At 38.5% G+C, this 72,089-nt stretch overlaps 1 protein-coding gene and 1 long non-coding RNA gene across 2 annotated transcripts in view; both read left to right on the top strand.

Moving 5' to 3' along the window:
- Window positions 1-13,795: 13,795 nt before the first annotated feature.
- LOC103602473 lies at window positions 13,796-19,535 on the top strand. The gene is made up of 6 exons (XR_551535.1): window positions 13,796-13,828; window positions 14,652-14,737; window positions 17,075-17,150; window positions 17,547-17,633; window positions 18,567-18,649; window positions 19,460-19,535. It is a non-coding gene; the product is annotated as an uncharacterized LOC103602473 (long non-coding RNA).
- A 30,440-nt stretch (window positions 19,536-49,975) lies between these two features.
- The window catches only part of LOC103602474, a 59,449-nt gene continuing 37,335 nt past the window's right edge, over window positions 49,976-72,089 (top strand). Inside the window, exons 1-5 of the mRNA XM_008586877.1 lie at window positions 49,976-50,270; window positions 50,599-50,670; window positions 51,155-51,247; window positions 68,363-68,437; window positions 70,118-70,175. Coding sequence (XP_008585099.1) covers window positions 50,269-50,270; window positions 50,599-50,670; window positions 51,155-51,247; window positions 68,363-68,437; window positions 70,118-70,175 — 300 coding nt within the window. The 5' untranslated portion in view covers window positions 49,976-50,268. The remainder of the gene's footprint in view (window positions 50,271-50,598; window positions 50,671-51,154; window positions 51,248-68,362; window positions 68,438-70,117; window positions 70,176-72,089) is intronic.

Below are 72,089 nucleotides of genomic sequence, written 5' to 3' on the forward strand. Positions count from 1 at the left end.
GTTCCATTGGTTGATGTGTCTGTTTTAATGCCATTACCTTGTGTTTTTATTTTAATTGATTTATACTATATTCTCAAATCGGGGAGTGTTCTTTTTGCTCAAGATTTTTTTTTTTTTTGGTCTACTTGAGATCTTTTGTGGTTCCATATGAATTTTACGGACTTTTTTCTATTTCTGTTAAAAAAGATATTGGTATTTTGATAGGAATTACATTGAATCTGTAGATGGCTTTAGGTAGTACAGATGTTTTGTATGTTGATTTTGTATCTTGCAACTGAATTAGTTTATTAATTCTAACAGTTTTTTTGTGAAATCTTTGGATTTTCCATATATAAGATCATGTGGTCAGCAAATAGAGATAATTTCAATTATTCCTTTCCTATTAAGATGCCTTTTATATCTTCTTCTGTTCTGTAATATATGCATTTACTGCTATAAATTTCCCTCTAAGCACTGCTTTCACTGCATCCATTGTTTTTCCTTTTTTTTAGGAAATGAAAAACGTTTCTATTAAATGGATAATTGAGAGTATGTCTGATTGAGTGAGGAGCAATTATAGATTCATGTTGGCAATGTGTCATGAAAAGACAGGATTGATCAGATTGTGTTCACTAAATTTCATTAACAACCTAAAAATGATGCAGTCCGTTATTTCTGTATTTAGGAATAGATAGATATTAGTACTATTCAGGATTTATTTCTAGTGTCTTTGCATTTACAGATATTGAGGTATTTTTATAATTGAATGAATGAATAAAATCCTATCTTAATTATTTAAAAGGGGACAAAGTACAGATCAATGAGAATCATGTCTCATGAGACAATGATAATTATCACTTTGGGTTTTCACTACTCATATTTAGAGAAAAAATACCTACATGTACCTATTTTTCATTAGGTACATGTAGATCATTTTACAAACAGTATTTCAGTTCTGTATTTCTGGCTGGTTTACCATTTGAGCATATGGTTAAATCATTCTATGAATAATTAAATAAGCAAAGAAGTGAGTGAGTAAATGAACATGTAAAATAGAATCAAGCATGGATATCATCACTAAGGATGTGCAATAAGGATTTAAATGTACCCAAATTTTGCAAAAGTAACATCCATTAAAATGACTTCTGTTTTGTTAAGACTGTTAAAATATAAAAATATTTTTGGTAGACATTGTTTTTATTATATTGGTGGTGGATTCAGTGGTATTCATTGTATGATTTAAAAATAAACTTATTTAAACAAATAAAAACGAATGCTATTCTTTGGACAGCAATGAGAATGGGACATAAACAGGGTTTATGATTAATTTAGTCTTCCTGACAAATGTCAATTTAAAATGCCCTATATCTATATTGCTTCATTGCACTTAAAAATTTTCTTTCTCCTTTTTAATAGCTTAAACATCACATATTTGATTTCATCAGTCTGTCATCATGAAGACCTTGTCTGTAACTTTGATGACTACAGAGCATTGATCTTAGAACATAGAGAATAATATAAGTAAACACCAAAGAATATATGCAGGAGGGTAGATCTTGTACCATAGTAAGAATGTGCTGTGAAATGGGGATGTGTATTTATCCAAGTCTGTCTGAATAAGGTCCATTAAAAGGCAGTCTCTTACCCATACGGGTAGGGTGTTTATATAGCAGGTATTTGTAATAGTCATAGATCGAATTCTTGGGGGATAGATTCAACAGTGGCTATTACATTATTTAAAAGTAAAAATAAAATCCTGAACTAAATAGAAAGAATACAAGTTTATTACTATCTAGTTCTACATGACAAACATCCATTAAAAAATCTAAATCTGTGCTGTCTGCTTTTCTTCCACAGAATGACCACAGGACAGCTGTCTTTTTTATTTTCTAAGAAACAAAATCTCGGCTGTTAGCTCTGTGGGTAAAAAACAATGTAAGTCAGACCTCACGCTCTTGTCCTTGATGGGGATGCTGTGTTAACAAAGCATTAGTGGCATTACAAAGGAATTAATGTCTGCAGAAGCAATAAAAATCACCATGAATGGACCAGTGATGGGAATGTGTTATGAACCAAAAACATGTTTAATCTAATTTGGCACAACTGGGGTGAGGAACAAAGACAGTAGTGATTTCATTTATTTTCACAACTTTTAAACATTGTATCTTCTTCTCCACCACAAATGATTTAAATATTTGCAAATGAGTATGGTCCTAGCTGATAACTTTGTGTAGCTGCCCAAGAGAATATGGAAGACATTATGATTGTGGGAAGATGATGGTTTTATCAGTTTTCATTGAACCATCTTTAAAACATGGGGAAATTGAAGAAAAGCAGGCCACAGAAGGACCAGTGGTGGATGGGGATTCGTTATGAAGCACAGATGCTAATCAATCCCACATGTTCTCTGAGGTCCATTGTGTGAGGGTAGAGCCACTGATGAGGAGATCTGGGTCCTAGAATTTTGTGGTTGCATTTATGAACCAATGAATAAATTAATTAGTGAAGATACAAAGGAAGAACAACGTGCTTGGACCAATGATGAGTACCATGGGGTATCTGAATCAGGATTATTTTGATTAAACCCGTATGTAACTCTGAGGTCCATTACAAAGAGACACGTAATTATTCCTTCCTTGTGAAATGAGCCTATGACACCTTGTCCTTGGGCTTTTGTGGTTCTTGGGGATGGATTGTATTTTTATTATAAAATCGGCCCATGAATAAAAAATCATCAATGAATGAAAGAAAGAGGGAAAATCATGCACTTATCATTAAGGAATGTAATGAAACATGGATTGTTATTAAAACCTATCTGAGACTCCCAATAAATTAATAGTCAAGGCTCTTAACCATTCTGGTAAGGGGCAGATGGTCATTTGTGTCTAACAATTAAAGCTTTTGTTCTGTGTTGGTGATGGGTTGCTGACTGTTTTATTAAGGAAATGAAACGCATTTACTCATATTAATAGTTGGTTAAATAGCCGCATACTTGAGAATCAAGCAGAGGTCAATGGTGAGAATGTTATTCCAATCTATTTTTACCGATTTTTATTAAAACAATAAAAAAGAAACAAGTGTCTTACTCCAGAGGGCAAGGACTACCAACAGATGTAAATATCGTTCAGTGTTCTTGTCTGGTGCTGTGATCAGAGATATTGATTTCTTTCTATAAGAGAAAGAAGGCATGTTTGTAATTTCAGCTTAGTTTTTGAAGTCAGCAAACCACGGACCAATTAGGAACAAACATGATGATATGATAATACTGATTCGTGTTTTTTCCGAAGAATATATATTCTAAGAAAAATTTTAGATTTCTTCCATTTTTTGGGACAGATGTACATAGACCTTTCCAACTTGTAATAATTTAGTTTTTTAGAAAAATGAAGACATGGTTTTAAAAATAGGTTTTTTTTTTTTTTTTTTATAGAGTGAAAAACACATAGCTGATTTTATCATTCTTTCTTTATGAATACCTCCACTGTTAGTTCCGGACTAAGGAGCATAAAGACGGATGTAAGTAAACATCAAGGTTGATGTTCTGGGCTTGGATGGCATTCACTCATGGGAGCCCACTAAATTGTTTTGCTAAAATAAATGGCTAAATAGTACATGAAATTAAGGAATGCAAATAATGGACCTATGATTAAAATGTGTCATGAACAAAAATTTATGATTGATTCAACTCATTCCAACTGAGGACCATTATTAAAGAGACGAGGGGAATTAATTTAACTTCTTCAGTGTTTTTGCTACAATTGCTTAACATATTTCTTCACTGAGAAACATCTAAGTTGTTAAGATCTTGAGCAAGGGTATCTTGAAAGATAGCAGATGTGGAAGGTCCACACCAGCTTCAAGAAGTAGACAAATCGGGCCGAGCCCGTGGCGCACTCGGGAGAGTGTGGCGCTGGGAGCACAGCGGCGCTCCCGCCGCGGGTTCGGATCCTATATAGGGATGACCTGTGCACTCACAGCGCTCTCTGGCTGGGTGCGGTGCGGCCGGTCTCAAAAAGGACAAAAAAAAAAAAAGAAAAAAAAAAAAAAAAAAGAAAAAAAAAAAAAAAAAAGAAAAAAAAAAAAAAAAAAGAAAAAAAAAAAAAAAAAAGAAAAAAAAAAAAAAAGAAGTAGACAAAAAAGGGGAAAGAGAAGCAGGTAGACACCGATCCTAAGTAAGGTGCTGATTAATCCGTACCTGTAAACCAGAGGCTCACTGTGAAGTGTTCTAGTGTATTTGCTCTGCATGAAAGGGGGCAATGAACAGATCTGGGTTTTATGAAAGCCTTTTGTTTTTAGTTTTGGGTCATTAAGGGTATTGATTGTATAGTTATTGGTGAATCCATGAATGATTGAATCAATTCAAGAAAATATAAATGAATGTAGAAATTACAAGGCAAGCTTGGATCGATGATGAGTGGTGGTGGTGGTGTCTGAATCAACGTCTCTGATTGATCCCTCTGTGGAACTCTGAGGTCCATGATAGAATGAGAAACAAGCAGGGTTGTCTGTAGGAATTACTTAACAGTTGAAGTGAGAAAAATTCAATAAACCTGCTCCTGGGCTTTTGTGGTGCAAAGATACAGAATGTATTATTTCAAGTGAGTCAATGCTTAAATAACTAGAGAAGCGTACACATGAAAGAAGATGAACAGGCCTACTCATGGAAAAATTAGTAAGAGTGAATAAAACAGGTATTCTTTATTAATACTTGTAATAAAACAAGCATAATTATTAATCCCAAGTAAAATGAACAGGTGGAGTCTGTGATCCTCTTTCATATGTATTATTATGTATAGTTAAGAGACTTTTTTTTGTTTTTGTTTTTGTACTTTGCTTTATTTTAAATTAAGAAAAGGAAAGGTGTTAGCCTCAGCCAAGAATCCATTAAATAACCATCTACTCAACAGATGTTAATGTAGGCAGATATTTGTTATTGTGATAGGCCTATTCTTGAGCTAGGCAGTGAACTCAATAGTGTTTGTTATAGTTCTTAAAACTAAAAATTTAAGACAGTTCTAATAAAAGATTGCATTTTTTAGCCAAGGTTTATTGTTATCTAGTTCTGCTTAACTTACAGCCACTAAAAAAATCTAAATCTATTGTAAATCTGCTTTTTCCTTTTCAGAGTGAAAAGAGGACAGGAGGGGCATAGAAACTAATAAATGTAAGTCCCTCAATTAATTTTATCTGTTTGGATGGTTTATTCATGGGTGTTAGCCAAAGGATTTCAAAGTTGTAAATGTCTACACACATAAAATAAATAAAACATTCCAAGTATGGAACAATGATGGGGATGTATTGTAAACCACAAATCATGTTATGTTTAATCTAAATTGACACAACCGAGGTGATTTTAAAAGGAGCTATAAGTTATTTAATTTATTCTTGGAGCAGTTGAATATTACTTTTTATTTTATACTGTGGTTGATTTAAGCATTCCTACATGGATAGAGATCCTGGCTCACAGCTCTTTTGGGGCAGCCCAGAAGAATATGCATGACTTTGTGAGCATTTCAAAGGTGATAGAAGATGATTTTATTATTTTTCATGGAGCCATCCTTGACATGTGGACAAATTAAATAAAAGAAGACTATACAAGAACCAGTGCTGAGTGTGGATTTTACACAAAGCAGGGATGTTGACCAATCCATTTATTCACCTTTGGGTCCCTTTGTAAAAGAAATATAGTCTATATCTCTATGGGACGACAAGCCTAAAATTCAAGGATCTTGTTTTCGGGATTTTGTAGTTGTGTCATTATTTGTGAATCATTAAATTAATCAATAAATGAAAAAAAAAATGCCCAGCACAGACCAGTGATGAATGTCATGGGGTTTCTGAGGCAAGAATTTTGATTAAACCCATCTGCAACTCTGAGGTCCATTACAAAGAGAAGTGAATCTGCAGAACCTTATCCTTGGGCTTTTGTAGTTTGGGGGTATGGATTACACGATAGTAATAGGAGTAGGCCAGGAATAAAGAAAGGTATTGATGAATGAAAAATAGTAAATGTGTACATGCTTTTACATTTTAATCCCTATAAGGAAATGTGGATTGTTATTAAAGCAATTTTGAGATTCTTCATCCCAAAAAGTTAGTAGTCAAGGATCTTATGATTTTGTTAAGGAGCAAATGGTCATCTGCACATAAGAGTGAATGTTTTTGTTCTGTGCTGAGGTGGGTTGTCGATTGATAAGTTTGTTAGGGGAAAGGTGATACATTTACATAAATAATCATTGGTTGAATAACTGTGTATTTGAGGAAGAGAGCATGGAGCAGTGATGGAGAGATCTTCAAAAAACTCATGGAAAAATTCGTCTTATCTTTTAATTATATTTTTCCATGAACTTTTTGAAGTACCCTTGTACAATCACACTTGCAATTAAGGCAATCTTTTTTTATAATTTTATTTAAGCAGACAGACACTAAATGAACCAGCTTGCTACTCTTGAGGAATGACATAAAGGACAAATGTAAATATTATTCAGGGTACCTATCTAGTGTGGTGGACTCACATATAATGAAGTATAATTATAAGTGAACAAATTTATAAATTTATATCTCATCAATTTTTTAAAAAGTCAGCCAAAAGCACACGAGTGGAAAACATGCAATTGGGCATAAATATAATGATACATCATATTTTATGAATATGATTTCCACAAGAAGGCAAAGATTTCTATGCCTTTCCAATGTTGCATAGAAACACTTGGCAAGAAATAATGTTTCAGTTCTTTCTTAGTGGTTGTTTAAACTTTAAAAATTTGTTTTAGAAAAATGAAGAGATGGTCTGTTTATTCCATGAGTAATTAAATAAATTGATTAGTGAGTTAATAAATATATTAAGTAGAGTCACGCTTGGACCGTTGGTGAGATTGTACAGTGAATTGCGTCTCTCAGGTATCCAATTTTGCACAAATAAAATCCAATAGAAAAGATGATCTTGCTATTAACTATGTGGGTAGAAAGTACAGACAGGTGGTACTAATTATAGTTATTAATTATAGTTACCTAATTATAGTTATAGTTCATAATTATAGTTATTTTTCTTTTTACTGCTGGATTCACAGTGTTCATTATATTATTTCAAAGAAAAAATTACATAAGTTAAATAGAGAGTAGTGGTCTCTCTTCCCAAGTGTTTGGAATAGGCCACAAACCGAGGTTTATGATTAATTGATCACTGCACAACTATGGCTCATTTAAAACAGCTAATTGTAGACTATTTTTTAGGAATTTGCTTTTTTTCCCTCAGAATGAACACACTGTACTCGATCTTGTGAAGATCTTGCCTTTTACCTCTACGGATAAGGAGAGAAGAGATTGATGTATGTATGAGTCAAAATTCATGTTCTTGCTTGGGGGGCTTGAACATGGGAATTCATTGAATTATTTCAGGAAAAGAAATGGCTACATACACAAACAATTCCAAGGTGGCTATGCAGTGACCAGTGATGGAAATGTGTTATGAATTAAGATTATGATTAATCCAATTCAGCACCACTGAATTCATTAGGACAAAAAGATGAAAACCATTTCTGTCCTTTTCAGAATGTTTTCATATGCCATTTTATTTTTGTACCACAGTGGATTTAAACACTTCGCCATTGGTATTGTTATAGACTGTTAACGCATTGAGGGGAGAACATAGGAAAATGGAAAATCTTGCCTTTTCCTTAGCTGTGGTATAGGATGGCTGTTTATTGTACCATCTTTAAAATATGGATGTTAAATGATAGAGGCCCAAGCATGGACCAATGACTAACATGGACTTGATGTGGTGCAGAGAAATGGATTAATTCATATTTGCAACACTGAGGATCTTTAGAGAGATGCAGTCCTCTAGCACTGTGGGATGTAAACTTTTGCAAACATAATCACATCTCCAAGGATCTTTTTTCCCCCTAATTTATGGGCAGTGATAGTATTATTAGCGAATCAATGAATAAATCAAGAACAATATAAGTGAATGAAAGCACAAGTATGGATCGATGATGAGTGTGCGTGGGGCATCTGAATCAAATTTTTTGATTAAACCCTGTTGTAACTCTGAGGTCCATTGAACCTTTGAGAAATGTGCTTGTAAATGAAGTTAGCAATTGTCCAGGAATGTGCTCTTGGTGTTTTCTTGGTGATGGATATAGATTGTGTTGTTATAAGTGAATCAGTGCATGAATAAAACAAAGGATAAGTGAAGAAAAGAGCTACACCTCATCCAGTTATGACAGGAGCTAATGAACCATGGATTATTTTAACTATTTTAATTATTGAATATTACTAATATTTTGGTACTGAACATTTGAATTCAAATAAAATAGACTAAGGCTGCTTCCCCTTTGAGAACATATGATAGATAAGCTCCCAGTGTTGTTGTTCTGGGTTATTTGTGAGTTGCTTGTTGCATGCAACTTATTTCTTAAAGGGACAGAAATCTATATAATTAAGTGATGTAGTGAGTATAATAATATTTAATATACTAAATAATAACTAGATTATAGAGTATATAATAATTTAATATACCAAATAATATAATAAATATGTACATCCAGTAATAACTGAATACAACAAAATGTTACACTAAAACAATATAAAATTATTTTAATAAATGATAATTTAATACAATTGATTATAAGAATAAAATAATAATAATCAGGTAGTTATTCAAACATGGCAAAGGCCTAAGTCTGGACATTGAAAATGTGAATATGATAATTACAAATCCTCTTGTGTTCACTGATTTTTATTTAAATAAAAAGTGGATAGATGTTAGTGTCACATAGGCTTCTTGTCCAGTGTCCTTGGGGTTCATAAATATTGATGCTCTTATTATAAGTGGGTAAAAGAATAATTTCATATCTCAGTCCATTATTTAAAAGATTGCAATCCATGCTCCAGTGAGAAGAGTATGTAACATGTGAAGTAGCATCATTAATTCTGTCCACCCATCTTTTTTATGGAAGGATTATATGGATCGCATTCTGTAGGCACATCTTGCTATTAACATTTAAATTCAAATAAATTAAAAATAAAAATTCAGTTTCTCAGTTGCACTAGCCACATTCCAAGCCACATGTGGACATGAGGCTACCATATTGGACAGTGCTCATAGAGAACATTTGTATTTACTGAGGAAAGTTCCATCGGTAGACAGTGCCTATAGAGAAAGTTGCAGGTAATAATACTTAGTTTTAGGTAGCAGGTAGTCTACCGTTTTGTGTTTTCTTTAGACATAAAAGAGCAGATAATTAGATTATCCTCAGAGTTATTAAATAAATATGTAAATAAATGAATTATAATAGAGTGCAGTCCATTGGCCAGAATTTGTCATAAAAGAGTTATTTAAGTTTATGCCATTTTGCAAAAGTTTTCCCCATTAAAAAATTATATGCCTTTATGCTATTTGGTTGGGATATCTAGACAGATATTAATAATTGTTCTTTTGTGTTGAGTGGTAAATTCAAAGATTTTCCTTATATTATTTTTTACCAACAATTGAGTAAGTCAGTACATGAAAAGGATATTACTGTTGGATTGATGATGGAAATGTGACCGAAACCGATGTTTATGATTAATCTAGTAATGCAAAATTCACTTCCATTTAAAAATATATTAAAAATTTTCTCTTTTTTTTTTCTTTTAAAAGTCTGCCTGTTCCTCCAGGATGAGCACACCACACTGGATTCAGTTATTCTCCCATGATGAAGATCTCAGATGCTACTGCTGTGGGTAAGGAGCTGTGTTAGTAACTATCAGAGTTTCTGTTCTCGTTTGTATGGTTTGTTCATGTGTGGTCATTGAACTATGAAACAAAAGGCTATACACACAAAAACAAAATATAAGAACCAAGTATGGATCAATAGAAGGAATGTGTTATGGGCTAAGGAGCAAGATAAACCCATTTTAGCACAAGTGGTATTCATTTTTTAAAAGGATGGAAGGAATTTAATCTATTTTCAGAACTGTTTGATATTTCACATTATTTCTGCACCACAGCTGATTTAAGGATTTCTATATTGGTAGAGATCCAGGCTATATACTGTTTATGGGAAGCTCTCAGAAGGTTGAGCATATTATCTGTGTTCTAGTTGTGAGATACCATTGTGGATTTTGGTTGTTTATTATACTATCTTTAAAACTGGACAAATTAAATGAACATGGCCCAATCATGGACCATTGACATTGATGGTACTGATATGAAGTGAGGTTTATTGATTATTGCTCACGTGTGACACTGAGATCTAGTCTTGAAGATTTGTGGGCGTTGAGCCTAGAGGCATATTGCAGTCATATCAAGGATATTGTTGTTCAGAGTTTGTGATTCATGGGCAAGTGAAGGTAGAAGTGAATGAAGGAAAAGAGAGCCAAGCCTGGACCAATGATGAGATTGGAGGGTGTCTGAATCAAAATCTTTGATTAAAGCCATCTGGAACTCTGAGGTCCATTTTAAAAAGTGGTCTCCCTTTTTTTCTCTGTGGAAATGAGTTTGTAGTCGAAGTTCAGAATATTCAGGGATCTTGCTCTTGGGTGTTCACACTTTAAGGATATAGACTGAATTTTTATGAGTAAATCAATGGATGAATGAATTAAGAAATTTATAAATGGATAGATATGAAGAGAGCTGGGTATGAACCAATTATAAGAGCATGTCATGAAACGCCTATAGCATTGAGTATATACTGATAAAGGTTGTCGCTCCTTTCTGGAAGGCGTATGCAGACAGATGTATGTAAGACTCAATATCATTGTTTGATATAGGTGATTGTTTTTATTTAGAGGTGGGAAAATTGTTCACAGGTTTACCACTCGTGTGTGTGTGTTTGTATATGTGAATGCATGATCTCATATTCAATGAGTCATTTATCAATAAATTAATAAAACAATGAATGATTGAATTAATATGTTAGTAAGATCAGGCATAGGCCATTGGCAAGCATATGCCATGCATCATGAATTTAAATTCATCTATTTTTGCACAAGTTGAGTTGGTTAAAATAAGATTATCCAAGCTCTTGCCTTTAGTGATGTATTTACCAGTGTTCATTATATTATTTAAAATTAATAGTTTAATCAACAAATAAAAAAGGAGTGTAGTTCTTGGGTCAGTAATGAGAGTGAGACTTGAATGAAGTTTATGATGAAGCTAGTACCATACAACTACTGTCTGATAAGTCAGTGTAAGCCTGTGCTGTTCAATCTTTTAAAAGTTGCTATTTGACTCCACAGAATCAAGATCATGGCTGACTTAATAGGTCTCTGCTGATGAAGATTTTGGCTGTTATCTTTGTGGGTAAGGAACCTAAAGACTAAAGTAAATAATAGTAAAAATATTTTGTCAATTGGGGTGAATTTTTCTATTAGTGTGCATTGAATTATTTAAATTAAGTGATATATAGACCAATGATATGAATGTGTTATAAAATAAAGGTTATGGTTAATCCAGTTAAGCACAATTGTGGTTAAAAATAAGATGGAAAACTTTTTTTCATTTTCAGAGCTGATTAATAATTCAGCTTATTTTTGCACTGCATTTTATTTAACATTCATCCAGTAATAAAATCTAGGACTGTGTTGTCCAATGTCATCACTCCTATCCCCATGTGGCTATTTATATTTAAAATAACGAAAGGTAAATGAATTTTTAAATTCAGTTTCTCAGTTGCACTAGCTGCATTTCAAGATGGAGTAGCTACCTATGGCTACTGGCCACCTTATTGGAGTACACAGTTTCGATACATGAACATTATCACACAAAGTCCTATTGGACAGCTCTTCATTGAGGGAAGAGCTCATAGGAGGATGGACAATAACTGGAATGGTATAGCTCTGAAGCAAGGATGTTCACATTCCTGCATGTTTCGTTGAGGGCCACTACGAAGAAAGATGCAGTCCATTGGGAAAATATCTAGTCTAAGGGAAAAGAGCCTATAAACAGATGTGGTTATATTCAAGGATATTGCTCTTGGCTTTTCTTTTTTTAAATTTTTGGGTATTGATTTCATCACTACTAGTGAATCAGTGAATGGACCAATAAACAAAGGTGTAAATGAAGAAAAAGATTGTTTTGCATGGATCGATGATGAGTACCCTGGGGTGTCTGAATCAAGGATTTTGATTAAACCCTGTAACTCTGAGGTCCATTACAAAAAGATTGCTATTCATTATTTCTATAGGAAATGAGCCTATGCCAGGAGTTAAAAATAGTTGGGATTTTGTTTTTTGGCTTCAATAAATCAACTAATAAACAAACAAACCAATAAATAGATAATTCCAATTATGAATATATGTGTTTAGACAAGGAATACTATTAATATAAATGGAAGGCAATAGAGTCTTAAGAAATCTATTTATCAGGATGTTACTTCTTTGTTTAAGGATCCTAAAGACATTGAATATAGATAATAGTCAAGATTATTCTCGGTCAGTTCAAATTTGAGGTTGTTAATTTCATTAAGGGGAAAAATATGTAAATATTACCACAGATGAATAAATATCTAAATTATTGAGTAAAATGAAAGGGTAATGCAAGACCTAATTAAGAGAAGTTATCAGTTATTTTATCATCTGCTCTGCTCTAAACTCCTCAGAATGAACATCGTCAACCTTAACATAACTACTGTGCTGTGACCAGGGACTCTGTGGTTGCCTCTGCATGTTAGCACAGGGACTCTGGTGAGTGACAGTCAAAATTCTTGTTTTGATTTGTTTAAGGTACTCTCTGTATTATTAAGAGGTGTAAATTATAATCAAATAAGGCCAACCATTATTTATTACTTATTACTTAAGAATAAATTTATTCTTAAGTTTTTTCTATTCATAGAAAGTTATTTTGTTATTATAAATGAATTGATGAATTAATCAATAAGCACATATAGAAATGAATGAGGGAAGGGGTGAGTCAGTGTTGGATCAATGATGAACACTGGTGGCGTATGAGTCACGGACGATGACTACTGGTCTGGAAGTCTGAGGTCCAACACCATGAGAAAACTAGTGTAGACCTTTTAATCCTGTGGATACCAATTAGGAATATTCAAGAATGTTATCTTTGCTCTTTTTGCTTATGAATTTTCATTCTATTTTTATAATTGGATCAATGAAAGACTCAAATAAACAAATATATAAGTAAATAAAGAGGATGAGGCATTGTCCAATTATGAAAATACATGTGGGAAATAAAATATATATATTAAAAACAATAAAGTTTGTTAAGAAATAAATGGCTCCGGTATGTTACCTCATTGTCTGAGGATGGTAGATACACTAAAAGTAATGGCCTATGTCCTTGTTTAGGCCAGGGCTATGTTCAATATTGTTTGTTTTATTAAGAAAAAATGATCATCAGATTTTAATACATACATACTTTAAATGACTAGTAAAATGAAAGAAGAAATGCAAGGATAAACGGACAGAGTATTTTAAACTTTTTATCATCTCTTCTGCCTTATGCTTGCAGAATGGATGCTCCCAAGGTGACTCCGGCATTTATCCACAGGCACATACTCTATGGTTGCTTCTATCTGTTAGGAGCAGAGACACCAACGTGAGTACAGTCAAAGTTCTCGTCTTGGTTTGGGTGGTTTTTTATTTATTTTTTTTATTATTTATTTATTTATTTATTTTTTCCTTTTTGTCTTTTTTCGTGACCGGTAACGGGATCGCAACCCTTGGTGTCACGCCCGTACCACGACCGGCAATGGGATCGCAACCCTCGGTGTCGCGCCCACACCGTGCTCAACCAGTGAGCGGACCGGTCTCTATATGGGATCCGAACCTTCGGCGTGAGTGCTGCCGCGCTCCCAAGCGCCGCACTCTACCAAGTGCGCCACCGGGCCGACCGGTTTTTTAAAAGGTATTTACTGTATCATTAAGAACATCAATTTAAGAAATCCAATCATGGCCCAATTATCAACATGGCATTGCCATGAAACCTATTGATTAATCAATATTTACAAAATTAAGAGTTATTAATGAAAGAGATGTATCAATGTGGCAAATTATCCTGAAGATAATTATAAAGCATATCTTCCTCTTAAATGTTTGTGATTCATAGTTATTTAATTATTATTAGTGAGAGGATGAATTAATAAACAAATGTATAAATTAATGGAGAGGAGGAGGGCCATCTTGGATAAATGATGGTGACTGGTGGCTTACGAACCACAGATGACAAATACGTCATGTCTGGAGCTCTGAGGTCCAGTATAAAAGAAATCTAGTCTACTGCTTCTGTTGGAAATGATCATATAGACAGACTTATGAACTTACAAGGATCGTGTTCTTGCTTTTTGTGTTCATGGATTTTGATTTATATTATTACAAATAGATCAATGAATCAATAAACAAATATAAATAAATAAACACATGACTGATTAAGGCACCCCCAAAATTATAAAAACGTGTAGAGAGAGACAAGAGAAGCTATTAATATTCATATAGAAAATGTAAGTCCATCAAGAAATAAATGGTTCAAATGTATTTCCTCTAGCTAAGGATGTAGAGGTTATATAAATAATAACCAATATTCTTGTTCTGAGTATTAATTTTTTTTTTCTTAAGGGAAATTCAATATATGTTAATACAAACCTAATTGAATAATTGGAAGGTGACATGGCAGGATCAATGAAGAGAAGCTGTCAATCTTGTGATTGTCTCCTCTGCTTTGTACTCCTCAGAAGGGGCGCCCTTGAGCAGATTTAAGGATGCTTCCGTGGTCACGAGCTCTGTGGTTGTCTCCTTTTTTGGGGATACAGATTCTCACGTGAGTAATAGTAATAGTTCTTTTAGTTTGAATGTTTCTTTAGAGCCAGGTGTAGCCCGATGATAAATATACGATTGTATGAAACATTGTTGGAGGCCAAAGCTGGACCAAGGATGATGAGGTGTCATCACCAATGACATGTCGTGGATGATGAATAACACCCGTCTGAAACGCAAAGGTCCCGTGCAGAAGAAAATCTAGTCTGTCGCCTCTGTTAGAAATGATCCTGCAGACAGATGTTGAGAATGTATAAGGATCATATTCTTGGTCTTTGTGTTCGTGGATTTTGATTGTATTTTTATAATTGGACATATTAAAATTATAAAACTTATAAACAAATAAACATGAATAGGTAAAGTATAGTCAAATTGTGAAAATATGTGGTGAAGCAAGAGAATCTATTCATATATATTAAAAACACTGAACTCGGTTAAGAAATGGTTCAAAGAGGTTACTTCTTTGGCTATTGACTATATAAACTGAAAGTAGTAATTGTTACTATTATGGTAAATAGATCAATGAAAGACTCAATAAAGAAATAAATGAACAAATATGTGAAGTCTTGTCCAATTATAAAAATTGATAAGTACCTAAAGGACTGAGTACATGAAGTGGAGAATGTGAAGGCTGTGAAGATAACGTAGTAGCTTTTCTTCCTCCTTTTTGCTGCGAACTGCTCAGAGGGATGCACGTAGGTGACTACGTGTGGTGCCTCTGTGTTTGGCGTATTGAAACCCACATGAGTAATAGTGTCATGTTGTTTGAATCTAATGTTTTTGAAGGATATTCACTCTCCATTTAAAAAGAGTGAAATATAGTCATTGAAAGCCATTCACGACAAAATAATACATACAGAATTCATGTCAAGTTATATCGATTTATATCAAATTTATATCAATGGAAGAATCGATAAACAAATGTATGTAAATAAATGTGAATAAGTGAAGTGGGATTGTACAGTCATGAAAATCATATGATGAGATTAAAAGAAAGTATTAATCTATATTAAAGACAGCAAAATCTATTAAGAAATAAATGATTAGGGGATGTTATCCTTTCGCTAAGGAAGGTATAGATGGTATATGTGTGTAGTGATGTTCTTGTTCTGTGTCAGTGGCATGATTGATGTTGTTGGTTTTCTAAAAAGAAACATTAACAAATATTTATCAAAAATAATAAATATCTAATGGCAGACTAGACCTCTGATGTCCAGCACAGTAAGAAATCTAGTCTAGTTACTCTCTTGGAAATGAATGTATGGTCAGATACTAGGAATATACAAAGATCTTGTTCTTTTATTTTGGATTCATGAATTTGATAGTAGTATTATAAATAGATCAGTGATGGAACTGTTAAATAAATATATAAATCAATAAGTATGACATTATATTATAGAGAGTGAAGCATTTTTCAGTTATCAGTATATGTGCTCAGGCAAGAAATATTATTAATATCTAAGTTGAAAACACTGATTTCCATTTAGAGATAAGTGAATGAAAGTGTGTTACCTTGTTGTTTAATGAACATATGGATACTGATAAATAAAAGTCAGCTTTATTAGGGTGAATCAGCCCAAGTTGACACTGTGTGTCTTGCCCAGAAAGTATATATGATGTAAAAAAAAGATGAATACCTAAATGACTGAATAAATTAAATGGGGAAAGCAAGATTCGATAGAGATAAGTTCCTAATTTTTTCTTATCAACTGCTCTGTGCTCCCCAGAATGGATGCACTGGAGCTGATTTAATGATTCTTTCCTAGCCACAAGATCCATGGTTGCCTCTTTATGTTTAGTGTATAGAAACCAGTGTGTTTTCTTTATTTGAAAAGTAGGAAACATAATCAAAGAAAGCCAACTGTGGCCTATTGATAGGGAATTGATGTGTTGCATTATACTGATTAGTCCACATATGAAATCTTGAGGGTGAGTAATGTGCAATCAAAATCTCATGTTGTACTCCTTAAATACGTGCAATTTTTATTTAAAATGATTTTAAAATGAAAAATTAATGTACAACTCTAAATAAGTAAAGATGAAGAGGTTGAAGCATTGTCCATTTGTGAAAAAATGAGACAAGATAAATACTAATATATAGTGAAAACACTAAATCAATTTAGAAATAAATGGTTCAGAGGTATTACCTCTAGCAAGTGATGATACAGTTACTATAAATAAGGGCCAGTATTCTTGTTCTGTATTAGAGGCATTTGATGAAATTTGTTTTTCTTGAGAACATGAAATATATATATTAGCCAATAATAATGAATTTCTAGGCTGAAAGATGAATAACGAGGGCATTTCAGTGATGTCATCGTCGGCTCTGCTTTGTTCTTAGGATGGACACACCACGCTGAGTTCCTTGCTGACCGGTCTCTGTGGTTGACTCCATGTGGAGGAGCGTGAAGACCAGTGTGAGTGACAGCCAGGGTTCTCGTCTTGGTTTGTCTCGTTTGTTTAGGGTCATCTATAAAAGTAGAACTCATGCAAGTAGAGAGTGCAAAGGGTACAAAATTTCATTTAGACAGGAGAAATAAGTTTAGAGATCTGTTGTACCGCACAGTTGCTATGGTTAATAATGATGTATTTTATATTTTAAAATTGCTAAAATCATAGATTTTTAAATGTTCTCACTACAGAAAATGATAAGGATTTGAAGGGATGGATGCATTCAATTAGCTTTATTTAATCATTTCACAGTGTAAATATGTATCAAAACACCACATTGTACCCCATAAATATATATACAATTGTTATTTGTTAATTAACAGTAAAAAGATATTTTCTTTGCTCTGCTGTGTACTTCTCAGAATGGACACCCCTGAGCTGGTTGAAGTGTTCTGCCATGTTCAACGAGCTCCATGGCGGCCTGTGTATGCAGGAGCATTAAGTCCACTGTGAGTAATTGTCTAAGTTCTTGTTCTGCTTTGGGTCATTTGTTTGAGGGTAATCATGGTATTGTTAAAAAGTATTGAATATAAGAAAAAGTCTACTAAAACTCTAAAAAAAAAGTATTGAATATAATATAAAAGCTGACCATGGCACAATTTTTAACTATGACGTTATGTTGATTAATTGATAATATGCAACATTGCGGTCAGTTAATAAAAGACATATATTCTGTGTGAGAAATCATCCTATACCGACGTTAGCGATTTTTGAGGCTCTTATTTTTGGGCTTTGTGAATGATATGCTTATTTTATTATTAATGAATTAATGATTTGTTCAAACAAATGTAGAAACAAAGGAAGAAAAAGAGACCCAAATATGGACCAATGATGACCACTGGTGGCATTTGAGTCGTGGACGATGAATACTGTGTGTCTGAAACTCTGAGGTCCAGCACAAAACACAATTAGTCAATGCTTTCTGTTGGAATAATCCTATCAGATATCAAATATACAAAGATCATATTCTTACTTTGGATTCATAGGTTTATATTTATCATTATTGGATTGAGGGTAGACCAATGAAACAAGTATAAATAAAAGAGGAAGTTGAATCGTTGTCTCTCTATAAATATGCATATGTGTGTTAATGAAAAAAATATTATTCCTGATAATTTTGAGCATTGATGCCCCTTAAGAAATAAGTGGATCATGGGTACCACCTTGTTGGTCAAGGTTCACATGGACTCTATGAAGCGAGAGTCAGTTTTATTTTCTGGGTGGATCTCAAGTTTGAGGTTGTTCCTTTTATTACAATAAAAAAAAATCCCCATTATGAAAAAATAATAAATAAATAACTGAATAAAGAAAATGTGGGAAGGAAGGATCAGTGGAGATAAGGTCTTAAATTTTTATCATCTGTTTTGCTTTATGTCCTGCAGAATGGATGCTCTTGAGTGCACTTAAGCATTCATGGTCACAAGTTCTGTGGTTGCCTCTCTTTGTTAGGAGCCTGGAGAACAAGGTGAGTAATAAGGTTCATGTCTTTATTTGAAAGGTTTTCCTTTTTTTGAAGGGTGTTCATTATATCATTAATGTGTGAAGTACTATCCAAAAGGCCAACTGTGGCCAATGACATATGTGATATTGGTATGAAGCAGGAAGCGTTATGTTTATTACCCACTTATGAAGCATTGAGAATAATTCATGAAAGATCAAACTGACAAATGACTATATAGACAGATGTAGAATATTCAATGCTCTTATTCTTTGATTTTTGTGAGTCATAGGAGCTATACAATTAATATTAGGGATTTTATGAGTTAATGAATAAACAAATGTAGATCAGAATTAAGTAAAAGAGTCCCAAGCCTGGACAAATGATAAGTGGTGGCATATGAGTCATATCTGATGAATACATGTCTGGAATTCTGAGATTTCATAAAGAAGGAAATATAGTCTATCGCTCTGTTTGAAGTGATCTGATATGTTCTGGGAATGCAGAAAGACCGAGATAATCCAGTCCATTCCCTTTGTTTGAAAGGATCTTATATACAGATGCCAGGGAAATAGAAGAGTCTTGTTTTTTTAATTTTTGTTTATGAATTTTAAAAATTAAGGTTGCAGTCACAGAATAAATCCACATGTATATTGAGTGAAGTTGCAGAGGGTGAAGGATTGTTCATTGTTGAAACTTATGGTAAGGAAAAATAATACTAATATAAATTGAAATGGATAGATAATCAATGATTGAGCAAATGAAAGTTGAACTACAGGGATCAATGGAGAGAGTGTCTCAATCTTGTTTTCATCTGCTCTGCTTTGGACTTCTCAGGATTGATAAACCTGAACTGATGTAAGCGTCCACGAGCTCCGCAGTTGCCCCTGTGCGTGGAAGCACGGAGATGAACGTGAGTAATAGTCAGTGTTCTCTTCTGGTTTGAGTGCATCACTGTATTATTATAAAGATTGGGGTGTAATCAGTTAAGGCCAAGCATGACCTAACCTTAAAAATGGAATTGGTATGACGCATTATGTTGATTAACTCGCACAGTGTATGAAACACTGAGATCACTTAGTAAAAGAGATTGAGTGTGGGAAATAATTTTATAGATAGTTGTTAAGAGATATTCAAGAATCTTTTTTTTGCATTTTTGTAACTCTTTGGTATTTATTTATTTATTTGTTTATTATTAGTTAATTGATGAGCTAATCAATCAACAAATGCAAACTTGAATGAAGAAAAAGAGAGCCAAATTTGGACGAACGCTGAAGGCTGGTGATGTATAAGTTATGAATGATGAATATTTGTGTCTGGAACTCTGAGGTCCAGTATGAAAAGAAAGCTCGTTTATTCCCTCTGTTGGAATTGATCTTACAATATCAAAGATCTTAATGTGTTTCATGGCTATTGATTGCATTTATTAATGCATGTATCTAAACACGTGTGAATAAATAAAGAGAAATTGAACCAAGCATAGACTAACTGTAATCTATAATTTTATCCCAGTGTAGAAAAACATTCTTGGATTTTACTAGTTTTATTAAGATCAAAGAGGCATGTATTAAAAAACAACATTTCTGTTCTAGATTTCTGGGAATGTAAAAATAAATAAATGAGTAAATAAAACTTGGGAAGGTGGGATAAATGTAGATAAGGTCTTAAGTTTTTTTTAATCAAATGCTCTTCCTTGTAATTCTAGTATAGATGCACTTAAGATGATTTACGCATTCTTCCACTGTCACAAGCTCTGTGGTTGCCTCAATGCCTTGGGAGTACGGAGACCGATGTGAGTAGTAACGAAAGTTCTTGTCTTGGTTTGGGTGGTTTGTTTAAGGTTATCCACTTTATTATTATAAAGTATGAGATATATAATCAAAGAAGACCAACTTTAATGATAACGTGATAATATGAAATTGATGTAAATAAAGTATTATATAGGTTAGTAGATATGAAAAATTGAAGATAATTCATTGAGGAGATACATTGATGTGAGATGATTCTGTCTTCAGAATAGGAATATCAAGGCTATTCTTGAATTTCTGTGCATAATAGAATTTAAAATTATTAGTGAATTAATGAATTAATCAGTAGACAATGTAGAAATGAATGGAGAAAAAGAGGACCAATCCTGGATCGATGATGAGATCTGGTGGCGTATGAATCATAGACGATGAATACGTGGCTTGAATTCTGAGGTCCATCACAGAAGAAATGAGGCCCATTCCCTCTGTTTCAAATGATGATATAGACAGATTTCAGAATTATAGAATGTATTTGTTTTTCCTTGTAGTTACAAATTTTTTTCTATTTTAATAATTGGATCAATGTGAGAATGAATGAACAAATAAATAAATAAAGATATAATGGGTGAAGCATTGTCCAATTATAAAAATAGGTGCTGAGGCAAAAAACCATTAGTAATAAATATTGAAAACTGTGAAGTTCACTGTCACCTCTTTGAGTAAGGATGTCATAGACAGTATAATTTATAGACAATGTTCTGGGTTAGTGGCAAACTCACAACTTTATTTTCTTAAGAAAAAATGAAGTGAATATACTCCAAATAATTGTCTAAATGACTGACTTATTAATGATAGATGAAAAAGATGGATCAATGTGTCAATTTTGTTCCTGTCTTCTCTGCTCTGTACTCCTCAGAATGGATACACTTGTGCTGATTTAAGGATCCTTCTACAGTCACGTGCTCTGTTGACATCAGGCTTAGGAAGATGTACCCAATGTGAGTAACAGTCAAAGTTCTTGGGTGGTTTGTTTAATAAGATTATTTAATATATTAATAAAAATGTGTAATATAATCAAAGATGACCAACTGCATCTCGGTGATAGATATGGGAGAGTTATGAAGTATTTTCTTTGTAATGCATATGTGGAAAATGGAGGATAATTAATAAAACTAATATATCAATGTTAGAATGATTCTGAATACATATTAGGAATATGAACACTGTTCAGATTTATTGAATCATAGGGACTTAAAAGTTTAATTAGGGAATAAATGAATTGATTAATAGATAAGGTAAAAACTATTGGAGAAAAAGAGGACCAATCTCGGATCGATGATGACCGCTGGTGGCGTATGAGTCACAGACGATGAATACGTGGCTTGAACTCTGAGGTCCGTCCCCAGACAGATCTGACCCATTCCCTCTTTTTCAAATGATTCTAATAGGTGGATGTCAGGAATATGGAATGTGTTTGCTTTTGGTCTTTGCGTTTGACTACTTTCATTCTATTTTTATAATTGGTCAATGTGAGAATTAATAAATTAATATATATAAATAAATAAAGATGGATGAGGTTAAGTGTTTTCTAATTATAAAAGTATGTGGTGAGGCAAGAAATGCTATTAATATATATTGAAACAGTGAAGTCCAAAGAGAAATTAATGATACGTGTCTGTCACCTCTTTGGCTAATGATGATACAGACAATGTTCAAATTCTTGATCTGTTGCAAGATCAAAAGTATTCATTTTCTTAACAGAAAGTTAAATAAACATAGTCCCTGCAATGATTGCGTAAATACCTAATTAAATGAAAGTGAAAAGCAGGAATCGATAGTGAGAATGTGCCAATTATTTTGTTATCATTTCCTCTGCTCTGTACTCCTCAGAATGTATGCACTTGTGCTGATTTAAGGATTCTTCTATGGTCGCATGCTGTTTGCAACAGACTTAGGAACATATGAGACCTGTGTGAGTAACAGTCAACGTTTTTGTCTTGGTTTGGGTGGTTTGCTTTAGAGTATTCAATGCTTTATTTAAAAGTGTGTAATATAATCAAAGATAGCCAACTGTATTCCAGTGATAGATATGGAAGCAATATGAAGTATTCTGTTGATAATACATGGAAAATCTGAGGATAATTAATGAAACAGATAGATCGATGTTAGAATGATTCTATATACAAATTAGGAATATGAAGGCTATTCTCGGGGTTTTGTGAACCATTATTAATGGTTAAGGTCTTAAAATCATTATTAATGAATTAATGAATCAATCAATAGACAAGGTAGAAGTGAATGGACAAAAAGATGATCACTTCTGGATCGATGATGACATCTGGTAGCATATGAGTCACATACAATGAATACGTGTCTGCAACTCTGAGGTCCATCACTAAAGAAATCTGCCTCATTCCTTTTTTTTCAATGATCCTGTAGAAAGATGTCGGGGATATGCAATGTATTTGTTTTTGGGTTTTTTTCATCCTTTATAATTGGATCAGTGAAATAATTTATATGTACACATATATACTCTATATAAGTAAATAAATAAATTAATTAAAAAATATGAAGTTGCTGAAGCATTGTCCATTTATAAAATGAGTTGTGAGGCCAAATATACTGTTATTACATATTGAAAATATTGGAATCCCATAAGAATTAAGAGTTAGATCACTGTAACCTTTTCGGCTAAGGATAATGTAGACAGTATAATAGATTATATTCAACATCTGTATCAAGGAAAGCTGCAAGTTGTTCATTTTCTTAAGACAAAATAAAATAAATACTTTCCAAGTAATGATTTCCTAAATGATCGACTAAAGGAAAGATAATAAGCAAGGATCAAGGAGATCTAGATCAAAAATCAACTTTTTAGTGATCTCTGCTCTGTAATCCTCAGAATGAACACTTCCGAGCTGATTTCTGTGCCCTTCCACGGTCACGAGCTCTCCAGTTGCATGTGTGTGCGAGGAGCATGAAGACCAAGGTGAGTATTAGTCAACACTCTTGTTTTGATTGTTTTTTAAAAGGTATTTGTTATATTATTAAAAAGTATTAAACATAATGAAAGAAGGCTAATCACAAAAGTGTTAAATATCATATTGACCTGAAGCATTAGATCAATTACTCCATGTATAAAACTGAGCTCAATTAATGAAAAAACTTGATCTCTGTGGAAATGATTGTATAGATGGATGTTAGAGATATTCAAGAATGTTATTTTTTTTTTCAGAAATGTATGTGTATTTCTTAATTAATGAATAAATCGATAAACAAATGTAGATGGCAGTAGAAACAGAAGGCCCGTCCTGGACCAGTGATGACCACTGGTGGCGAATAGTATGAGTCACGCATGATGAATACCACGTGTCTGGAACTCTGAGGTCCAACACACATAAAATCTAGCCTGTTCCTCCTTCCTAAAGGGATCCTATGCCCAGATGCCAGGATATACAAGGATCTTGTTTTTAATATTTGTGTTCATAAATTTAAAAAATATTGTGAAAGAATCAAGGGCAGAATGAATGAACAAATGTGTAAATGAATAGAGATAAAGAGCATGAATCATTGTTTATTGCTAAAATACGTAGAAAGAAAAATAGATATTAGTGTAAATTGGAATGGACAATATATGGGTGAAGTGCACTATGTCTTGGATTAAGCATGACAAGACAGTGATAGGTAACAGTTATTACTCTCAGTCAGCTGGAAGTTTAAAGTTTACTTTATTAAGAGGAAAGGAAATATTACCATTATTAAAATCAAAATGATGATGCAAATGAATGGGGGAATATATGGATCAATGAAGAGGATGTATCAGTTTTTGTTACCTCTGCTTTGCATTCTTTAGAATGGATGCACCAAATTGATTTAAGAATTTGCTATACTCGAGATTTGTGTTGCTTTTGTATTTGGAGAAAGACCAATGTGAGTAATAGCCCAAATTCTCGTCTTTTGTGTACTTGATTAAAGGCATTCACAGTATTATTAAAAATTTTAATCAAAAGTTAACCATGATTCCATGATAAATAGGATATAGAACATTATATTTATTAACTGACCATGTGCCACATAAATGTGTATTCATAAAAGAGACACTTTCTGCTTTTTTTTTTTGTCTTTTTTTTTCCGTGTCCGGCAACGGATTGCAACCCTCAGTGTCGCCCCCGTACCGGACCGGGACCGGCAACGGGATCGCAGCCCTCGGTGGTGCTGCTCCCACGCCCTGCTCAGCCAGTGAGCGGGAACGGGTCTGTATGTGGGATCCGTATCCTCGGCGGGAGCGCCGCCGCGCTTCCCAAGCGGCGCACTGTAGCAGTGCGCCACCGGGCCGGGCCAAAAGAGACACTTTCTGCTTTTTTTTTTTGTCTTTTTTTTTCCGTGTCCGGCAACGGATTGCAACCCTCAGTGTCGCCCCCGTACCGGACCGGGACCGGCAACGGGATCGCAGCCCTCGGTGGTGCTGCTCCCACGCCCTGCTCAGCCAGTGAGCGGGAACGGGTCTGTATGTGGGATCCGTATCCTCGGCGGGAGCGCCGCCGCGCTTCCCAAGCGGCGCACTGTAGCAGTGCGCCACCGGGCCGGGCCAAAAGAGACACTTTCTAATGTGGAAAAGGATTCTATAGACAGATGTTAGGAATGTCAAGCATCATGTTCTTAGGTTTATGTGAATTAATTATGTTTTTATTTTATTATAAATGAATTATGATTTATTCTAAACAAATGTAGAAATGAATGAAAATTAGCAGGACTTAAACATGGACTGAAGATGATGGCTAGTGTCATATGGGCCATATATGATGAATAAAACATGTCCTGACTTTGATGTCCAACACTAAAGAAATATAGTTCATTTTCTTGGTAGAAAGCATCCTGTAGACACGTTAGGAATATACTGGAATCTTGGTTTTGGCCTTTGTGTTCATATATTTTTATTCTATTATTTTAACTGGATCAATGAAGGAATCATTAAACAAATAAGTAATTGAAGTTTTGTTTGATTATAAAAATATGTGGTGAGTCAAGAAACAGGATTAATATATTACAAGAACACTGAAGTCCAATTTGAGATAAATGTTACATGACTGTTCCTACTTTAGCTAAGGATGATATAGACAGTATAAGTTACAGACAGTGTTTGTGCTCTGGGTATGAATCTGTTCATCTTCTTAAGAGAAGAAAATATTCTGAATTAATTATTCCCTAAATAACTGACTAAATAAAGGTGAAAACCAAGGATCCATGGAGATAATGTCTCAGTTGTTTTTTTTTTTTTTTCTGTGATATCTGCTGTGGTCTGCACGCCTCATAATGGACCCGTCTGGTTTAAGAACTCTCCGTGGTCGTGAGCTCTGCAAGTTGCGTCTCTCTCAAAGTGAGTAATGAAACTCTCATCGTGGTTTGGGTGGTTTGTTTAAAGGTGCTCACTGTATTATAAGAAAGGGTGAAATGTAACTACATAAGGCCAACTGTAACCACTGCAAATTTGGGGCTACTATGAATCATTATATTGATTAATACATATGTGATGCTAATGAAAGATATATATGGATGTGAGAATAATTCTGGATATGTATCACAGATAGCTGTGCTATTGTTGCATGTTTGTGAATCAGAGGCTTTAACAAATACTATTAGTGAATTAATGAATTAATCAATAAACAATGTAGCAATGAATAAAGAGAAAGTGGGTCTTTCCTGGACCAGTGATGACAACTGCCGGCGTATGAGTTTTAGATGATGAATAATACATGCCTGGAACTCTGAGGTCTGACACAGAAGATGTATGTATAGGCAAGGAACAATGGAAACATGGCTCGTGTTTTAATCATCTGCTCTGCTCTGCTCTGTACGCCACAGAATGGAAGCTCCCAAGATGACTCCGGCCTTTTCCTGTGGTCTCCAGCCTGTTGGTTGCATCTTTGTTAGAGTCTGGAGACCAGTGTGAGTAATAGTCAAAGTTCTTATCTCATTCAAGGTGAGTTAAGTGTTCCTCCACCGTCACAAGCTCTATGGTTGTCTCTATATATTAAGAGCACAGAGATTAGAGTGAGTAATCATTAAAGTTCTTTTTCTGGTTTCAGAATTTGTTTTTAAGATTTTTTGCTGCATTGTTAAAAAGTGTAAAATATAATTAAAGAACACACTGTATCCCAGTGATAAAGGAAATGTATGAAACATTATATCAATTAATGCATATATGAATAACAGCATAATAAGTGGAAGTGATATATTGATGTGAGAATAATTTTATATATAGATTAGGATATAAAGGCTCTTCTTGAGTTTTTGTGAATGAAAAATTTTAAAATTATTATTTTGTGATTTAATGGATTGATCAATAAACAAGTGTAGGTGACAATATAGAAAGAGTGCCAGTCCTAGATCAGTGATGACACGGGTGGCGTATGAGTCATATATAATGAATACGTGTCTGGAACTCTGAGATTCGTTGTGAAAGAAATGTAATTTATTTCCTCTGATTGAAGTGATTCTATCAACAAATGTCAAGAATAACAAGGATCTTGATTTTGGTGTCTGTACTCATGCATTTTCATTCCATGCAGAGAATGTCAATTTTTTAAAAATCATTTTCTCTGATTTGTATTCTTCAGAATGGACCCACTTGAGCTGATTTACAAATTCTTCCTTTGTTGCAAGCTCTTTCGTTGCACCTGTTCGTTAGGATCCTGGAGAACAAGGTGAGTAATAGCCAAAGTTATTGTTGTGTTGTTTAAGGGTATTCATTGTTTTGTTTAAAAGTGTAAAATATAATCAAAGACGGTGAACTGCAGCCTAGTGACAAACACAGGATTAATTAGAAGTGTTACATTGATTAGTGTATAGATAAAATATTAAGGGTAATTAATCAAAGAGATATGTTGAAGTGAGAATGGTTCTAGACACATGTTAGGGATATCAAGTCTCTTGGAATTTTATGAATCATAGAGTCTGAAAATTATAATCGTTGAATTAATGAATTAATCAATAAATAATCTGGAAATGAACAAATGACCGGCGATGATAACTGCCAGTGTAGGAGTCATGGATGATGAATAATATGGCTGGAACTCTGAATTCCAGCACAAAAGGAATCTGGTCTTCCTTTTCATATTCTTTCATTCTATTATCATAATTGAGTCAATGAAAGAATTAATGAACAAACATATAAGTAAATCAGGATAAGATGGGTGAAGTGATTTTGATTTATTATAAGAAAATAGTTACTTAAAAATATTTCTGTAAAGAAAATATTGCCATAAATTTATAAATATCCGAATGACTGTAAACGGATGGAAGAATATATGGATCAGTGGAGAGAATGTCTCGATTTGTTTTATCATCTGCTCTGCTCTGTCCTCAGAGTGCACATGCGCGTGCTGGTTTAAGGATTCTTCCATGGTCTTCCCTAGAGACCAGCGTGAGTAGCAGTCAAAGATCTTTTTTTGCTTTGAATTATTCCAAGAAGGCCATCTATGCTGATGTTTATTATCAGACTGATATGAAATATGATGTTGATTAATCGTGTAGGAATCAATATCCCATGACTGAAACACTGAGTTCAGTTAATGAAAGGGATTTAGACTCTATGGAAATGACAGAATAGCTATTGAAGATCTTATTCTTGTTTTTGGTGGTTTATGTGTATTTCTTTACTAATGAGTTAATTAATAAATGTAGATATATATGAAGGCAAAGAAGCCTCACCCTGGACCATTGATGACGACTGGTGTTGAATATAGCTTTATACGATGAATACGACGTGTCTAAAACTCTGAGGTTCAATCCAAATGGGATATAGTCCATTCACTTGTTGAAAGTCCCACTGCAGATCGATATCAGAAGTATACGAGTGTCATGTCGGTGGTCTTGCATTCATAAATAAAAATATTATTATAAAATTATAAATAGCAGAATAGAAAAATAAGTGTATGATCGAATAAGAACGAAGAGGGTAGCAGTATTGTTTGCTGCTGAAATATGTATTATTCATTAGAATGAATAATAAATGAACCAAGTGTATAACATTTTTCACTAAAGATGATATAGGCAACAAGAAATGTTAAGTTATTTCCCTGAGTCAGTTACAAGTTTGAAGTTCATTTTATAAGTCGAAAAATAAGTAAATATTTATTTTATTAAAAATTAAAAAGTACCTAAATGACCAGGTAAATGAAGGGTAGAAATTATGGGCCCCTGGAGAGAATGTCTCAATGTTTTCATCATGCTCTTTGCACGGTACTCTTCAGAACAGATTTACCGAGCTGATTCAAGCATTCTGCCATGATTAAGATTCTTACAATACCTCTTTGTTCAGAAAGAGGTGAATCTGCAGATAGACAATATTCTTGTCTTAGTTGCAGTCACTTGTTTGAAGGTATTCATGGCAATACTAAAAAGTATTAAACAAAATAATATCCATGTCCCAATAATATGTATGATGTGAAATATTATGTCGATTAATCAATAATGTGCAACATTGACATCAATTAATGAAAAAGATGTAGCGTATATGGGAAACAATTCTATTGATAGATGTTAGGGATATTCAGGGATTTCATTTTTGCGTTTTTCTGACTCAAGTATGTTTTGTTATTTTCAGTAAATTAATGATTTAGTCTTCACAAATGTAAAAGCAAATGAAGGAAAGTGAGCCCGTGAGTACACACGGACAAATGGTTATGACTGGTGGTTTCTGAGTCACGGGCTATGTATGAATAACACATGTGTGCAACTCTGAGCTCCAGCCCAAAGCGTAATTAGCCTATTCCTTCTGATTAAAGGGCGACCATAGAAAAGTGTTTGGGATACACAAAGATCATGCTGTTATTTTGGATACATATATTTAGATTTATTATTATTAGTGAATGAAATATAGAGCCCTTAATCAAATAGAAAGTAAATATGTAAAAAAGAAGAGGGTGAAGCATTGTCCAACTATGAATGTATGTGGTGTGGTGAGACATACTACTAATACAAATAGAGAAAACTGACATCTATTAAGAAAAAAATTAGATCAGCTTAGGATCACATATTCACTGATGCATTAGAGTCCATCTTGTTCTAAACTAGCTCCAAGCTTGAAAATATTCCTTTGGTTAAGAGAAAAAATACATACACTATGAAAAATTATTAAGCAACTGAATGATAAATAAATAAAGTGTGGGAAGCAAGAACCATGGAAGATAAGGTCTCTGTTTTATTTATTTATTTTATTTTATTTATTTATTTATTTATTTATTTATTTATTTATTTATGTATGTATGTATGTATGTATCGCCTCTGCTCTGCTTTGTTGACAGAATGGATGTGCTCCGGCTCACTGAAGCATTCCTCTGTGGTCACTAGCTCCATGAATGTGTCTGTTAGCAGGACAGAGACCCATGTGAGTAATAGTCACAGTTCCTCCCTTGGTTTAGGTGGTTTGTTTAAGCATATTCAACGTACTACCAAAAAGCATATAATATTACCAAAGATGGCCAATTGTATGGTAGTGATAAATATGGGTGTGATATGAAGCATTCTATTGCATATATGAAAAACTGAGGATAATTCATGAAACACATGTGTAATTATAACATACAGATTAGGAATACCAAGGCACTCGTAGGGTTTTCTTGTGAACCATAGGTTTTAAAATTATTGTTAGTGAATCAGTAAGTTAAACAACGGACAATGAATGGAGAAAAAGAGGACCAATCCTGGATCGATGATGACATCTGGTGGCGTATGAGTCATAGACGATGAATACGTGGCTTGAACTCTGAGGTCCGTCCCCAAAACAGATCTGATCCATCCCCTCTGTTTCAAATGATCCTTCTAGATAAAAGTCAGAAATATAGAATGAATTTGTTTATAGTCTTTGTATTCATGAATTTTCAGTCTACTTTTATTGGATCAATGTGAGAATCAAAAAACAAATATAAAAATAAAGATAAATAAGGTTAAGCATTGTTCAATTGTAAAAATATGTGGTGAGGCAAGAAACACTATTAATATACATGTATTGAAATTGGTGAAGTGCAGAGAAATCCTACATACTCGTTACCTATTTAGCTAATGATTATATAAATTATAGACCGTTTCCAAGTACTGGGTCAGTGACAAGTCCAAAATTGCTCATTTCCTTCAGAGAAAATACAATAAAAATACTCCAAATAATGCTTGCCTAAATGACTGACTGAATGAAAGGAGAGTAGCAAGGATCAATATTGAGAATGTCTCAATTTTGTTATCATCTTCTCTGCTCTGTACTCCTCAGAATGAGCGACTTGTGCTGATTTAAGGATTCTTCTACGGTCACGTGCTGTGTTGCGTCATGGTTGGGAGTCTGCAGACCCATGTGAGTAATAGCCAACACTCTGGTCTTCATTTGGGTGGTTTGTTTATGAGTAGCCGATGAATTATAAAAAAGTTTATAATAAAAAATGACCAATGCATCCCACTGAAAGATGTGGGAGTGGCATAAAATATTCTATTTATAATGGATGTATAAAAATCTGAGAATAATTAATGAAACAGATGTATAAATGTTAGAATGATTCTGTGTACAGATTAGGAATATTAAGGCTGTTCTTGGGTTTTGTGAGTCATAGGTTTAGAAATTATTATTAGTGGATTAATGAATTAATCAGTGGACAGGGTAAAAATGAATGGAGAAAAAGGGGACCAATCCTGGATCGATGATGACCGCTGGTGGCGTATGAGTCACAGACGATGAATACGTGGCTTGAACTCTGAGGTCCATCCCCGAACAGATCTGACCCATTCCCTCTGTTTCAAATGATTCTTATAGGCAGATGTCAGGAGTATAGAATGGATTTGTCTATGGTCTTCGTGTTCATGAATTTTCACTCCACTTTATAATTGATCAATGTGAGAATCAAAAAATAAATATAAAAATAAATAAAGATGAATAAGGTTAAACATTGTTCAATTATGAAAGTGTATGGTGAGGCTACAATAGTAGTAGCACATATTCAAAACAGTGAAGTCCACAGAGAAATAAGTAGCACACGTCTGTCACCTCTCTGGGTAATGATGGTATAGACTGTGTAAATTGTACCAAATATTCAAGTTCTGGGTCAGAGGCTAGTTTGATATTGTCCATTTTCTTGAGAGAAAGTGAAATAAATATACTCCAAGTGATGATTACCTAAATGATTAACTATAGGTGAAAAGCAAGAATCAATAGTACAAATGTCTCAATTTTGTATTCGTCTTCTCTGCTCTGTACTCCTCAGAATGGACGACTTGCAGTGATCTGAGGATTTCTCCATGGTCACGACTCTGTTTCCGTCATGGTTGGGAGCACGCAGACCCATGTGAGTAATAGTCAACGTTCTGGTCATGTTTTAGGTGGTTTGTTTTAGAGGACTCAATGTATCATAAAAAGGTGTATAATATGGTCAGATATGGCCAACTCTGTCCCCGTGATGGATATGGGAGTTATATTGATAACCATCACTAAGTATTCTATTGATAACACATGTATGGAAATCTGAGGATAATTAATGTAATAGATATATCTGTGTTAGAATGATTCTATGTACAGGTTTAGGAATATCAAGGTTGTTCTTGGGGTTTTGTGAATCATAGGGTTTAAAATTATTGCTAGTGACTTAATGAATTAAACAACAGACAAGGTAGAAATGAATGGAGAAAAAGAGGACCAATCCTGGATCGATGATGACATCTGGTGGCGTACGAGTCACAGACGATGAATACGTGGCTAGAACTCTGAGGTCCATCACAAAAAATCTCTAGTCCATTGCCTCATTCAAACGATCCTATAGATGGATGTCAGGAATGTACAATGTACTTTACTTGTTTTTCTTCTTTGCCTTTCTGTATTTTCATTCTATATTTATAGTTGGTCAATGTGAGAATTGATAAACAAATATGAAAATAAATCACAATATCTAAATTTAAGCATTGTCCAATTATAAAAATATGTGGCAAGGCAAGAAATATTATTGATATATGTTGAGACAATAAAAACCAAAGAGAAATAAATGATACATGCCTGAGACCTCTTTGGGTAATGATGGTTTAGACAGGACAGGTTAGAGACCAGGCTCAAGTTCTAAATCAGTGGCAAGTTCAATACTGTTCGCCGCCTTACTAGAAAATGAAATAAATAGACTTGAAACAATGCTTGCCTAAATGACTAACTAAATGAAGGTGAAAAGCAAGGGACAGTAGTGAAAATGTCTCAATTTTGTTATCATTTCTGTTCTGTACTCCTCAGAATGGACGACTTGTGGTGATTAAAGGATGTCTCCATGGTCACGTCTCTCTTCGCATCATGGTTGGGAGCACGCAGACCAGTGTGAGTAACAGTCAAAGTTCTTGTTTTGCTTTGGGTAGTTTGTTTAAGAGGATTCAGTGTGCCATAAAAGAGTCCATAATATAATCAAAGATGGCCAACTATACCCCAGTGAGAGATATGGGAGTGATATAGATAGAACAATGATGAAATGTATCTGTATACAGTCTATGAACATCAAGGCTGTTCCTGGAATTTTGTGAATCATAGGGTTTAAAATTATTGAGTGAAATAATGAATTAACCAACAGACAAGGTAGAAATGAATAGAAGACAAAGATAATCAATCCTGGATCGATGATGACATCTGGTGGCGTATGAGTCATATACGATGAATACGTGGCTTGAATTCTGAGGTCCATCCCAAAACATCTAGCTCGTTCTCTGCGTTTGAAGTGATCCTGTAGACACATGTCAGGAACATAGAATGTATTTGTTTTTGGTCTTTGTGTTTACATATTTTCATTCTACTTTTATAAGTGGTCAGTGTGGGAGCTGATAAACAAGTGTAGTAAAGATGAATAAATTTAAGCGTTATCCAGTTTTAAAAATACGTGGCTAGTCAAGAAACCCTATGAGTATATAATGAAATGGTGAAGTCCAAAGATTAATGATTGGCACCTGCCTGTGATCTCTTTGGCTAATGATGGTATATATAGGCAGTATAAATTAAAGAAGATAATCAAGTTTTTGTTCAGTGGCAAGTTCAATATTATTAATTTTCTTAATAGAAAATGAGGAACAAATAGACTTCAAATAATGATTGCTTAAATGACTAACTAAATCAAAGTGAAAAGCAAAGATCAATATTGAGAATGTCCCAATTTTTTTTATCATCTTCTCTGCTCTGCACTCCTCAGGGTGGACGACTTGTGGTGATTAAAGGATTTCTCTATGGCCACATGCTCTGCTTGCGTCAGGATTGGGAACATGCACCCAATGTGAGTAATAGTAAATGTTCTTGTCTAGATGTAGGTGGTTTGTTTAAAAGGACATAATGTATTATAAAAATGCATAATATATCAAAGATGGCCAGCTGTATCCCAGAGATGAATATGACTGTGATATGAGGTATTTTATTAATAATGCTAGATGAAAAAATGAGGGTCTATCAATGTTAGAATGATTCTGAATACAAATTAGGAATATGAAGGCTGTTCTTGGTGTTCAATCATAGAGCTTAAAATTATCATTAATGAATTAATGATTCAATCAACAGAGAAGGTAGAAATGACTGGAAAATAAGAGTACCAAACCCGGATCGATGATGACGGCTGGTGGCGTATGAGTCATGGACGATGAATACGTGGCTTGAATTCTGAGGTCCATCCCAAAACAAATCTAGCCCATTATCTGAAATGATCCTATATATAGATGTCAGGAATATACCATGTATTTGTTTTCAGTCTCTGTGTTTGCATATTTTCATTCTATTTTTATAATTGGTTAATGTGACAATCAGTGAACAAATATAGAAATAAATAAAGATGAATAAGGTTAAGCATTGTCCAATTATAAAAACATGGTGAGGCAAGAAACACTATTAATATATACCAAAATGGTGAAGTCCAAAGAGAAATAAATGATACATGTCTGTCACCTCTTTGCTATAGTTATAGACAGTGTTCAAATTTTTGGTCAGTTTCAAGATTGAACATTTTTATTTTCTTAATAGAAAAAGAAATAAGTATGCTCCAAGTAACAATTAGTCTTAACAACTAATTGAAATCTAAAAACTTAGGCTTAATATTGAGGATACCTTAATTTTGTTATCATCTTCTCTTATCTGTACTCCTCAGAACGGACATGCCTGTGCTGATCCCTGGTTGCGAGGTCTGTTTGCAACACGTGTAGGAAGGCACATGCAGAGCAGTGTGAGTAATGGTCCAAGTTCTTGCCTTTCTTTGGGTGGTTTGTTTAAGAGGATTTACTGTATTATAAAAGTGTGTAATAGACTCATAATGGCCAACTGTCTGCCAGGGAGGGAGTATTACATTGATAATGCATTTATGAAAAACTGAGGATAATTGGCATAACAGACATATTAATGTTAGAATGATTCCATATACAGGTTAGGAATATCAGGTCTGTTCTTGGATTTTTGTGAATAATAGAATCTAAAATTATTAATGAATTAATCAATAGACAATTAGAAATGAATGGAGAATAAGAAGACCAATCCTGGGTCAATGATGACATCTGGTGGTGTATGAGTCATAGATGATGAAAACGTGGCTTGAACTCTGAGGTCTGTCACAGAAGGTAACTAGTCTGTTTCCTCTGTTTGAAATGATCCTAGAGGCAGACGTCAGGGGTATAGAATGAATTGGTTTCAGTCTTCGTGTTTATCCATTTTCATTCTATTTTTATAACTGGATCAATGTGAGAATCAATAAACAAATATATAAATAAATAAAGATAAATAAGTTAAGCATTGTTCAAGTGTAAAAATAGTAAAGACAGAAACACTATTAATGTATATTGGAATGGTGAAATCCAAAGAGAAATCTCATATGCCCACAATCTCTTTGTCTAAAGGATGATGTGGACAGTATAAATTATAGGGAGTATTTGATTCTGGGCAAGTTCAAATTGTTTATTTTCCTTAATAGAAAGTGAAATGAGTAATCTTTAAGTTAGTGATTGTATAAATGAGTAACTAAACGAAAGCTGGAAGGCGAGTATCATTGCAGAGAAGGCCTCATTTTTTTTTGTCATCTGTTTTGCTCTAGCCCCCTCAGAATGGACATCCTCACACTGATTAAGGTTTTTTCTTGTTCATGAGAAGACTGCATGGTTGCGTCTCTGCGTTGGGAGCTTGGAGACCAGTGTGAGCAATCATCAACTGCTTGTCTTGGCTTGGGTGGTTTGTCTAAAGGTTTCCACTGTATTAACAAAAAGTATGAAATAGAATCAAATAATCCCATTTATAGCCCAGTGGTTAATATGGAATGAATATAGAGCATTTTATTGATGAACGTGTATATGAAAATCTGAGGATAACAATGAAGGGGATATAGTGCTGTGAGAATGAGTCTGTGTTTACAGATTAGAGATATCAAGGCTCCTCTTGGGATTTGTGAGTTGTAGTGTTTAAAAGTTATTAATGGTGAATTAATGAATTAGTAAATAAAGAATGTAGCAATGAAGAAGAGAGCCAGGATCTGGACCAATCCTGGATTTACAAACATATAAATAAATAATCCTTTATCATTCACGACAGTTCATCGTATGAGTCATTAACTCTGAGGTCTGTCACAAAAAAAATAGAATTCTTCTCTTTTCGAAGTGATCCTATAGATGAATGTCAGGAATATACAAGAATCTTTCCTGCTCTTTGTGATCGTATATTTTCAATCTATTATTGTAACTGGAGCAGTGCAAGAACTGCTAGACAAATATACAAATAAATAATGTTGAATAGGGTTAAACATTGTCCAATTATAAAAGTATTTTGTGAGGCAAGAAAACCTATTAATATATATTGAAAACACTGGTACCCATTAGGATATAAGGTATTTACTTCTTTGGTTAAGGATGATATAGACAGTGATAAGTAATAACCAATATTCATATTTTGTGTCAGTGACATGAACAAATTGTTCATATAATAAAATAAAATAAATGTTATTCCAAATTATGTAAATGGCAAAGTGAAAGATAAAATGCAAAGACCAATGTAGAAGTTTCAATCCTTTTTATCTTCTCCTGTGCTCTGTACTCCTAAGAATGAACACACTCGAGCTTACGTGAGCATTTCTGTGGTCAGAAGACCTGTGGTGCACCTCTGCGTTATGGGCATGAAGATCACTGTGAGTAATAGACAAAGTTCTCCTCTTGGTGTCAGTGTTTTTTAAAAAGGCGTTCATGTTATTATTAAGAAGTGCGAAATATATTCATTGAAGGTGAACTGTGGCCCAGTCATAAAAATGGCATGAATATAAAGTATTATGTTGATTAATGCATATAAACAACATTGAGGTTAATTAATGAAAGAGACATATTGCTGCTAGTAATATCGTATAGACAGATATTAAAAATATTCAAAGACATTGCTCTTAAGTTTTGTGGTAATTATTTTGTTATTATTAGTGAACCGATGAATTAGTCAATAAAAACATGTAGATGTGAATTTAGAAAATAAGGGCCAAGCCTGAGCCCATGAGGTCTAGTGGCGTATGAGTTGTGGACGATGAATACTACGTCTCTGGCTATCTGAGGTCCAATATTGTAGAAATCTAATCTATGCCTTTGGTGGAAAAAAATCTAAGATAGATATTGAAAGATCCTGAGCTTCTAATTTTATAGTTTATGGGTTATGATTATAATAATCACGTGGAAATGTAATGATTCCGTGGAATAAGCCGTAGACAAATATTTAGTGATTAAAGATGAAGAGAGTGAGGCATATTATAATTTTTAACATATGGTGAGGAAAGAAATATTATTAACGTAATTTGGCATGGATAATAAATGGGCCAGTGATTTTACCTCTTTGGCTAAGATTCACATAGCCATTGATAGGTACAATTCAGTGTTACTGCTTTGGGTCAATTGTAAGTTCAACATTCGCTTTATTAAGAGAAAAATAAGCAAACATTGCCATAAATGAATACATACTAAATGAATGTGTATATAAAAGGTGAAATGCAAGGACTAATGGGTAGGAAGTCTCTATTTATCTTCTGCTCCTCCTTCTACGTGTCAGAACAGGCACTCCCGCACAGATTGAGGCATGCTTCCATGGTCACCAGACCTACGGCTGACTTGGGAGTGTGGAGACAAATGTGAGTACTCAAAGTTCTTGTCTTGCTTTGGGCCGCTGAAGAGCAATCTGTTATTTAGAAGTAGGAAATATAATCAAAGAAGGCTAACCATGGCGAGCTACTGAGTACGGGATTGATATCAAACGTTAGGTGGTGCGATCCATATTTGAAACACTCAGGTCAATTCAAGAAACGTGTAATTTCTGTGGCAAATGATCTGCAGATAGATGTTTGGGATATCATGGCTTTTGTTAGGTTGTTTTTCTTATTCATGTATATTTCTTTATTTTAAAGTAGTACATTAATGAATAAATGATTAGACAGTTTAAGTGAAGACAAAGATTTGTGATCCTGGACCGGTGGGGATGACTGTGGTATGTGCATCAAGGCTGATGAATGTGTTTGAGTCCAGCATAAAAGGAATGTAGTCTACTGCTCTGTTGGAAAGGATCCTATAAATGGTTGTTGAAAATATTCAGTTATCCTATTTTTGTGTTTTGGGGCTCATGGATAATGATCATATTATTACAAGTGAATTAATGCATGAAGAGCTCAAGAAATAGGAATAAGTGAATAAAAATATGGCCACACCTGGACCAAATACAGCATACGTAGAGACACATGTTGTAGTACTTATCTCTTTCTGAAGATTTGGGATTCATGTTTTTTATTTTATTTTTTTTTCACCTCTCAGAATGAGGATCATGGAGACAGGTGTATGATTGTTACTGGTTGTTTGTTTTATTACTAAATAAGAAAGTCATTTATACGATGACATAAAAGACTAAGCACTATTTAAATTATAGAGGGCCAGTGACAGAACTGTTACATAACAAGAGCTATTGTGCTCACTAAATTCCATTACAAAGCTACATCGTCTGTTATCACTTTAGTAATGAGCAACTACACGTTACTATTATCCATGCTGTTGTCTTGAGTATGTACCAAGATACTGATTTTATCTTCACAGTGACTAATAGAATAAGTCAGTAATAATCAATTAGCTAAAAGGGACAGTGCGTGGGCCAGTAAAGAGCTTATGTCTAAGTAATGGTTATGATTTCACCAGTTTCTGAGATCGTGGTCTGTTTAAGACAAATATTTTGGCTTTACAAGTTTTTGAGTAAGGAAGCTATAGACAGGTACGTACACTATCAATTATGTTCTGGGTTTCTGAGAGTTTAAACATTGTTCCATTTCTTTTAAAAGGAGGACTAGTTGGCCAAATTAGTTTATGAATAAATTAACAAAGTAGGATCAAGCATTGTTCATAGGTATGAAATCGCTTTGAAACAAGTGTTTAGGTGTATCTAATTCTGCATATATGAGGTCCGAAGATTTAGGTGCTATGTATGGGCAGAGGCATTAAAACTGATGTATGTTATAGATAACTCTTATTCTTGATGGGTTGTAGGCACAAAAGATATCTATTTTTAATGCAAAATTAATAATTGAATTAATTGACAAAATGGGTTATTTTTTGTCCAGCTGTGAAAAGGACGTGACCCAAATTTTAAGAATAATCTAAACTTGCTTATGTTGCATTTAATAGAGTGTTAGAGCAGTATTGAAATCTAAGCTGTTTCATTCTTAACATTTACTTTCTAATGCCTAGAATGGATCCTCCTTGATGAAGGTCTTGGCTGGTAGTCTCTAGGTAAGAAGCTGTAGACCTATGTAAGTAATGCACAAAGTTCTTGTCCTTGGATGGTGTTTTGTTCATAGGTATTCATCATATTATTGAAGAATGGATAAATGGCTACATCTGTACACAAAATTAAAGATGACCAGGGATGAGAATGTGTTACACACCAAGGATAAGGAAGCAGTACAACTGGTGAATTATTTTTAATATCATCCTGGAACATTGATTTATTAATAAATCAATCAATCAAAGATGCTCCCTCTTTGGGAAGGATCATATAGACAAAGAATAGTACTGATCAATGTTCTTGCTCTGGGTCAGTGGTGAGTTCAAGTTTGGTTAATTTATTAAGAGAAAAGGAAATAAATAATTTCATGAATTAAACAATACCTAATTGTAAGTAGCTAAGTAAATTACGGAAGAAAACATAAATTGGTGGTAAGAATTTTACATATTTTCTCTGTTTTTTGCAAGGTACTCTTGCATATTTATTTAACATTTTTTAGCATATTCATTTCTCCCCACTTATTTTTCTTTTAATTTTTCTTTTTTTTTGCCATCTGCTTTCAACTCCACAGAATGGACACATTCAAGCCAATAATTATTCTGTAATGGTGAAGACCTTTTTGGTTCAATGTGAGTGGTAATTCAAATTCTTGTCTCTGGGTGGTCTATTCAGAAAATTCAGTATATGATTAAAGAATGTGGAAGATAATCAATGACTGCCACGTAAAGACCATTGATGAGATCGTATCATAAATCAAGGTACATGACGAATTCAATTCAGCACAACAGAAATCCTTTTAAAAAAGGAGCTCTGTGCTCTTATCTCTGTGGGTAAGGGGCATGGAGTCAAGTATCTGTAACTCATAATTTTTCTTATGTTGGGTGGTTTATTCAGGGGTGTTCATTATACTATTAAAATGAATACCTGAGTACATTAGTAAAACGGAGTCTGTTCATGAGCCAGAGATAGGAATACGGCATAAATCATTATTAATGATTAATTTCTATGATGATTACCTCATGTTCACTAAATTAAAACATAAATCTAGGCCTTTTCATTTATTTATTTATTTTTATTTATTTATATTTTCCTTTTTGTCTTTTTTCGTGACCGGCAACGGATCGCAACCCTCAGTGTCGCGCCCGTACCGGACTGGGACCGGCAACGGGATCGCAACCCTCGGTGTTGCGCCCACACCTCGCTCAGCCAGTGAGCAGCTGGTCTGTATGTGGGATCCGAACCCTCGGCAGGAGCGCCGCCGTGCTCCCAAGCGGCGCACTGTAGCAATGCGCCACCGGGCTGGCCCGGCCTTTTCATTTATTAACGTCCTCTTTACGTTCCACAGGATGGATGTACCATAGCTAATTAAATTATTCTGCAGTTATGAAGATGTTTTCCTTATCCCTCTTGGTAAGGTGAGTACCATGCAAATTAAGTAATAAAGTTCTTGGTTTGGGTGCTTAGCCATGGTTTCCACTGTGTCATTTAGAAAGATAATCAAATTTTAAAAGGCCACGCGTTGGCTGTTGATGAGAATGTGTTACGAACCAAAACTAATCCATTAATTAATTTTGCACAAATGAGGCAAAAGAAAAAAAAAAAATTGCTTTTTCATCCATTTTCAAAAGTTAAATGTCCCATTTTATGTTTGCCCCATTTATTGTTTAAATATTCTCCCCTTTATAAAGATCTAGGCTGTTACTCATTTAGGGAGTCAGTCGTCTGGTTGTTGAGTAGCATGGTGGGTCCATGGTTGTTCATTGTAACATCTGAAAATTGCTGCAATTAAATGTAGAAAGGTCTCATCTGGACCAATGATGAGAATGGAATGCATCTGAATAAAAATTATGATCAATCATTTTTTGAACAACTGAGGTCCATTGCAAAAGGAGAACCGTGGACAACCTTTGTGGGAAAGATCTCAGGAAAGTTCAAAGGTCTAGTTCTGGAGCTTAAGATGGTTCATGAATACTAAAATTTTTTTTTATTATTGGTGAATAAATGAATGGATCAATAAACAAATATATTTATGAGTAAAGAAAAAGGTCAAAACATGGAACAATTTTGAGGGTATGTTATAAAGCAAGAAATATTATCGATTCAGCTATGAAATTAGAAAAGATTAAAGTTGTTACCACTTTGTGTAGGGAGCAGCTAGAGGCATTTAATAGTCAGTGTTCTGCCCTAGTTTGCTGTGGGTTTCTGGATGTTTGATTCATAGAGAAAAAAAGTTAAAATTAAACAAACAAACAAATAAATAAATGGTTATGTAAGTGAATGAGTATGAACCGATCATGAGGATATTTTATTCTTTTTATATCTGCTTTGTACTCCCACAGAATGGACACATCTCGGCTGTTTTAAGCATATTTCAGGATGAAGATCTGGGCTGTTAGCTATGTGACCACGGAGAGTATGGACCAGGGTAAGTAATAGATTAAGTTTTTATTTTTGGTTTGGTCTTTTATTTCACAAATGATGACTTTATTATTATAAGAATTATTATCAGATCAAATGGTTTCATGCAATCATAAAATCAAAGAAGACCCATGATGAGAATGGGTCCTGACAAGTATCATGGTCAATTCATTTTGCAAAACCAAGATCCATTAAAATATAGGTTAAGATTGCCACCTCTTAGATTAAGGAGATTATAGACAGCTTCTAGTCTTATCAAAGATCTTTTTCTTGGGTTGGTTGTGTTTCCCTTGGGCTTTATGACCTTATTGTTACTTTATGAAAAAATAATAGTCAAGTAAAAAGTAAATACGCTAGTAAAATTACAATGACCACTTATGATAAATCATGAGATTATATCATGAAACAAGGATTTTACTTGGGTCAATTATTTTACCTCTCTGTTTAAGGAGTCCATAGGAAGATTTATAGTCAATTTTCCCCCCTCTTTTTTGGTAGCAGATATGTTATTGTTGACTTTAATTTTGAAAATGAGTAACTGACTAAGTTAATAAACAAGGGAAAATTCATATCTAAAGAAAATTAAAATTACCAAGAGTATTTCAAAGATAAAATTTTAGGAAATAAAAATTATGATCAACCCTATTCTGCTTCTGTGAAATCCATTTAAACGAAAAGATTTAATCTCTTCTCTGTGTATAATGAAGTCAGAGGCTGATGTTAAAATATTCATTGGTTTTGTTATTGTATTTTGATGGGTTCATGGAGTTGATTACCATTATTATTATTACTTAGCAAATCAGTCTATTAAAAAGTAAATTAGAAAGGGCAAATCATGGACCAATGATTGAAATGTACTTTGAAACATGGATTATGATTGTAATACTTCTGCACCACTGACATCCATGAAATGAACGTTAATCTTTTTGATGTTTGTTTTAGTAGCATATAATATATGGTACCACTCTGCATGTACTAGTGAAATATTTTGTACATTTTTGCATGCTACTTACATAAGTTATTTTTTCCTTATCTCAGACACGAATTCTAGTGAACTGATTTATTTAGAGTTGGTGATAGGAGGCCACTACACCCCATATTTTTAATCTTCTGTCAGTTGGTATCCGAGAGGGGGCTAAAATAAACTGATATGAAGGTATTAATTTGAGCTCAACATGTACTGACCCTAATCCTTGTTAGACCCTGTGTTGGGTGTGGCATTCAGATGTGGATTTGATCTACTTCCAGTCATCAAGTAGCTCTGTGGGATTAGATGAAAACCTCCTTATAGAGGTAACAATTCAGCATAATAGGGGCAAGTAGGTGTGCTTTCCAGAAGCACAGAAGACATTCCCTCAGCTTCATCTTAAGTTTCAATGGTTTACGGAAATGCTGACTCCCGAGCCAATGACAAACTCACCAGGCTGTGAACTCCGTGATGTTGGGATCATGCTCCTCTCATTCACTGCTCTGCCACTTGTCCCTAGCACACAGAGTACATGTAACCAACATTTGTTGAATAACTAGGTGAATAAATAATGAATAAGAGAATGAATGAGTCAAGTAGTGAGTTAGTGAATGAACGAGTCCTTGAGTAAACAAAGGAATGAATGAGTGAAGGAATGAAGTGTGAAGGAGTACACAAGGAAGTGAATGGATTCACAGTGAACTAATGAGTAAATCAACAAATGAATAAATGCATGGTGTGTTAATGAGTGGATAAGTCTTTGTGCAAGTAAGAAAGTCAAAAAGTGAATGAGCAAGTGGTAAAATACTACATGAGTGAATGAATAAAAGACTAGCAGACCAATGAGTCAGTAAATGAAAAATGAGTGCGTAAACGAATGAGCGTGTTTCTGAGAGAATTTATGAATTAATGGATAAATGAAAGTTAATTAGTAAGGAGGTAATAAGTGAATTAGTGAGTCAGTGTATGAATCAATGACTGGATGAGTCAATGAGCAACCAAATAATGAATTAATTAATAAGCCAAGGAATGAGCGAGGCAATAAATGAATAAATTAATGAAAGAGGAAAAGGTTGAGTCAATTAACTGAGTAAATAAAGTCAGTGAATAAAACAAATCATGAGTGAATAAAAAGGCAAGTGGATGGATAAATATATTACAGTTAATGAACAAAAGAATGAATTATTGAGTGAATGAGTCTGTAATCAAGGAACAAATTAACTGCCCTGGAGAGGAATGAGTGAATGAGTGACTCAGCAAGTCAGTAAATGAGTCAGCTCTCAATGCGTGTGGCAGTGAGTGAATGAACCCACACTGGGACTCTTTCCCTGACTGTTCCAAGAGAGTAGCCACACCCCAGCTTCATACCACAGCATAAATACCTCACCCACAGCACCCATTCTACTCTGTCACGGGCATTTGTTTACATGTCATCACTAAACTGATGTGCCTTGGGGGCCAGGAAGTGGGTCACATTCTTCTATATCTCCCTAGCGCCTGCCCAGCCCTGAGCCTTGTAGGCGCCTCGTAAATTATTGCTGAATGGATGAACGAATAACTAAAAATACATGTGCTTTTGTGGAACCCGGATGGCCTGCCTCAGAACACCCTGGGAGCTTTGGAGAAGCGTGTTGTGTGTCAGACGGTCTGTGGCGTCCTCCTACATAGTCCAGATTCTCCCTGGAGTCCAGCTCCCTGTGCCAGACAGGGAGACAGGATACTGGCAGTTCTGACTGCCCTGGACATTGGCCCATCCTTGGGCAACGCTGGCTTGGCGTGGTGGAATGGAAGCCTTCGGTCTTCCCGAAAGCTACCTTTGTCTCTGCCAAGACAGGAGATCGAAAATAACCCGGTCTTGTTTTTATGCCTCCAGGGAATGGGCCTGCTCCTTCGTTTTCCAAGCAAACTGACTTCTTCCTCATTCTTGTGGTGAGACTTTGGATTTGATGAGAGGCTTCTCGACCTTCAGCCTTAGCTTCGTCTGTTAGATGAGGATAGTGATACCTACCTGGCTGGGTTGTTGTGTGGTTTAACAAGAACTTATTAGAATGCCCTTAAATGACATAATACATGTCACGCACATAGTGTACCTGGGAGGAAATAGATACCTCAAAAATGCTGTATGCCAATATTCTCCATCCCCACCCAAAGGAGCTACAGTTGGTGATTTCAACTGCGTACATTTAGAAGCTCCCAAATGGATGTGATACTCAAATTCTCCTGTTCCAGAAGACAGGAGAGTTCAGCTAAGTTCTGGGAAGACTGCCACTTTGCATGGGATAGGCCAGTCCAGACTACACACCTTTAAGGCAGCAGGACATGCCCTCCTACCAAGGGACAGACAACAGGAAAGGTGAGTTGGCAGCACCTTTGCTGTATGCGGGTTGCTTGCCTGAGACCCAGTGCTCATCCCTCTCTCAATCTTCCCTCCCTTCCCCCTTCCTTCAACACATATGTGTTAAGCGCCCACTGTATGCCGAGCACTGACCACTCCTCTTCCTCTCTTGGCTGGTTCCTGACCCGGGATTTCAACTCTCACTTCTCACCTCGCACTTTCCTTCAGGTCTGCGGATTGGTGTTCAGTCATCGGGCCTGGAATACAGCCCTCTGCTCCATGAGGATTTGATCTGGACTGACGCCGTCGGCCTTCCAACTACAGACCAAATCAGGTCAACTCTCCCTTCTTGATTTTGGACATCTGGGGCTCTAATTTTGACTCTTGGAGGTTGGCTATCTCCCATCAGGGCAAGCTCTAGCCCCTCATGAGAGGACTTCACACCATGTTGGTGGCACATGGGGCCTCTGAATCTGAGGTTGGGCATCAAGATCAGCACCCAGGGCTTTTGGCTGGAATGTAAGATTTGCTTGGTAAATGTGTGCAGATACAGGAGCCAGGAGTTAGCTTCTCACTCAATCAGAATGCCTTGGTAAATAAGGCATCCCAGCCTCACGGCTTTCAGCAGCTTTGAATTAACTTTACTTTTCCGGTACTTCCCACTCGTTACTCAGGCTTGAGCTAGGCCAAACACGAATGTCACCACTTCTCATATGTTCACGGTGCCTCGTCTCTCCCTGAGCTTCCCACGTCCCTTTGTTCAAATCTGTCCTTTCTTATTCATCCATCCCTCCTCCATACTCCCAACAGAGCCCATATGTAATATTACATTGTTAATTAAGAGCTGCCAATTTCTCTCAAAGGGTTATGAACTTCTTGAAGACAGAGTCTTCCTTTTGTGTCCTTACAGCCCACCGGAAGGTCTAGGCATCAAGACATGTTATTTGAATTAGCCATTTGTTCATTCTTTCATTTACTCAAAAAAATATTGGGTCCTTTCTACAGAGCAGAGGCTGGGTAAATAACAAGAATTAAGACAGATACCACCTCTGCCCTTGTAGAGCTCCAAGTCTTGGGTGGGAATTACACTCAAAAAAATATTGGGTCCTTTCTACAGAGCAGAGGCTGGGTAAATAGCAAGAATTAAGACAGATACCACCTCTGCCCTTGTAGAGCTCCAAGTCTTGGGTGGGAATTACATTTTAAACAAATATTCATGGCAAAATTATTTAATCACAACAGTGATAAGTACTGTGAGGCCAAGGTGCCGGGGGCTTGATGGCTTGGCTTCCGGCCACACCTCCCACCACACACTCCTGTGCAGCTGTGCACCATCCAGCAGATCCTCCCGAGTCCACATGCACGTGCATCTCTGTGACGCATGCGTGTTCTTCTTCTGACCCTCCTCTCTGAGGACCCCCTCACACTGCTCAATAGCTGCAGGACTTTTCCTGCCTCCCTCCCAGAGGTGGGACCAATCACCCCACACTCTGAATGACCATGGACTTGACTTCTGATGAGAAACATCTCCTGTTGCTTGGCCATCATCTGTTTAGGTGTCTGCCCCCTGTGCCAGACCTGGAGCTTCCTGGCTGTGAGTGCTCGGTCCTGGGTGCCTCAGACACCCCACTGTCCAGTGCAGAAAATGTCCATCAGTGAGAATGCTGGTTGAGTGATGGGGTGGGTGAATGCACAAAAGGATGATTGTGAGGCCATACTGGGAGACACATTACATCCCTGGCAGAGGACTGGGGTCCGTGGCATGGAGGAAGAACAGTTTGTTATTGCTGAGGCCTGGCCCCTCCTCCAGCCAGGTCCTCTTTGCCTTCCGCCTGCCACTTCTTAATAGACATGTAACCTTAATCCTTGAGATTGCCTGGGATGGAGATTGTTTTCACTCAATGGCATGAACATAGAGATTTTATTCCTTTCTTAAATAAATCTCACTCCCCCAGGAAGTTTGAACAGGATATGGGCAATCGGATGAGAGCTTGAAACTGAGCATTTTCCAAAAGGCCCTTTTCAAAATTTGAAACCCCGTGGCCACTGGCCAGAGCCGAGTCTGGCTTGTGGGGGTCACTGGGGCCTCCACTCAAAGAAGGAAAGAGAAGATTGAAAACAAACCTTTGGCTGTCACAGAATAGGCTGATGGTTTGCAAGACAGAATTCCGCGGTTCGGTTTTGCTTCTCAGATGAAACTGGAGCGAGCCCGGTCACCCTTGTTAGCTCTTCCTTCAAGCTTTTGGCTGAAGTCTCGAATCCTCCTGAAGCCAGAAAGGAACTTGATTTGGTCCTGACATCAGTGGGACAAGTGTATGCATACAAGCACTGCATGGGACCTGAGCTATGACCCTGGCTAGGAGGACAGGGTGTCCAGTGGCCACCAGCCCAGCTCAGGGACTGGGTGGCTGGAGCTCACATCCTCTTGGGCAGCAGCATTGAGAACTAAGCCTGTGGGCCTGATGTCGAGGAGAGTAAGAAATGAGATGAGATCATAGAGTTCCCCCTCTCATCCGGGCAGTGTCCCTAGGCAGGTGACATCAGTTCCACATTGTGCAGACCAGGACACTGAAGCATCAGCAGGGCAATGCTATGCCCCAGGTCCCATCAGGGCCATGGTCCATCCCAGGCAGCTCTGACTCAATGTCCACTGCTATTTGTGGGCATCTCGTCTTCTCCTCATTGGGCACTTGCCACGCAGAGCAAGGACTGAGGGTCATAGACGTGGAGGGCAGGAGGGGTAGAAACATAGGGTTCACCCTTATGACTGGCTGTCCCACTGTCCTGCTGTCCTTAGGGAGTGGACACAGGCCCTGGACTGCCCCTTGGACAGGGGATTTGTGGTCTCTTGTTCTCCTTGACTTCTTTCTTCTTATCTCTGCCAGGAAAGATACCAGTGTATGTCCTTGGAGTACCCACCAGAACCCTCATCTGCAAAAGGGAAGTAAGTTTCTTTTTTTTTTTTCCTTTTTGTCTTTTTATACTGACTGGTAACGGGATCACAACCCTCGGTGTCACGCCTGCACCGGGGACCGGCAACGGGATCGCAACCCTCAGTGTTGCGCCCGTGCCACGCTCAGCCAGTGAGCGGGAACCGGTCACCACATGGGATCCGAACCCTCGGCGGGAGCACCGCCGCACTCCCAAGCGGTGCACTCTCCAGTGCGCCACCGGGCCGGCCCAAAGGGAAGTAAGTTTCATTCGTTGATTCTGTACTAATAGTGAGCACATGGCCTCTGCCCGCCATGGAGAGTGCACATGGTCCTGCGTGTGAGGAATCCCGGCCACGCTTGCCTGCTTATTCCCTCCTCTGCTGCCCAGGCTCAAACGGGACCTCAGTGTCCCCCCGTGACCTTCTCCTCCTTCCCTTCATCTGAGCCTTAGGCTGGAGCCAGTGATGGCCGAGGTCAGCCTCAGTTTCCCCATCTCTCAAATGGGAAAAGGGACGATGACACAAATCCCTGCCATCACCATGTTGGCCACTGGAGAGAGAAAAGATTTCTCTCCATTGGACTCTGATCCCAACTCTCCTTCACCCCATCCTTCCAGGCCCTTGGTCCTCACTCCTAATTTTGGGGCCAGCTGGTGATATATTATTTTCCCCCAGATCTGAGGCTTCTCCTACCAGTGCATGTTTTTTGAACATGATAAAATAAAAGACGGCCCTGCTCTTTTGGTGGAGTCAGACCCCATCCCTGACAGATGTTTCTGGTAGCAGCAGCTGGTGACCCCTGCCAGCACCCTACGCCCTGGGGCTGCTGGTGGCTGCCCAGAGGGGACAAAGTCAGGCCTAAACACATGTGTCCCTGCTGTAGCCTTCCTTTCCTCAGCTGCCCCCTCACCTCTGCTGCCCCCCAGGTGCCACTGGGCTCCTGGCCCTCCTGTGGGGTTTTCTGGGGAAACCCTGGCCAGAGCTCAGACTTCATGACGGGCTGCTGGCCCAACTCCCTCTGATCCCAGGGTCCCCTTGCTGCTTCCCTTCAACTCTAGGCCCCTACCCTCACCTATTCATGACCAGCCTTGCTATACATACCCTTTGCACTGTCCCCTCATCCCTCCCCCCCAAATCCCACTGCTTTGCAGGCCACATACCCAAATATTTACCACCCTGGAGAACTGTGGCCTCATATTCTTTGGCTCAGCTCTTTACTCAGCTGGTGGGTGCTCATCAGACTTGGAGAAGCCATATTTGAAGTGTGGGGGAGGTTCTGAAAGGCCAACAGCATTTGCTCTGAGGTCATAGAAGACGGGCGGGACCCTCCTTAAAGTGGATGCGGTCACTTTATGGGCCTCCCGGCTTCTCCTCCTGTAGCTCTTTCTCTCCCCTATTCTTTCTCAGGGACTATAGTTATGTGGCCTGCGTTTGGATTTGTATTCTGAGGAAGATTACGTGGGGTGGGGGATGTAACAAGGGCTGGGGACTGGGGGAAAACAAGGCCTCGCTAGATGGTAGCAACTCTCTGGGGTGCAACTGGGGCCGAAGGAACGGGCTGTTGTAAGCCAGAAATGAAGGCAGGAGATGCCCTTGCCCACCCTGCACAGCCCACCTGCTTCCTCACCACTGGCTGAGTCAGCACATGTGGCTACACTTGCCACTTCACTGAAGCCCTTGGTGTTGCGGGGCATGTCATCAGCCCCCCTTACAGAGAAGGAAACCAAAGCCCAGATGAGCATAGAAAGCCCGCTCGTGCTGGTTGCCTTGCCTGGGGCGCCCGGGGGCTCGAGAGTTTGCAGCAGTGGGGCATGCTGTATGCAGGGCCCGGGTGTCTCTTGTCCCCCACCTATGAGATTGGAGGCCAGGGCCTATTTCTTGTGAGAGGTTTCAGAACTGAGAGCACCGCGGCACACGTTTACAGTTTGCTCATCAGTACGAAAGAGCCTAACAAACTTTCCTGGCCAAGTTTACCAATTTGGTGACCTTTCATAAAGCCCTAAAGCGAAGCATCTGGAAAACTCCCTTCCTGCTCCTGACAGTTGTCCCAAATAGCATGTTTCAAAATCCCCAGAACATAAGGGCTGCAGAGCCTGGAGCTCCCTCCTGGTGTGGCCTGGTGCAATTCTCTCTCCTTCCTTGGGGGTGGCTGCAGGTGTCTCCCTCTGGCCACCCCAGAGCCTTGCCTTTGGCGTTCACCTGCTCCCAATTCCTGCTCCCTTGACCTCAGCAAGAGCCTCAGTTGGTGCCCATCTGTTGATACCAGCCCATTTCTTTTACAGCAGGGATGGCCTGGCTGAGGTCAACTGTCAGACCATGAATGGCGTAGCCTTAACGACACTGATCTGAGCAAGGCAGTGAGTACGCCTGAGCACAGCTCCTGGATCCGGGACTGGGGCAGATTCATTGGGCCTCCAGTGGAGGAGCCTGCAGGCAGCACCCTTTGCCCACCAGACTGCACAGAGCATTGATCCAGCCCAGGGAGCAGGCCCAGGTGGATGTAAGTTATGTTAGTGCTCTAGCTCAGGTTGGAGGGTGGGCTTGTGGATGGGCACTAAATCCTTAAAATGTTAAGTGAGAATAATAAAATGAAATACCCATTCATGCGGCAGGGTTGGCTGGCATTATAGACTGTAATCTGTCCAATTCTATGTTTATCTGAGCTTGAAGACAATAATAGTAATAATAGCAGTTAGTCGACTAGTGTAAACCTGAGTGCGTTGATCTACTTGACCAGACCTGTACACCCCGCTGTGTTCCTTTATCTCAAGAACGGCTCTGCTAGTCCTGAAGCCGAGGCCATCTACCTCCCTTCTCTCCTCCACCAGGTGCTGTTGCTGCTACATCAGGAACATCCTCCATCCCTCCTCCTCACTTCCTTCCCAGATGGACCTGCTGAGGTCAGGCTCATCTTCTCTCTCCAGCCTAATTGCATAGCCCTCTGCTTGCTTTCTCAGTCCCCTGCTTAAAACCTTCTGCAGGCTCCACAGTGTCCCAACTCATGGTGGACCAAGCCACACCCTATCCTACTGTTCCATGTCCTTTCCCCTTCCTCTCTTGCTCCAGTCTTACTGAATTTCTTGTAACTCCCCAATTCACACCTCCTATCACCTCTACCATTCTCTGAAGATCTCCCTGACATCCCAAGCCCCACTTCAGACTTGGTCAAGTACCCCACACATCACTCCCTGTTCCCTAATTCCATAGCCGTCCTTTTCACATTGAATTAGGAGCATCTGTCGATCGGGAGCTGGCTCCGATCCAACTGGCCATTTCCAAAGTACCCTCTTAATGAATGTTAGAAGCTCTCCTGTCCCCGTTGATCAGACAGATGCTTGAACATGTTGGGTTTTGTTTAGTGACTGGCCTCTCTTGTCCTGGAAGGTCCTTCTGCATGGAGCCCGTGGAGGTGTGGCTGCTTGAGTATCAGGCTTCTCAACTGGACAACTGTGATGGGCGCACCGTTCACTTGGCTGGGTGAGCTCTTTGTTTCTGGTTACATCTAAGACACCTGTGTAACTGCGACTAAGGGTCACACTTCATTTAAATGGTAGAAAGGATATAGATGATCAAAGATGAGCTTTTGACAGGGCAGGAGCACATGGGATGGCCTCATAGAGGGGCCAGAATGCATGAACTTCCCACTTGGAACATTAGCAAGCAGAGGCTGGGTCATTCCTGGCAGCTGCTTTTCTGGAGGGCAGGGCCGGCCAGAGAAGTTCCTCATCTCCTGTCCCACCCAAGTGTTGGGGGTCATGTTGACTTTGCAGCTGACCAGACCCCAAAGTCGTTTCTGGCAGCTTGATTTGGGGTTCACAGTTACCTGCCCAAAGTCCCTTTTAAAAATTATGCAGACGATTGCATTCTGTGAACTCACTGCTGCAATGGAGAATGCAATCAGCAGGAGCCATGTGGGTTTTTCCCATAAAAGGCCCTAAGCTAATAACTAAAATTCATCACACGTCTTAATTTTTTAAAAATTTTTTTTCTCTTTGAAAAAGAAATACATGTTTATTGTAAAAGCTTATAAATATTGAAAAGAGGAAATGGGAGAATAAGAATCTCCCCAGCGCTGCCAGTCAAAGATGACCACCGCCAACACTGTGGTGACCAGTCTCTGGTCTTTTGTTTTCCACCATAAACTGTGTGTGTGTCATTGTCATCTATTTTTTTTCACATAACTTTATATCCTGAACATTTTCTAATGCCATTAAGAAATTTTCTAGCTTGTGCTTTTTAATGGCAACATGGTATTCTAGCAAATGACTATATCGTGCTTTGTTTAATTGGTTTGCTTTTATTGGGTATTCAGATGCATTTAAACGCTGGACTGTGTAAGTAGGGTTGAGCATCTCTGTGCTTCTTCAGCTGTGTCTCTCATTTGTTTGCTGCTGTCCGTTCTAAAAGTGGTCGTGTCAAGGTGTGAGCATTTCATGGCTGTAAACTTTGTACCAACTTAACATTCTCAGAAATAGTTTGAAAAATGTCTGTTTCTCTGGGAATTATCAAGGTTTTTAACCTTTGGCAATTTGTCAAACACCCCATTTTATTCTTTTATTACCTGTGATAAAGAACATTTTCCCCTTATCTTTTTTGGTTATTTGTATCTGAATTGCCAGTTCTGGTTGTTTGCATTTTTCATTTTTCATTTAGTTTTTATTTTTGTCAAAGTCATGCATTTGCATCCTTTTAAGAGTCAAATAGTTCTTTAAGATTGTTGCAGAAACATTAGCCCTCCAGCCCTCCCAACTACGCTGATTTTCTGCTCAGCGGAAGCAACAGCTCTTAACTCCTGTAACTGATTCTCTTGACATTTACATCCGTATTTCTAAGCAACATTCTTATTTTTCTACTTTTTGATATTCTTTTTCTTTTTTTTTTTCAGCTTGGGCACTATCTTGACTTTTCAACTGTAGAAATGTAATTCTCTTTTCGTGGAAGCAACAGCTCTTAACTCCTTTAACTGATTCTCTTGACATTTACATCCGTATTTCTAAGCAACATCCTTATTTTTCTACTTTTTGATATTCTTTTTCTTTTTTTTTTTTTTCAGCTTGGGCACTATCTTGACTTTTCAACTGTAGAAATGTAATTCTCTTTTACATATACCCTTGGCTTTTGTGAGCCATCCTCTCAATATATTTATAGTTCTGGTTTAATCAATATTCAGAGTTTATTGTAAGAGTGTAAACTCTTTTGAAAGCTGAACAGTGTGGTCCTATGGTTATTTACCTCTCCTTCACAACTTTATTTTCCTCTGTAGGTTATCTTGTGTTTTCTTTATTTGTTTATTTTTTTTCTCTTTGGTTGGTTATTTTTTTTATGACCTTAGCTCACAATTATCCCAAGCTTCTCAATATATTCAAACACATTAGTTGTTTTTTTCTTTTTAAGTGTGTTCTGTCTTTTTGAGGAAACCTCTTCCTGAAGTCTTTGTGCCTGTTTCCTTATGGGTGGGTTGATCTTTAGGCTTCCTGCCACCATCCCTGCCTCATTTTCCTTCTGGGGATTCTCTCGATCCTCACTCTTTGGGTGGATTCCTTAATTTATAGATCACATATTATCCTGCTTTTGGGTTTACTCCTCTGTTTTGCTGGAGCATATCCTCTAGTAGTTTTAGGAGACAGGATTTACTGGAGGCATATTTTTGGAGACCTTTCACATGTGAACAGGAAAATGTCTAGTCCAAGCTGACATTGATAGTTTGGCTGGGTATAGAATTAATCATTTGAAAGCCTTTTTTTTTGGAGGGGGGCAGGGCTCAGATTTTGAAAGCATAAATTATTGTCTTCTAGCTTCTAGTAAGGAAAATGTCTAGTCCAAGCTGACATTGATAGTTTGGCTGGGTATAGAATTAATAATTTGAAAGCCTTCTTTTTGGAGGGGGGCAGGGCTCAGATTTTGAAAGCATAAATTATTGTCTTCTAGCTTCTAGTGCCACTGGTAAGAAGTCTTAAGCCTTTCTGATGAGAACATCCCTTGTAAATGATCTTTTTTTCTTCTTTTCTGGAACTTACACGATTTTTTCATTGTCCTGGTCCAGTGTTTTCAAATTGCATGGTTTTGTGTGTTGATTTAGATCTGTGTTCATCCATTTAATTAGAGCCTTTTGATCTGAAAACTGGTGCCCTTCAGTTCTAGAAATGTTTTTTGGACAAATCTGTTTTCTCTTTCTGGCACTTATATTGCTTGTATTTTGGACCTCTTTGACTGATTCTCTAATATTTTTAATATTTAATTTTAGACTTTTAATTTTTGACTCTTAATTTCTTTGTTCTCTTTCTAAGAGATTTCCTGATCTTTATCTTTTAACTTATCTTCAGTTCTACTTTCATATCTCTAATATTTAATTTTTAATTGTACTTTACATATTATTCAATAATATTTGTTTCATAAGTGAAATTGCTTCTTTTATATCACTGATAATATTAATGATAGGTTTTCTGAAATTTTCTTCTCCCTAGAGTCTCCAAGCTTTTCTTTTCTTTTTTCTTTCTTTCAGATGTGTACGTCTCTAACTTGCTCAACTCTCTGATGATGAGTGGAGATAGATATATAGATAACACACACACACATTAAGGAACTGTTTGGAAGCTCTCAACATGTGGTTAGGCCTTGTGAATGATGGGCTTTGTCGTAGAGTGAACTATCTGGTCTTTCCATTAGGGAATGTCTTTTCTTTCAGACTGTCCCCCCCCAAATTTTTTAGTTTCTGGCCTAGAGAGTATATGTCTGGCTGCTGGTGCTCAGGAAGGTTTGTGAAGGGACATTGGGGTCTCAACATCCACCTTGTGAGATTTTGCCTTCTTCTTCCTTTTGGTTTAGAATCCTTGCTCTCCAGTGCACCTGCTGCCTCTGCTCCAGAAACCTCTGCTTTGCCTTCTTCAAGTAATCTCTTTTCAGTTTTTTCTCAGGATTGGGGAGGGCTCTGCATAGTAGGTGAAGAATTTAGGACATACCTTCATGGACAGACTTTGAGTGAATTCATGTTGCTTAGGCCTCACTTTGCCTGCCACGTCCAGAGGTACCCAGTGCTGCAAATTTTTGACGTTTCTGTAGTCTCCATTGAATACACTGGGCTTTCTTTCACCTTTCCTCACTCCCAGTTCAGGATCCAGTTTTCCTGGGTCTGTATCAGCTACCACTCGTGTCTTGTCTTTGTCCCTTGTGTGCTTCTGCTTGAAATGAAACTTTCTTTGCTCTCACGTACCACAGTTTCAAGAGGGAGGGCAGGCAAACATCCACGTTCAGTTCAGCACATTGACCTGAAAAGTCCTTTATCCACTTCTCTATATTGGTGTGTTCATCTTCTGTTTTGTCTCGTGAGACTGTTTTAACAAAGACTGTAGCTCTTTTTCTATCATATGTTACCAATGGTTTTTCTCCCTGTTTTTCATTTGTCACTCCATTTCGTTCATGGAGCTTTGTATTTTTCATTTTAAAAATTATGTTCTAAACATCTATCACAAAGTTTTTCTTGTAGTTTCCTCATTTGCATTTTCCTTTTTGTTTCTGAAGGACTTTCCCAAACTGAACTCATATAGTCACTTTCATTTTTTTATAGTTCTTTCATGATTTCATCTTTTATATTTGAATCTTTAATCTATCAATTTAATTATTGTGAGAAATAAGTACTTGTCCCATTTTCACATTTATCACATGCTATATACTTTTATAGTTTTGGCTGTTATTCTGGCTTTCTATTATTCTCTTGGTTTGTCTATTTTTACACCAGTATTGCTTTGTTTAAATATATTGTATTGTTATAATGTGTTATTATTCAATAGCAATAGTCTTCCTTCATTCTTATTTTTTAGATTCTTATTTTTTAGCATTTTCTTGGTTAGTCTCATTTGTTTATTCTTTCAGATGCACTTCAGTGGTACTGTAAAGTTAAAAACACTCCTTGTGGATTTTCTGTGAAATTTTGTCAAATTGTAAATTAATTTGAAGATAATTGAAATTTTCCAATACTTAGGTTTTGCATGATATTTTGTATTAAGTTTATTTCAAGGAATTAAGTATTAGTTTCATTGTGAATTTGACCCATTTTCCTTATATTTTCTAACTGGTTATTACTGGTATATAGGGAAGTGTTTGTATATTCATTGTTATTGTTTGTCTCACTGAGGACTTATTTGTTCTGCAATGTTTTAGTTGAGTGCTTTGGAATTTTTAGGTAAAGTCATTTGTATCTATAAAATGCAAATTTTATCTCTTTTTCATATTTGTCTTGTCTATTTCTCTTTCTTGTCTTAAAGCATTGGCTAGATCTTCTAAGACATTAAAATTGTTGGTAATGAAAATCTTGTCTTGTTTCTAGTTCACTGTTAACTATGATTACAAATTAAGTTTTTAGTCTAGATGTTTTTTATAATGCTAATAAAGTATTTATTCCTAGTTCATATATGATTTTAAAATCAGGAATGGATTTAGAATTTTATGAGATGCTTTTTTGATATCTGTAGCGATGTTTGTGTTGTTTTTCTTCATTGACCTGTTGGTACAGTGAATTATAATAATGTTTCATAACTTTGAGACACTTTTGAATCAAAGTCTCCTTAATTATGGTGTATTATTCTTTTAATATACTGCAAGATTTTCTTCACTTGTATGTCATTTCTGATTTTTCAAACCTATTTGTTGTTGGATTTTGGTGTCAAAGTTATGCTGGCTTTGTAAAATGAATTAGGGAACATTTCATCTTTTTCTATATTCTGTACCATATGTACATCATTTGAATGATCTATTGCATAAAAGCTTGAAAGGACTTATCTATGTGACTTTTCTGAAATAAGTCTTTGACAACATTTTCTATCTCTTCTGTATTTATTGAACTGTTTAGATTGTCTACATCTTTAGAATTTTTGCTTCTATTTTAAATATAGCTCTGTGTTTAAATATGCTGTCAATGGAATCAGACAAATTGGGTTCAAGTTCTTGCTTTGTCATTTCCCATGTGATATTGGGAAAACTGTCTCTTTCCTAATTCTTAGTTTTCCCTTTTGTTAAATGGGTAAAATGAGAGCCTAACAGGACCCTAAGAGGGTCACTGTGAGGATTAAGAGATAAAGTACCTTGCACTGTGTCTGCCATATAGTAAGTGTGCATTATTATTATTATTATTAGCTATTATTAATCCTAGAAAATAATCTATTTTTCCAATATTTAAAAGTTTATTAGCATATTTGTAAATGGTATTCTTTTATAATAGAATTTTCATCTATTTCTATGATTATATCACCTTTGCTATTCTTAATTTTGTGTGTGCATACTTTATCTCTTTTTATTATATTAGCTAGAGGAGTGTCTATTATAGAGGTTTTTCAAAGAATCAGTTCTTGGCATAATCTCTAAATTCAACTGCTTTGTGTGTGTGTGTGTACGTGTGTTCACATTTAATGATATCTGCCTTTATCTTTACTGATTTCTTGCTCCTGCTTTTCTTAATCTTGTTTTATGGATTTGTCCATATATCCCTTATTGTTATTCTTCTTTAATAATGAAAGCATTTCATGGTATGAATTTGCCTCTGGTTGCAATTTTGACTGCACTTCATAAGTTTTAATATGTAGCCTTTTCAATATATTAAAATATTTGTGATTATGCTTTTCATTTCTTCTTGTGCTTAAAAGAAATGATTATCTGAATTAAATGTGCAAAAGTAGAGCTTATTTTTTAAATTGTAATTTTTTGGGGTGTGTGTTGCTTATACATTTTTATCCAATTGCGATTATATTTTATTGTGGCTACAGCAAATGGATATATAAATTCTACTTTGGAGGAATTTATTGATAAATTTTGCGCATAATATTATCAATTTTTTAAATGCTTCATGGACCTTTAACAGTAAGATAATACTATTTATAGGGTATAGATTTCGATGTACAGACATTTGGTTTTATTAGCTTTTCAGTTGATTCTTTGGGGTTTTTTTTTTTTTAGTAACAAATTATTTAATCTATAATAAGCATAGTTTCAATCTCATTCTAATAGCTTATAAAATTTATCTAATTTTTATTTGTTTTATTACATTGGTTAGAGCTTTTTGGACAATATAACCTATTATTGATTAAATGATCATCTTTTCCTGATTTCTCATTTTCTGTTAACTATGATGTTGCTTCTAGATTTATGGTATCTTTATTATTTACTTTTTGCATCTTTGATATCTTTAGGACTGAGAGGTTTCTGGAAACTGAGTTTCTATTTTTTTCTCTGTTTTTGGATGCTTTTTTACTTCTAATGTCAATGTTTATAAATGCTGTATCATTGTTGTGGATTGTACTTTCCTTCTCTGAGAGGTGGTTTTCATCAACAAGTTAAATGATTTGAAATTGCAGAAGCATATCTGTTTTCTTTTCATTTGCGTTCCACTTTAGGTTAGGTAACCTTATGTTCTCATATGATTGTTTCTGGAAGCCTGTAATGAAGGCGAAGTGTTATTTGAAAGTTGAATTGGAAACTTGCATGTTCCAAAGAATTCTGCTCCTTGAGAGATCAATATTCTGTACCTTTTCAGGCAATTTGTAAGATTCCATGGATGTTCTTTAGTTTTATTCTTTTCATACACTCAGTTGACTGCCTTAAATTCAATTATTGAGGCTAAAGATTGGCTGCATTGGGTCTTCCTAATGATTTCCATGTTTGTCTTAATTTCTCAAGAATGTATGAGATCTATGCTCTTACCACAGGTATCAGCAATTTTATTTCTTTTCCATTTTCCACTTATTTATAAAACAATAAGTGCTATATGTAATTAAATATTGTTTTTCAAATGCAGCCAAACCCTTTATTCTGACCAAGTATTACCCAGAGGCCCTATAAGTAAAATAGATCAGAGCTGTTGTGTTGGGAGCTCAGCAGTGACCCCAAGCTGTGGGTGCTGGCACCCTTCTTATAGTGCTACGTGGGACCCCAGATGCCCCTCAGAATACCCTTTGAAATCCTCTGCAATGAAATATTTAAATAATTGCTCTAACAAATTGAACAAATTGCTGTATATGCAAAACCGGGGCATCACTGAGAGGGAGCTGCTTGCTGGCAGTCAGCTGCTGTGTAAATTTTGTGGTTTTGAGATGTCGGTGCATGATCGTGTGGGCTGCCTGAACATCACATGCATGAAAATTGAGGCTTTCCTATTTATCTGTGCCATCCCTTGACTTTGAAATTTTTTGACTTCATTTATTTAAAGTGTGACTCAATAGAGTCTGTAGACAGCATATAGTTTGGATTTGAGGCTTTTGACCCTAATTGAGAATCTTTTTTAAAGGGCATGAAATCCATTTATAGTTTTCCCCCTTGATTGTCATTTTTGGGTTTTAAAAAAATGTACTTAATGCTTTTTTTTTATTCTTTGTTTCCTGCTATATAGAGTACATTTTGTTATAAAGAGTACATTTTTCTTTAATTTTCTCTAGTGATTCAGAAAGTACACACCATCCTCTAAGTTTCTTGGTGCTTACATTTCAGTTTTTTAAAAACCATGCCTTCATCCATATTTCTCTATGGTAAAAAATGAGAGAGTATTCTCTGATTTTTCCTGTGTGAAATAATTAAGTTTAATATTAGTTCACTACTATTTCTCTTGTTTTACACCCTCCCCGACAAGGTATGAGTGGATTTGATCATTGCCTTCTCTGCTGACCTTCCCCCTTTGCTATATGCTTTGGGCGGTGTGAATGTCACCCCTGTACCTTCTGTAGTCTGGCCCAAGCTGTGGTGTGGGACTCTACTGCTTCTGTACTAGAGAGTGTGTAACCTCAAACCTTACTACCTGTGCACTTTCGTGATCACGTTTCGATGTGTAGGTTGAGTATGCGTCTTTCCCTCATCTAGACTGAGCTCCTGGGAGGCAGGATCACTGTCAGCCTTGGTCTCTGCACAGAGCAGACTCTAGGAAGGGTATGCTCAATGGCTGAGTATCTGAGAAGGTGCATGGTGAGTCCATGAGAGGTCAAGCAGCCGAGGAGTCGGTGAATACGTGAAAGAGTGAATTCTGGAGGGAGACGCGTGTGCGGGTGGATGGGTGGATGAATCAATGTGCCTTTGGAAGGATGAATGGACAAGCGAGTGGAGTGATGACTGCAGCCTGGGAAGTGAGAAGGTCCAGCAGCCACCAGCCATTTGTGGTCACAAGGAGCCGTTCAGGCCCAGCTGGGTGTCCATGTAGTGGGAGGCTGGTGGGAAAATGGGCTTGCTTGCCTCTGTAGGCATCCAGGAGGCTAGTGGGGACCCGCATCACTTTTTCCAGGAAAGCAAGGATGCTGTCAGGGCCTATCTGCCATTTGGAGTTGCCTTCATTCCTCACTGCTCTGTGGCCTGTACTCCCTGTGCTGGGCCCTGGGTATACAACACTAAGGCCAGTGTGGCCCCTTCCTGCCCCAAAGGAGTTCCAGTACCATGGGGATACCTGAGTGACTTCCTCTCCCGTGATGGCTGCAGAGAAAATAAAAGCCATCAAAATGAACCTCCCAATTAGTCTTGTCCCCATTGTCTCACTTTCCCTGATTACCAGCAAAGGTAGCTTCCTGCTGGTGGCCTAATGGTATGCCACCCTTCTTAGCCACCCCTGCTGTCCAGAGCCTTCCCATTGGCTCTTACCATGCCATAGTTTCTGTAAGCTTAAAAATCTCAAGAATCCACTCTAGCAACCCTCCCTCCAGCTACCACGCTCTTGGTGGCTTCTCCTTGTCTCACCTTTATTTGGCTTCCAAACCTACCATTCCGCTGAAAGAGCTTTCATCAGTATCACTGGTGACATCCATCCAGTTGCCAACTCAGCATCTCCGTAGGATTTTCCACCAGCATTTCAAACCCAGCACACAAAACTGAACTTCTGCTCCACACCCACCTCCATGAGCACACGTTCCTCACCAGTGTTCCCCAGCTCAGAGAGTGGGGCCAATCTCTGTCAGCTTCTGTTCCGGACACCTGCAAGGGTACTTGACATTTTCTTCTTGCTCACTATTCCTTACCCACATCTGGGACATTACCACGACTCGGGCTCTTCTTCCCAAATAATCTCAAGCATGTCCACTTTCCCCCATCTCTGTGACTCCTACCTCATCCAGGGTGCCAGTCTCTCTTTTTCAGATCCTGCATTTTTCCTCGCAGCCCCTGCTCTTGCCCCAGTGACACTTTCTTTCCCCATCAGCAAGAGAAATCTCATAAAAATGTGAAGTTCACTATGTCCTTTATTAGCTAATTAACTAACCTTTGTTACAAGGCTTTGTATGATTTGGCCCCACCCAGCTCCTCAGACTCATTTCTGGCATGTTTCTGGCTCCCCATGATACAGTCACATGAATACTCTTTCGGTTACCATATTCGATCTAGATCATGCTTCATCCAGTCCATGCTCCATTGAGTCCATGCTCCATTCAGTTCATGTTCCATCTGGTCCATATTCCACCCAGTCCATGCTCCATCCAATCCATGCTTTATTCAGTCCATACTCCATCCAATTTGTGTTCCATCCAGTCAGTCCATGCTCCATTCAGTCCATGTTCCATCCAGTTCATGTGCCATCTGGTCCGTGTTCCATCCAGTTCATGTTCCATTTAGTCCATTCTCCATTCAGCTTATGGTCCATCCTGTCTGTGTTCCATTCAGTCCATACTCCATCCAGTTCATATTCCATCTGGTCCAAATTCCACTCCATCCAGTCCATGCTCTATTCGGTTCATGTTCCATCTTGTCCATGTTCCATCTGGTCAATGCTTTATTCCGTCCATGTTCCACCTGGTCCATACTTCATCCAGTCCATGTTTCATAAGTCCATGTTCCATCCAGCCCATGTTCTGTCTGGTCCATACTTCATCTGGTCCATGCTCTATCCAGTCCCTTGCTTCCAATTACATTGTCTACTCTTGTCCCCTCTCTGCCCGGCTTAGTCCCCTCATCCTTCATCTTCTGCTCTAAACTTCTTCTGAGTAGCTTTCCCTGATTGGTGATATCCTCTTGTCTGCTCCTTCACACACCTCATCCTGTTTTAATTTTGAAAGCAATGCTTTGCAATAAATATTTTAAGGTGGGTTTCCTCTGCTAAGCTAATAGCTATGGGAAAGCAGAGACTGTGTCTTATTTACCACTCTAGCTCCAGTACCTCTTAGATGTTTAATAAACGTGAGTTTATCTCTATGACTGACCACATGTGATTGGGCAGGAGGAGAGGTGCAGGCAGAATACCGTAGAGGATCAGAGGATGCAAAAGCCTGAGTTGGCTGAGGTGGTGTCAAAAAGATGGTGTCAAGGCTCAGAATGGAACTGCCATTTAGTTGGTTGGGCTTGAGAGAGATGCAAGCAGAGATAATCTCTGGAGTGGAGAAACACTGTGAGCAAAGGCATGTGGACAATGTGTGGGGTGTGGAGAGTAATCTCTTGGCCTAGATTATCTGACCTGTGCAGGGAGTAGGGGAGGATGATGGGATGAAGGCTCAAATCTTGAATACCATTCTATGGAATTTGGACTTCGACAACTGGATTGTGAGCAGGGGAGGACACAATCTACACGGGGATTAAGGATTTTGGAGGACTTCCATGCCCTCCTGCAGGGCTATCCAGCAGTCTGCTCTTGCCCTTCCATTGGAGACTAACTAATCTCATGGCCCTGCATCCCATTCGTATGGAGTGGTGATATCGACAGCTGGGCTATGAGAGATGGAGCAACTCAAGGAAGGCCTCTTGGAGAAGATGGAGATGTTGACCAGGAGCCAGAGGAGCTCATTGTCCACTCAGCTCTGTGCTTTCAAACTATAGGGTGGTGTAGTAAATGGCGAGGACTGTCACAGCTTGGGTGAGCTTGGGCAGGTTGTTACACAGAGGTTGAGGGACACCTTTCATACGATGACCTCTGCCCTTAGGGTGTTTTGTTCTGCCATGCAGAGCAAAACACTGCCCTTTGCTTTGACTAAGAGATAGTTGACCACATAGTGGCCAAACCACGGTTGGCATTGCATGGTTTGCCTTCTCTCCACCGTTCTGAGTTGGCACGGCCTTTCTAGAGCAGATACCACTTCAGGGTAGAGATCCTTCCCAATCAGCACCATTCACCCATATTTGAGGAGGGTTGTTAATGTTCACCATGTGCCTGCTTCCCAATGCCAAATCAGGCCTCAGAAAGCTTTCTGGAAGTGACGCCAACTTCAGGGACAAGGCCCTGGTTCTGAGGGTCAACATCATTCCATGGTTCCTGAAGAGATGGTAGACTATGGAACGTAGGCGTTATGATTTTTGACCTATGTAACATGGTCCACTAACTCTCAGTATCCAATCCATCCTCGGAGGGCACCCCGGAGGTGTTGCCAACGTCAGGGAAGAGAACACTGGGTTTAGCTTCAGCAATGCTCTGTGTAATTCCTGTTATCTGTGGTTGATGTCTGACTTATGCAACAAGGCCTGTCTCCCTCTGGGGAGTTTTGGAGGTGATGCAACTTGAGGGCAAAGACACTGGTTCAAGCCTCAGCCATGGTACTTGAAGAGATGGTTTGCCATGTGGCGTGCATGTGAGGAAAGATTTGTGTGACATGATCCACCAATTCCCAGTAGGCTGGCAAGCTTTGGAGGGCTTCGTGGAGCCAGTACTATCTTTAGGGGGACCCACCAGTTGAGCCTCCATCATGCTCCAAGGCATTGAAGAGATGCTTCCCTATGTTGGAGTTTCCCATGTCTGTACTAATGTCCACCTCTTATCAATATGTTCAGTCTCAGGGTTTTCCAGAGGCAGTGCCGAGTTTGGGGATGAGACAGTGGTTCTGACCTTAGGGAGGTGGGAGACCAAAATGACACCTGCTTTGTTCATGAAGATGGCATGGTGGTTACTGCTCAGAATCCAATCCAGTCTAAGAGGACCTCCTGGAAATGCCCCTGAGTTTGAGGCATATAAGGCCATGTGGCAGACTTTTTTTTTTTTATGTCCAAGACTAGGGCTCACAAACAGGCAGTGCCCCGGTAATATTCGTTTGGCCTGCTCAGTTTAACGAGACAGGTGTTCTTTTTGGTTGCACACAGGCCATTTTACATTTCTGACTTTGCTCCCCACTCCCCCACACAGTTCTGTTAGCCACATGCCGTGCCCTTGCTCCCACTGTGCCCACCTGCCCATTCCTTCAGACCCAGCGCAGTGCCTGTACAGAGTAGGCACTTAATCAGTATTGCTGGAGTGATGAAACCCGTAGCATTGTCCACTTCTGCTCAGTGGGACTTCCAACTCTGGAGGGCTTCCTGGAGGAGTTGCCCATTTTGGGGATGAGCCACTGGTTCCAGCGTCAGCATTGACCCCTGACCATGAAGACCAGACTCCTAGCCTGTGTGTGCTTGTCGTGTGATGCATGTGTTGTGCTCGACTTGCCCTCTGATCCACCCAGCTCAAAGCCTAGGAGGGCTTTCTGGACGTGTCCTCAGCCTTTGTCCTCGGCGTCTCTGTGTGGTACTTGGAGAGATAGTAGACCGTATAGCGTACGCTTTATCTGTGACGTATGTAACACGGTCCACTAACCCTCAGTATCAAATCCATCCCCGAGGCTCCTGGAAACGACGCCGTCTTCGGGGAGGCGCCATTGGACCCACCGTTGGGGCTTCTCCATAACACCTGAAGAGATGGTTTTCTGTATGGCATGTTTTTTTCTGCATGATGCGAAATGACATAATCTCCCTCTTCTTATATCAAGTTCTGCCTTGGGAAATCTCGCCATCTCTGGGGAGGAGACGTTGCTTCTTTCCGTGATCAGTGCTGTTTCATGGCATCCATTGACATGGTTGACTACGCAACTCTTGTTTAGTAGATGCAATGACCTGCTTCTTCTCAGCCTCTGATGCAGCCTTGAAGAGGTTGCCCTGAGGCAACTCTGTGGACATGAGCCTTCCTCCAGCCATCACTGCCATCGTGCGGTACTTGAAGAAATGGTTTACCGTCCCACATACATTTTGAGTATGTATGTGGGACGGTAAACCGCTTCTTGGTATCCTGCCCAGCCATCCAAACCATCCTGGAGAGAGCCTGAAGTTAGAGAAGAGACGCTGGTCTCAGTAACCTCCCCGTGCCATGGTACTTGGCAGAATGGGAGATGGTTAGATGGTGCTTTTATCTGTTAATTCTTGTGACACAATCTTCTCCTCAGTGTCAAATGCAGCCTCCAAGGTCTTCCTCAGGACAGTGATAACCTCCAGGAAGGTGTCCTGCTTCCAGCCTTGTACATTCAAGTACATTCCCCCATAGTACTTGAAGAAACAGTGGTTGGTGCCCTAAATGTTCATGAACAAGGGATATTACACAGGCTGCCTCTCATTACCCTCAAAGCTGTCTTCAGATGACTTCAGGATATTATGCCCATGTAGGGACAGTTTGGGTGCACGAGGCGGTGCCACTCCCAGTACTTGAAGACACGCTGACTCGTTTTTGTCACTGATGATGCGTGTACAGTCTATCTTTTTTCCATATCAAGTCTAGCCATCTTGGGGGAAGATGCCCCAGTTTTGGACCCAGCATTGGCCCTCCATGAAGATCTGATTGATCCCACCATGTATGTTTACAGATAAAGCACATTCCCTGGCCCACTTCTTCCCTATCTCCAGTCCAGCCTCGGAGAACTTGCTGAAGATGCAGCCACCCTAAGAGACAGAGCACTGGTTCTGGCGTCAGCACCGAGCTCACGGTATCTGAAAAGGGTTCAACCACACTGCATGTATTTTATTAACAGCGTATGTAACATGGTCTACTTCTTTTCAATAGCACATTCAGCCTTGGAGCTCTCCAGAGGTCATTTCAACCCCAGGAGACGAGGCACCAGTTCTGGTACCAGCATTGCCTCAGGGTGCTTAGTAGAAGTTGACCATGCTTCATATGTTTTACTTACAATGCATGCTACCGGGTCCACCCTTTCATAACAGTGAATGCACCTTGGGGGGCTTCCTGTAGGCAATACTAAGTGTCAGGCAGAGCACTAGCCCCGGCGTCGTCTCCACTGTGGGTCCTCGAGGGGTTCCTCTGTGCTGCGTCCACTGCATCTGTAGCAGACATTGCATGGTGGCCTCTTCTCAATACTGCGTCTAGCCTCAGAGGGCTTCCTGGAGGTGTTGCTAACGAGAGGAAAGAGACGCCGGTTCTGACATCAGCCCTCTCCACGGTACCTGAAAAGATGGTTGACCATAGAACATGCGCTATCTCTGTGTCGTATGTAATATGGTCCACATCTTCTCAATATCAAATTCAGTCACAGAGGGCTTCCCAGAGGCAAAGCCAACTTCGTGGAAGACACACAGGTCTGGCTTCAGCACCATTCCACAGTCCTTGGAGAGATGGTAGACCATAAAGCGTACGCATTGTTTATGATGTATGTAACATGGTCCACTAATTCTCAGCATCAGTCTCGGGGCTTCCTGGAGGCCATGCCAACCTGAGAGCAGGGCCTGTGTGGTAGGCTCTGTCCAGTGTAGATGACAGGGTGGTTGGCTGCAGATCATGTGCTTTATTTATGACTTTGGCCACTTGGTCTCCCAACCAATGCTCGGCACCCTATCCCAGTCTTACAGGGCATCCTGGAGGTGGTAGCCACATTGGACATGGTTTGTGGTCATTGCCACATTTGCTAATTGCTGGTAGTTCATGATGCACATTGTGAGGGCTTCCCGGAGGTGATACTAAATTAAGGGAAGAGAGGCAGGGGTCAGTGTCACTTCATGGTATTTGAAGATGCGGTTGACCATGGTGTGTACGCTTTATTTATGACGTAGGACACATGGTCTACTTCTTCTCAATATCACATCTCGCCTTGGAAGACTTCCAGGAGGTGATATCAGCTTTGAGGAAGAGCCACTGTCCTGGTGTCAATACTGCTGCTGCTTGGTACTTGGAGAGAGGTGGTCCGTGGCGCGTTCGCTTTATTTATGGCGCACATTACACGGTCGACCTCTTTGCAGTATCTAATCCCGCCTTGCAAGCTTTCTCGGAGCTAACATCAACTGTGGGGTGGGCACCCTAGGTCTGCGCTCAGTGCAACCCAGCGGGGTCTGTGATGTGTCTGTCCTGTGTGTGACAATAACCCGTGTGTGGCAGCCTTCTTCTCAGCAAACTTCTCTGGCTTGGCGGCTTCGAGGGCAGGGGTGACTTGAGGACAAGGAGAGTGGCATCAGCACGTGCCTGGATACATGAGATGGTTGACCAGAGAGCACACGCTTTATTTGTGCCGTTTGTGACCTGGTCCACTAACCCTCAGTATCTAATCCTCCCTTGGAGAACTTCCTGGAAGAGGTGTCAACTTCTGGGGAAACAGTAAACTGGGGCCGGCTGCAACTCTGCTAGACTCAGAAGAGAGAGCATCGTCGAGGCGTTCACCTCACATGTGACAAATATGGCAGGCTTGGACTTATTTTCAGTACCATCTCTTTCCTTGGAGGGCTTCCTAGACTTGGGGCCATCCAAATTCAAGAAAGGGGCATGCTGTCTACACCATCCCAAAGTGCTCAAGTGATCAGCTGACTGCAGTGTATGCACTTTATTGATAACACAGGTCGTCTGGCCCACCACAGCTCAGTGTCCACTGAGTCCTTGGGACGACCTTGGAGTCGGTCTTGGTTTGGGGCATCTGAGCCTCTCTCCAGTAACTGAGAAAAGATTGCCCTGGGGGTTAACCATAAATGTGACAGTTCCCATGACCAGCCTCTCTACTGTATCTTCACCCTCTGGCCATGATGCTAACTTCAAGAATGTTCCATGGGGGTCTGCTCCACTGGGGCACTTGGATGGATGGTTGATGGACAGCATGCATGCCACTAATGGCTTACTCCAGCAAATCAACTAACGCTTAGTGTGCAATTCCATATTTAACAGGACTTCCAGGACTGAATGTCAAGTTTGGGGAAGAATCAGTGGTCTTGTCAGTGTTAATCAGTGGTACCTGAAGAGAGGTTTTCTGGGTTTCTGTTTCTTTAATGAGGATGAAACACACCTGGTTAACCTCTTTTCCAGTATCAAATCCCATCTTGGAGGACTTCTGGTCCAGACCTCAGCTTCAGGGAAGGGCGTTACTGTCAGCTCCCATCCAGTGGACCGAAGTCTGTGGTTGATCACACAGCTTGTGCCTTATTATTTTGACTTATGTCATCTGTTCTACTAACCCTCAGTGTCCAATACATATTTAACAGGACTTCCAGGACCGAATGTCAAGTTTGGGGAAGAATCACTGGTGGTCTTGTCAGTGTTAATTGGTGGTACCTGAAGAGAGGTTTTCTGGGTTTCTGTTTCTTTAATGAGGATGAAACACACCTGGTTAACCTCTTTTCCAGTATCAGGTTAACCTCTTTTCCAGTATCAGGAAGAATCACTGGTGGTCTTGTCAGTGTTAATTGGTGGTACCTGAAGAGAGGTTTTCTGGGTTTCTGTTTCTTTAATGAGGATGAAACACACCTGGTTAACCTCTTTTCCAGTATCAGATCCCACCTTGGAGGACTTCTGGTCCAGACCTGAGCTTCAGGGAGGGGACGCTGTGAACATAAATAAATGGACATGGATAAATAGTTGAGCACAGAGCCTGCCCCTTATTTCTGATGTTTCTCACCCATTCCACTAACCCTCAATATCTTATCCCTATTTAGGAGGACTCCTCAACATGATGCCCACCTGGGGGAAGACAGTGGTCACCAGGACAGCTCTACACCTGGGACGTGCAGGTAGGTTATGTGAGGCTGCACTCACCTTGCTTCTGATGAATCACACACAGCCAACCTACTACAGTATCCAGCCCTGCTTTGGAGGAATGGCTGGTCTTTGTCACCTTCAGTGATGGTCATGGAGTTAGCTAGGCTCGCAGGAGATAAACGCATACCACACAGACAGCATGCCCTGGACAGCCGTGTGGGTGGCCTCAAACATGGCCCTCTGCCTCCAGTTTATTCTGAAATGATGTTCTTGACATAAGGACACCTTAGGGAAGAAAAGCTGGTTCTGAGATCAGGAGGAGACTTTGGGGTCCCAGGAGCTGGCCTGGGCTGGGACTGTTTATTTCTAACAAGAATTCTGGAGTTGATTTATTTTAAATCTGGAGGAATGCTTGATGTTTTGCAAACTTGAAGGAAGAGGCTTTGTCATCTGCCCTGATCCAGGAGAAGTGAGTGGAAGGCTGACCATAGGGTGTGCGCTTTACCAGGGCCACACCTGGTCCACCGGCCACGTATGCAGTCTATCCTGAGGAGCTGGTGCCCACGTCAGGGAAATCGCTGAGTTTCTGTAGATGGTTCTTCTCTATGATACTTGAGGAGAAGATTCCTCTTGTGGATTTGTTTCTTTTGTGACAAATCATTTCCTCCAACCACTCCTCAGTATCAAATGCCAGCTTGGAAGGCTTCCCTGGCAAGACAGAAGTGGTCCACCCCATCAGGGCGTGTGAGATGAGACGTGCGCTTCCGCTGCCTGCCCATTGTGTCTGGTGGCGATGCTTGGTGCCCAGTCCTTTTCAGGAGGACTTTGTGGATTGATGCCAACCCCCCAGGAAGGAAGTGGTTCTTTGCTGGCTCTAAAGCCAAGGCCCCAGAAGTAGGTTGTTGGTGGTGCATTTCTTTTGATGGCATTAGGTTGTGACTCTGGGTTCTGGACTTATCTGTGGCATTTGGGGAAGGGGCTTGTTTGGGTGGAGGACATCAGGTTCTGAAGAAGGGCCAAGTTTTTCTCCTTCAACCCTACTTTATTTGATTAGAGCCAGAACAGAGGTAGTGGCCGCGAGGACTGGCATGACAATCTTTCATATTAACTGATGCCCAAACACTATTCCTTCCACCTGAAAAAATCTCCAATGAGAGAAAAGAGAGAGAAGGTGGAGGAGATGTGACAGCTGCACACATGCCATTGCCTGTGATGTACCCAGGACGGGGGCTGCTGTGTCCATGCAGACTGGGCACTCTGGTGGCTGAGCAGGGACCAGAAGACAGATTATGAGGCTTGGCGACTCTCTTCTCTGTCCTCTGTTCTGGAATTTTCTGTCCCTTGATTCTTGACTCCTGTTCTCAACTCCTTGATTCTCCAATCCTGTCAGAATTGGTCTAACTCTGCTGAAATGAAAAAGAGTCTGGAATTATCAATGTCCTCCCTACCGTGAAAAGATTATGGTAGAAGGAGTTTCACAGCAAACAGAAAAACCAACCTGGAATTGGTGCAAACATTTGGCAAGGTAACTTCAGGAAATGAAACTTGTTTTTATTTCTTAACTTTACTAAATTAAATGGAAGGCAGTGGAAGGCATGAAGGGGTGTTTGATCTGGAGGATGGGGCCTGGCTCCCCCACCTTTCTCAGCAGGAGCTTGTAAGGGACACTCACCGTATTTACAACTAATCTGATGCCATACATCTGTTTTTAGAATCACACCTTGCCTGGAAGACTGCTTGGACCCACAGCCAGTTCCATGCAGGGGCTGGGTGCTGACTCACTGCAGACCACGCCACCTGCCTCTTGACCACAGAATTTGAGATTTATTTGTGAGCTCTCCCTATGCACTGACTTCGGGACACAAACCATTATTACTGGGGGCACTCCCTGAAGCCTGAGGGACTTCCAGAAGAAGCTTCAACACCAAGAAAAATGTTCTCTGTATTGGTGAAAAATATCTCCTGGACAACCTCTTTTCAGTATCAAGTCTCAAAGGGTTTTTTGGCTGACCTCCAGAAACCACTCTGGAACACTTGTTATGTGGTGCATGAATGTTATGTGAACCAATCTGTCCTCTTCTGTGAGACGTATGACATCTGGTTTGCCCGGTGCAATGGGGACTTGGGAAAACTTCCTGGAGGTGTCACCAGCATCAGCGAAGATTCCGCAGTTTTGTTTTTGTTTTTATTTGTCTTTTGATCAGTGCTAAACTAAGATACTCGAAGGAGAGGTTGTCCGTGTTGTCTTCTCTTTATTTATGATGAAACATACACGGGAAACCTCTTTTTTAGTATCAAATCCCACCCTGGAGGCACTTCTCTGTTCCTGATGCAGCCTTCAGGGAAGGGACGTTGCCAGCTTCACTGTGGGTAGGCACAAGGAAGGTGGACTGTGTGACATGTGTCGTGTGTGCGTAGCCCTCAGGATCCAGCCCTCCTGTGCAGGGCTCCTTGGAAAGGACACCAAGTTTGTTGAAAGGACCGTGCATCCATGGTGGAGGGAGGTTGCACATTGTGGTTTTTGTCTATTTTATGACTCATGGTGGGAGGTCCTGCTCGGATGGCTTTCTGGACATACCAACAACGTCACTGAAAGGACAGTAGTGCCAGCCACTCTACAGGGTAGCTGAGGGGATGGTAGACTGGTGACGTGCACTTCATTTATGTTGTAGGTCACCCGTTTGACTATCCATCAGCGCCCAGTCCATCTGTGGATGACATGTTGGTGCTCATGGCAACTTTGGAGAAGACGTGGGAAACTTGGGGGCCAGTGTGAACGTGCAGGATTTAGAGTGGATGCACTTCATGGGGGCCTCCCCTCCCACCTTTGAAAAATAAATATAACCAATCATCCATGAATAATCTCTTCCTTAGTGTGAAATCATGCCCGGGAGGGCTGTTAGCCCAACCTCAGACAATGTTAGGAAGGAGGCCGTGGTGTCAGCGCCCCACAAGGGAAGGTGCACCCCACGGCCCATGCCAAGTGCGGGATGTGTGTGTTACCTGGTCCTTGGGAGGGCTTGGGGGGCGCTGTGTGTGTGAGACAGCGCTGTTGCGGGGAGCATGTGCGGTTGTGCTATTGACTTCATCCTGTGGTGTTTGAAGAGAAGCCATCGGACGAGCTCGCCATGAGTGCGATGAATGTTACATGGTCCATCTCTTTTTAGTAGTAAACACCACCCTGGAAGGTTTCCTGGATGTGAAGCCAGATTTCAGGCGGGGCCATTGGTGTCAGCGCCACCACTGGTGAGTAACGCTTGCGGCATGGTTGTTTTGTGCCCCTCCTGGGTCGTTACCCCTCCAAATCCAGCCCCGCCCCGGGCAAACTTCAAGTCCACACTCATTACCTGGGGAAAGAGACTTTGTCATTGTGTTGTCCAGCTTTGCTATGTCTGTTGTCCAGCTTTGCTTGACTTATGAGGACCAAACACCAAGTAGTGCTTCTCAATATCAGACCCTGCCTGAGATGCGTTCTGGATGGGACAGCAACTTCAGCGGAGGCATGTTGGAGTTATCGTCCATGGAGAGGTGTGGAAGTGGGTGTGACGTCGGAGAGCAAGTGCTTCTCAATATCAGACCCTGCCTGAGATGCGTTCTGGATGGGACAGCAACTTCAGGGGAGGCATGTTGGAGTTATCGTCCATGGAGAGGTGTGGAAGTGGGTGTGACGTCGGAGAGCACACG

The sequence above is a fragment of the Galeopterus variegatus genome, unplaced genomic scaffold (assembly GCF_000696425.1).
Source record: "Galeopterus variegatus unplaced genomic scaffold, G_variegatus-3.0.2 Scaffold4164, whole genome shotgun sequence".
NCBI lineage: Eukaryota > Metazoa > Chordata > Mammalia > Dermoptera > Cynocephalidae > Galeopterus > Galeopterus variegatus.